Below are 62,320 nucleotides of genomic sequence, written 5' to 3'. Positions count from 1 at the left end.
AAAATTTTGCAATCTGATAATTTAGCATTCATCTTCTTTTCCTGACACTGGCAAAAATGGACATCCACACAGAAAAAAAAACTCTTCACCTTGAGCTCCATTCTTCAAATCAAACCTTCCTCACCCTCCTCTTCATCCTCCATCACAAGAACACACCACAGACCAGGTGGGATTTGCGGGTGCACATCAGGACATGTGGTTTGAATCTGAACGCGTGTCCTGGTCCTCCCGAGTGTCTCCCGCCGTCCATGTCATCTTCAGTTAATCAACAGGAGATCTGTTTTGATTATCTATATCATCATAAGCCCTCATTTAATTTGCCACAGTGCAGAGCATGTGGTTATGCATAAATGTGATAATAAATTCTCTTGCTCCGAGGGGCCGTTGGCAGACTTAATATGATGTGACATTTGCTCTGCTGGGACAATCAGCAAAGGTAAATACCAGAAGAATACACTGTACTTTCTAATGAGTTTCTCCCAAAAGACCCTTGTCAGATACAAAGCTAATCTCTGACTCATTTCCTCAGAGCGCCTGAACTTATTATGGAGCCCCAAAGTTATTATATCTGACTTTAATTTTAATCTGCTTGCTGGGTGTACGTGGGTTTAGACATTAGGTGTGCGCCTGGTGTTTGCTGTAGAGCTTCACCAAGCTGCTCACCTGCAACCCTCTGAATCACACAAATAGATTCCCTGTGCAAATAGACGTCCATGACTGTTCTCCTGACTCCGGTTTCAATATATCTCATACAAAAGCTAAGGGGGGGGGGGGGGGTTTGCAGAGCGACGGTGAAGAGGCGGTGCAGGTTAGAGGGTCAGCCAGATTGAAAACGGAGAGATGACATTGAAGTTCTTGAACGTTCCAGAGGAAGACATTGGTTAAAAATCAGCCTCTTTGACAAATCAAGCATTCTGTAGATGTTTTCTGCGAAAAAAAGAAAAAGGCAAATAATCCATTTCCAATCCCTCATGCTGCTTCTGATGTCGAACCAGGCGAGCGAATGCAACACTTTCTTAAATAGGATTATATGGGATTCTTCACAGGGATTAGTTTTGTTTTACAAAAGCCACAAGGACGGCAAATGCAGTTTGACTAAATACGTCCAATTTACATAAATTGTCAGATCACTGACACCGAGGCTTTTATCCTCAACGCCGCTGTCATCGATTTTTGTAATGGCAACAATAGAACCGGCAACAGGCTGTGTTTAATAAGGGATTAACAATAACTATCACTCGACTCTGCAGTCACGCTCTTGGTGTCTCTCAGCTCACAGAGGTTTTACAGCTGAGCTTTAAACCTCTGTGTGGAACTTGTTAATCACCAAACAGTCGTTGGACAAAGTTAACATCTCAACTTTGACTGAGAGAAGTTTAGAGCAACTTAAGAGCCACATTTGAGTTAATTAAAAGTAATAGACCATATGAGGAATAAGCTGAAAAGGAAAAGGCTTTCATTTGTATTTTTATTATTTTTCTAAGTTTATTATTGTGAACAAATATTGCAGATAAGGAGGCTGAGATTTCCTTCAGGAATTAGTTGGGGTTAACAGAATTTAAAGGAGAGTGAATACTGGACCGCTGCATCTGTATAAAGGCAACTTTTGACCTATCAATATATAAATATAAGTGTTGAGAAAAGCCTCTAATTTAGGCTTTTTAAACTGTTTCTAAGTTTGTTATGCACACACATTGCATTTGCCTTCCTTCAGATGCACATAGGTATTGTAAAAAGGCTTTTTGTCGGTCATTTTTGCTTCAGGGATCTGCACACAAAGGTTGTGTGGTTCTTCTCACTTGTCCAGTTCACTGCACTTTTCATTTGAACCTGTTGCCCACTAAGGTGCAGTTAACTCCGGGTCATGTCTCCGGGAAAGAGCAGCAGCAGAGGTCAAATCAAAGAGTGCAAGTGTCCGTGTAACAGGGAGCGACAGGCAGGGTTGATGTAAAGGTTGTTTCTGTGTGAGTTAGTAATGTGTGTGTGTGCGCGTGTGTGTGTGTGTGTGGCGGGCAGCAGGTGTGGCCTCTATCACCAGCTCCCGACCCCGCCCACCTGCACAGGGAATTGCCGAGGCCACCGTCGCCTGGCAACCTCCTCACAGCCGAGCCACAAGGCCGTTGTTTTCCCAACCGGTGAGTGCACATCTTAAAGTGTGGTCTCGTGCTGGGAGCGGCACGGAGAGGGCAAACCAGTAGAGATAAACACTCAGTTTAACAAAGAGGAGACAAAACAAGAGGGTATAAGCTGCTGGGAAATAAAAAAAACTGTTTATGAGATGACATTTTCTATTTTAAACTCATACTTTTCGACTCGTCATTAAAAACCACATCATCTCTACTGTTTACTGTCCACCGGGAAACTGTTACATCATAGTATTTAGTGTTAAGTTAAACAAATTCAGAGAGGAAGACATAGTGCCTAAAAATAAGGTTTAATTTTTCATGAGGCAGCTCATTAAAACATATTTACAGGGCAAAAGCCTTTTGTATTTTATTCAAATACCATTCCAAATTCTCCCGTGGCCATTCTTCCACATCAAATTACACTTTCAAGTCGAGTAAAGACGACACTCGCTGTTTTCTTTTCGCCAATTCCTGCTACTTTTCTGAATACTGACATCAGTTGAGAAAAAAAATGTTGTTAGCACATTGAGAGAAGTCCACATCACATGATAGGACGAAGCATCTGTCAAATCTGACTCCTGCCACTGTCACATCCTCTCATGTACAAACCACTGATCCTTAAAGAAGAGAGCAAAAGAACCGAATCCTGCATTATACTCTAATCACCCATCTTCTGGGGCCAGTGCATTACCCTGGCAACAAATGATTTTCCCAGTTAAAATCTTAATCGTGGCGTCGTCCCCGCATAGCGTCTTCCTGGCAGTGAGGACTGGACATGTGTTCCATCTCCACATAAGCCGGCGTGGACACAGTCTTCGTTGTCAGGTCCAACTTGTTAATAGAGCGGAGACATGGAACATGATGCTTGAGATCCGAACCTGATTTAGATGTTCGACTTCTTAATGTCTTTAGAGGATAGAGGCGTTTTTAAAAGTACCGTCACAAAACTTTGTGTATGATGCTTCTTTTTATGCTTAGATGACCGAGAAGATCGATCATTTATTTTCTCTAAGCTAAATATCAAGCTTGAGACATTAGCCAGTTAGCCTAGCGTAAACACTGACAACATGGGAATACAGCAAACCTTGTCATTAAATATAAAGCTACAGTTAGCGGTCAGCTAACCTAGCTTGGTACCTGGACTTGAAATATGGGACGTATGTTTAACGATTTAGTTTTTGTACGGAATACACATAAAAGATAAAACGTGTTACTTAGAAAGTGAGTGGCTGTTTGGTTGGTTTTGTGGAAACCCTTAAACTTACGGGAAGTTAAGCAATGCTAAACCAAGCTAAGCCAACTTGCTGCTAGCAGTTGATTCACATTACAGATTGTGTCCCACAAATGAATATTCAAAATGTTAAACTGATTTAAGTTACATCTTCTTAAAAAATGTCATGTCTTGCAATTCATAGTTCGTGTTGGACGTTGTCGTCTCCGTCAGCCAAGCCACACTCAGCTTTTGTAGGTCACCACACAGACACACAAACAACAAACCACAAATGTTTTCTCTCACCACATTCCCTCCCGTGTTTTTTTTTGGTAGCCATGATTCCATCTTGTTGACTCAGTGAGAGGGGAGTGATGGCGAGAGTGTGTGTGATATGATGTCTCACTCGGGACAGGGGCAGCCTCCGTCCCCTCTGTGCACTGACTGATCACATTACTATTAGTGAGAGCTCTTCTGTCAGGAGGGGAAGTTACGGCCCGGCGAAGGAGGTCCTCGGGGTGAACCGGGCGGCCAGTGACAGCGAGCCGGCTGCGGGGGGCATCTGAGGTGATTGGACGTGAAGGGTCTTAGCAGTCCCGGGCGATTTTTTTAACTTAGAAAATCTTGTTTACTTCCGACGAAATTATATTTTCGCTTCTGCACTTGTCAGATTTGTCATGTGATAGATGTTTTACATCTCGATGAAGTGAACGGTGACAAGACTCAAAATATGGCCCCTGGTGTAACCACATGTATCGTAGTCGACTCTCAGATGCAACAGGTGGGTCTCTCTGCATCTTCTGGAACCACACTTCTGAAACGTCTTGATCTAAAGCTTTGTCTTCTGACATTTTCCAGGCTCGATTCCCTAATTCACGTTCATGTTCATAGCTTCCGGCTGCGTCTAATGTCAAGACACAGATATTGGTCACTGGTTAGTGTTGTATGCCCTTATCTGTGCACCATCTGGACAGCTGGACTTTTGTAGATGTCCAAATTCAACAGGAAAAAAGGTTCTGCTCATTAAGTCAAAGTCCAGATACCCTACTGTTCTACATCTCAGTATTTTACCAGAAATAACACAAACTAAATATTCTCTAACGGAAGAAAACAGCCATGCTAGTAGCTGTTCTCAATTCTGGGGCCTTCCATTGCATCACAACGGCGCAACTAGGTGGTCCCAGTAAGAAGTCCCCTTCAAATGTGGCCAACAAATGTATCCTTCCATTCCAGAGCGATGAAGGATTCAACAGGTGGATCCCTCTCGGGCAAACCCATCTCAGGATTCATGGCAGTGACCTAGGTAACAATCAACTTCTGGGTGCAGCGGCTCAAAGTAGCTGACAATGCAACAGCAGGACAGGCTGGTTGATGTGATAGGAAATCTTCCATTGAAATGGGTCACAGCTTGTGTCAGGACCCAGGTTGGCTTTAAGATAAATGCAAAGAAAAGAATGCTATTATGTTCACAATGACAATGCTAACAAGTTGATGCTAATTGCTATAATGATCACTATGGTCCATGTCTCACTTGACTCTTTGGAGAGCAAACCATGATCGATGGCCGTGTGACCCACGTCTAGCCACGATGAGATGAAGCATTCAGCTGCATCACCTGGTGTGGCCACGCCCGCTCTCATTCTTTCCTCATTCATCTCGATCAGCCCGAGTGAATCACAGACACACGGTGACAGCGGCACGATTCAAGGCCCCTGTGTGATGTAGGCCACATCTTTGAAGCCAAAACACGAGAACAAACACCCTTAGAAGTGAAGGATCTGAGGGATCCATCAGAGAAAAAACTGAGAGGGAGAACAGAGGGAGAGGTCGAGTATGAGACATAACACAGGGAATATTAAACGAGTGCAGGAGACCGACAGACCGGGATCTGGCAGGGAGAGCCTGGCAAACTTTGATCAAACTGAGTTCTTTCAGGTTGAAGCAGGTGCAAAGTCAACCAAGCTGTTGACGTCCTTGTCACATAAAGACTTCTGGAAAGAAGCAATACAAAGAGTTGCACATACATCCTCCATGTGATCAAATGGAACATGGGCCAAACTGAAGAGTTTAATCTTACTGCACTGACTGGCTCCAAGATATATGACGCTATACAGATAGCATGCTAGCTTACCTTAGCATGGAAACTGGCATCGGAGGGAAAATCTTAAATTAAACTAGTCTAGACAGAAACTGTGAATAATTTAGTTATTTTTTAATTTTGTGCGATACATCTTGGAATTTCTAAAAACAGTCTCATGTCAAACTTTCTGAATATAGCTTGTGGCGACATCCCAGCGCTCATCTATATTTAAAAGGTTTCTCTGCCACTGCTGCTCACAGATCCATGTGAGGCTATTCCAGGCGATTATGGCGTCTGCAACACGTGTCCACGAGAAGATCATAATTCAATCACCAACATGAGGAAGAGTCCCTTCACTTGTCCTCGTCAGGCCTCCCATTGGTTCATCTTTTATTACAGTTCTTTTAATACTTTACTGTAATTTATTTTTCTACTGAAATCATGAAATGTCATTTTAGAGCTGGACAAGATATAAAAATTGTGAAATGCGGTCCTGGTGGATACAAGTATCTCTCTATCACAAACACACAAACACACACAGACACACGGTATTGTGTAAAACAACAGGTTCAAAGGTTCTTAAAGAAACATTTCATTTGGTGATTCGGTTGGTAACTTGGTTTCCCACTCCCCCTGCTGGTAGAATGATAGAAATGCTGGCATTTAAAATTCAATCTTCCCTCAACACTGGCCCCGTGAGTTCATGTGGTTTAGGACAACATGGCCTTCTCTTCAGTGAAGACCTTGTGAATAGTGGGAAATGAGTGTGTGACCATTAAATCCAGTCATCATCCACCATTAAGAACTTGGACAAACTGTGAAATAGCTGGAACAGTTATAAAACGCAACGTGTTGTGTAGACTTGAATGGAACATAGACATTGTTAATTGTTAAAGGCATCACCAGCACTTTCAAATAACAAATGTATGAGTTTCATATTCTTCTGTTTAATTATTCTCACATTTAAGTTTTGCTTGTTACCTATTATTACTCACTGATGCCTATTTTTGACTCCTGCTGCTGTAATATTGAAGATTCCCCCTTTGTGGGACTATTAAAGGATTATCTTCATCTTATGTTATCTTAAAGTGTCCTAAAGGGTCACTAGGAGTCTCCTGAAGGACTCCCACAACCTTCTTCATGACCCCTTCTACCTCCAAAAGACACCTACACCCTTTAAATGACCACCAGAAAGTCCTTGAGGCCTACTAGTGGACGTTTGGGATTTGTTAAATCTAAAACCACTAAAACCTTTAAGGCACCTTGAACTTTCCAAAATGAAAACTATTACATGTACAAGGTGTTTCCTTTCACTTGTGTGACAACCGAAAACAATTGGCGCCATCTGGTGGACGGATTGTTGAACTTCTTTGGTAGAACATCATCTGCCCACCAGCTATGATGACGTTACAAAATTACTCTAATAACGGAATACACAGTATGTGACAACGGCAATACACAACAACACTTCGTTTGTACTGATATTTAATATTTAGACATGGGGCAACAGCCATTTTTACAGCACAATTTGCATAATTTATCAATACCTCCTGTATACAATCACAAAACCATGACGTTAGATTTTTTTTTCTGTTTACTTACAAGTGAAAAACCAGACCGGTTTTACAAGCATAATCTTTGTACAGTCAGCATACATCATCGATAATTTGAATAAGTTTTCTTCATATATCTCCCCCCCCCCCCCCCCCTCGCCTCTATAACATTTTTGTTCTATATGTCTCTCTCTCTATCTCTCTATCTCCTTTGTTTTTTTATTTCTTTAGTAATATCTGGACACAAAAATAGTATGAACCACCAACGAAACATGCAACATCCAGTGTGAGCACATTTAAATTCTCCTGCAACTACTCGAGCTGTTAAGATAGACGATAGTCTGTGTCGTTGGACTCCGGTGAACCCTCCGTGTCGTGGTGTAAAGGGTTCGGGTCAAAGTTCGTCCGTTCAGGAGGACGTGAGGTCGTGTCTCAGCCCCGTCCACTGGACACTGATCAAGAGAATAAACTACGTCCTGTTACTTCTATGATCACACACCGTTCTTTTTTTAACCCGTCCGCTAAAAGACCTATTGCTCCCCCAAACCCCCGGTATAAAAAGCTATGTATTTACAAGGTTGGAAATAGGGGGATGGCGTCTGTGTGTGTTTGTGTATGAGCTTGTGTGATTCTTTTTGTGTAGCGAGATTTTAAAGTTGATATTTTTTTGTTAGACGGACGACACTCTTAACGAAGGGATACTCATTGGAGGCCGGTGACGTGCGTGGACTTGGCGTGAGGACGCTGCACACACAAGCACATGGATATAAAAATAAGAAAAGAGATGATAACACCATAGTGACCTCAAAACTACTACTGTTGTGATTCCATTTTTTTGGGTCGCTTCTCAAACACACACCGGGGAGAAGTACGTATAGGAATGTTATTTTTTTCTTCCATATTTTGATTTGCAACTAAGTGAAATTGAGGATCTCCTTAGGTGAGTGTGTGATCGTGCACAAAGGGCATAAATGTTGGTTCTCTGAGTTTCAGGCCCCTCTAAACGTTGTAAACAAGCACTACATTGTGTATAAAAACCAAAATCTCTCCACGTTACTCTTGTATGTACACCTGATATGTACTGTAAACAAATATAATACACCATGTGACACAGTCTCACAGGGGATAAGCAAAGATTTGTAAGGCGATACAAAACAATACATTGACAAAAAGAAATAAAACTATATTAAAGCAGTGACCGTTCGAAGGAGGACGTGAAAACACAGCAGTGCAAAATAAAATAAAACTCGTTGGTTTCCTCTCTCCCCATGGAGTGTCACACACTTCTGGCAAGTCAAGACGCAGCCACCACCTTCACACAGTAGACGTTGCATAGAAATCACTCAGATGTCAAGTGTCGCCTCGCTGTGCTGCTTCTTGACCTCCAGATGCAGGATGACCCTCCCCAGGACGTGATGAATATCAGAAAGACACCTCCTCACCTCTCCACTTCCTCAACCTCGATAAAAACGAATATCTCATTTTGATGGCGACTGGATTTACATTCTAAGCGGGAAAAGTGCAAAAATACCACAACAAGCGCGTCGCTGAATGGACTCATACGAGAGTTTGCGATGTGCTTGGATCTCACAAACAGAAAGACGATCTCGAAACAGTGTCATGGACAAATAAAAGCTCTACGTCACAATCAGTAAGACTCGATTGTCCGCGATAAATAAATCTATATATCTATCTTAATCTGTAATAGTTGATTTCCAGCTGTGACACTTCCCTATTTACAAAGTGAACCTTGGAGGTGATTTTTTTTTTGTGTGCATTCCAAATAGATAGAGTCACTCATGCGCACAATAAATAATGTCCAATCTGATATATATTATAATATTTATCATTTATGAAATCATATATTTAAGGTGGGGAAAAAGGTGGGGGCACGATTATTAAATGCTTTTGTTGATAAATTCAAAAACATGCTCGTTTCGATTCTTTTCTCTCCCTCTCGAACCGGAGTGATAGGTAGTGTGTTATAAAATATACTATACGTCCTTCCCAGGATACAATTTGAAATAATCGAGGAGAAGACAAATGATAGAGCGGCTACGCTAATCTCATAATACAAAAATAAATACGAGTCCTCCGTCAGGGGGAGTCTTCAATATTTCATTCTCAAAAATGCCTTTGTTGTTGTTGTAAATCAATAAAACTCTGCACGTCATAATAATAAAGACGATAATGAGGGGGGGGGGGGGGGGGGGGGACTTCCATGGATAAAGATCATAAATAAAACTACAATCTGCAAGTGAGTCCATTCCCTGTATCGGTTAAAATGAAGATTTCTCTGCTGCGTGGATGATTATGTGCAAAAGTGTGTGTGTGTGTGTGTCTGTGTGTGCATGTGAATGACAGTGTGTAATACCTGGTTGATTCCGCACCTGACCTCTGAACTCAGCACTTCTGCTCGGCCCTGGCTCCACTACTGTACACCGTGTGCGTCCTGTAAACGTATTCGTGTCCTGTAAACGCGTCAACTCTTCCTCCTCCTCTCAGAAATCATCACCAGACATCTTGTTGCCCCCCCCTCCTGAACTCAAGCTAAAGACTGAACCAAGAAATGTTTTATGCCCTTTTTTTTCACCGCTCTCACAAACTCCCCCCCCTCCCCCCTCAAACAAGAGTGGATCAGTGTCCGGACCGAGGTGTCCCTCCCTACGTGTCAGAAAAACCTCCTCGGGTCCTGGTCTGCCTCTACGAGTGGATCTGGGCGTTGGAGGCGAGCAGCTTGTGCCAGCTCACCACCCGCTTGCGGAGGTCGACCTTGTCCAGCCACACGTAGGCCTCCCCGATCAGGGTCTTCTTCATGAACTTGCCCCCGTTGGACACGAGGAACAGCTGGATCAGAGAGTAACAGGACCACAAGGTTACATATGGCTGGAACAGAGTTTTTATTCTTGCTTTTCTGACAGTTGAATGTCTGTATAATAAATATGAAGCTTGCCAGGTGACTATCTGAGCATCAAGTAGGAAATAATGGGATGTAATGTTCAAATCTGTGAGTTTTAGAGCCTTTTGTTGGTTTGCAGAGAGCTTCTGACTCTGATACTGTATGTAGCTTTAATTTGTGTGTGTGTGTGGGGGGGGGAGCTGACGGGTGGGGGTACCTGTAGCGAGTGCCCGGTGGGGTTCATACAGAAGCGGAAGGTTTCGTTGAAAGACGGTTCGCGGTCGTGACGACACACTCGGGTCTTTTTCTTGATGATCCGTTTCTGGGTGGCGATGTTCACCACGTAGAGCTTCACGTAGAGATCTGTGGACGGACACACACATACACACACACACACACATCACTGTGAAGCTGGCAGCATGACAGAGGGTAGCACGGCTAAATATATAGAGTGTCTATGGATAGCATCAATGTTTTCTAACTTGTTCCTAGTGTTTGTACCTGCATGATACATGATAATGCAAACATCCTGTACATTCGCAATAAATAACCTAAAAATGACCATAAAAAGGTAAATCACTCTTACTATGTCTCATTTTGTAGGAGATAGATTTTAGATTTTACTATTAGATTAGTTGGAGTTTCATGTTTTTCTGCATCCGGCCACTGGAGGGCGACAAAAGCGCTGTAACTCTAAAGAATTTGCAGCGAAGTACAAATTTTTTACTGCAAAAAAATCATACACTGACAATAGGAATAAAGATTTGTGTTCAGATGCCAGAAGGCAAATCCAACAAGCAGCAGGAAGCCTGGACGCCAGGATGTGAATATTACGAGGAGGAGGTGGAAGAGAAGTGTGATTTCACTGAGACACACTCGTCCGGTATTTATAACAGTGGCTTCACATCTAAAATCATACTGTATAAAAATATCACCACCTAGATTCCACCACAGTTTCAATTTGTTCAAGACAGATACAGTAATCAGAGTGATACATTCATTAAATGGTAAATATAAATCTGTATCTGTGCACATACATTCTATATTAAGGAAGAGTCTGATAACATATTCCTAATGTAGATGGAAAAACAGTCGCAACACGTGTGTCCCAGTACCTAGAAAAAAAAAAAGAACTGGCACCGATGCTATGGTATGTCAGATGCCGGTCTCTCTGAACTCCTGTTCGTGTGGGTTTACCAGCTGTCACATACACAAAATGATGCATAATCATGGAAGAGCCATGAGGAGACGTTGTCAATGATGCACCAGGATGTACTAAAGCTAGAAAATATTATTATCAGAAAGCAGAACTTTAGGTTTACTGTTTGTTACGTTCTCCAGGTGAGTTCCTGTGTGTGTTCGGTAGTTGTGAAGCAGCACGTCTGCCGTTGTGTGTGTGTAGTTAGCATGTCATCTGTTACCGGGCAGGTGGTCCGGGCTCTTGAACTTGTAGCTGATGTTGCGACATTGAAGAATCTCAAGGACCAGATGCTCGCCCTCCGTCTTCATCTCCTTCTTCAGAGCGATCTTTATCTCCCCCATTATCTGGGATTTACCTGATGACACACACAGACACACACAAATGAAGTCATTCACATTGAGTCATAAATGAAGAGAAGCCGTGTAGCCACTGGATGGATGGAAGCAGTTTCATCACTAGACAGATGTAATACCCATTCCATCAATTTGTGTCTCCTTGTTTTCCTTCGCTGCTCTGTTAAAGAGAGGCAGCTCCTCGCTGACACCGCCCTCTGCTGGACACTTTGTGCACACTCATGATGAGTAATATATAGAACAGGGCCTGGGAGCAACTGCTTTTTATTTGTTTAACAAGGATCAGAAGAAGCGGATGCGACAGTTTTGAAAGCTGGGTCAACAAGAACTCCGTCAGGGAAGGCTCTTTGTGTGTGTGTGTGTGTGTGTGTGTGTGTGTGTGTGTGTGTGTGTGTGTTACAGACACAGACACACACGCACACACAAAGAGCCTGAGAGCAGATGACAAAGCGATAACGAGATGAAGGAAGAGAGCAGATGAGTGTAAACGTGTTAATCCATGTGTTTGTGTGTGTGTGTGTGTCTGTGTGTGTGTGTGTGTGTGTGTGTGTGTGTGTGTGTGTACTGAGCGCCAGTCTTTGCTGTAAAGAGAGCGTTAGCGAACCTCGGGTCTTTCTAGCTCTTTAAGGTCGTCTGTGCTCCTCTGCATTAGTCACAGTGACATGACTCACGGCATCACAGGCAGGAGGGAGCGACCAGGAACATTAACCGAGACGTAATGATGAAACTAACCCGTAAATGGGTCTAGATACAATATGACGTTAAGGAATATTTAATAACGTATACTCTACTGGCAACGAAGGCAGCGACACACACAGAAAAAATTTGTTTCTAAGGAATAAAAAGGGAAAATAAATATAACAAATTAATATTTGTATGAATGGTTCAGTCAATCAAATAGCGACACAGCAATAATCAACTCACAGTAAAATTGTTTTACAGTACTGATATGCAAATACACACATACACACACGCACACGCACACAGACACACACAAACACACGTATGTCTCACCTTCAGCATCAAGATGTCCCAGAGATGATTTCATCGGGTCCGTGCCGTTTGGAATCTTTCCACTAAATTGGCAATGCACAAAATCAGACAAATTATACATTATAAGAGGTTTAATATGTATCAGTGTGCTTAAATGGTTAAGCATCATTGCAAAATGTATAATACTATCACAATGTCGAGGTAAAAGTCTTTGCCGACTCACAATCGGGGCACCTGGAAGATGGCACTGTCCACCTCGTTCGCCTCCGCCTCCTCGTCCAATAAGCTGTAGGCGCTGCCACTCAGGCCGCTGTCCAGCGAGGCCGCTGTGACCGGGGCGTCGCCGGATCTGTAGCCTGACCGAGCTGCGCAGAGATACGACCGCATCCAATCACGACAAGACAAGGACAAACGACAGGAGGGAGCAGAAGAAGAAGAAAGAAGAGTTGCACCTCTGCCACGTCCAGGGAAGTAAAAAAAAAAAGCTGGGGCCAGGAAGCATCAGTTAATATCTGCAGCGGCTAAAATCAACTTTCAATGCTCACGGAACTGAATTGTAATGAGTTGCACACAAACACTGAAGACTATAGCAGGAAGCACATGGACGGACAGTGTGTCTTTCTCTTGGACAAAGACAAGACGGTGACAGTCCACATACAAAGCTTCAACACCTGACACAGAAACAAACCCAGAGATATCACACACATGTGTTTATGCACGAACACACAAGAGGCACGTAGACCCTAGTTTGTGTTAGTTTGCTGTATGAACCGTTTAAATCTAATATCTTAGTCTGCGCTTGTTTTAGATTCAAATACATTAAGATTACACGATGACAGTTTCACGTCAGGACGAGTTTAAAGGATCTTTAAACCTTTTTAAAACACAACATATTTAAGTGAATTAACAGCTGATCGGGTCGTGTGAGTATGAATGGGATGTGTGGATGTGGTGCAGAGCAGGATCCATGCAGACACACTTTTCTCTCTGCTTCTCTCTTTCTTTCCGGCACCACGCCGACTGATACCGGCTCCATGAAGCGGCGGCGGGGGAGTCGTGACGCAGCCGGTGTTCACTCTCGGTGAGTCTCCCCCCCCCCCCAGCCGGCCTGAGACTTTCATTTCCCGGTATCAGTGAACCGTGTCAGTGGCCGTGAAGGAAGTGTGCCTCGCTGCATGAATCGCTGGTGAGGTGGTGTGAGTGAGTGAGTGCGACTCTCTCTCTCTCTCTCTCTCTCTCTCTCTCTGACCTCTAGTCTCTCTCATTAGCCCCCCTCTCTCCCTTTCCCTCTCTCTCTCTTTCTGCAGGTGTGCGTTAGTAGCATTGCATCCTCTCTCTCTCTCTCACTCTCTCCCTCCTTTGCTCCATCAGTGCTTCAGTCACACGGCAGAGAGGAGACTCGTGGGGCAAACGCTCACCTCCGTCGCTCTGCGGCCTCTCTTCTGACATGGCCTTCCTGAGCGTCAGGCGTCGGCCCTCCGCTCGGCCCCCTGGGGCAGACGCGGCCGATGGCGGGGCGGGCGGCCAATCGGACTGGGCTCTCTGAACGGTGAGCACGCCCACTACGCTGTGTCTCTGGTGCCTCGGTGAGAGGCGGCCTCTTTGGCCTGCATGTTGTTGTTTTTTTTTCGCAGGCGCAGGTCAGGTAGGGAGGGGGGGGAGGCGGGAGGGGGGGTCAACGCCAGGAGACAAAGGTCATGGGGGTCGAAGTTCAAGATGAGAGGAGGAGGAGGAGGAGGAGGAGGAGGAGGGGGAGCGAGATGGAGATTCAGAGAGCAGTTTATCTTCACCATGGCGAGCGGCTTGACTGTCGATGCACATGCAGCCACAGTGTGCGGTGCACAGGGGGCGGGGGGGTGCAGCATCGACTGAGTTGCATTGTGGGTCAGGTTGGGGAAGGGGGGGGGGTAGCGAACTGCATGCTCAGCCATCTCAGTGGAGGAGCTTCAGGAAAGCTGGTTATTGATTATTGATAAATAGAAAATTTAAAAAAAAAAGAAAAAAGAAAAATCCAAAATAGGAAATTAACATAATAAAAGAGGTTAGTGATATTTTAAATAGGGGGTTGGGATTGCGACGTTCTTCTGTTTAAAAGGTTGGATGAATCAGTCTACACGCCACCTGTCCACTTATTAATGAACTGAACCTATAGCGTTTATATCTGGTCATTTAAAAGAGCTGGAGCTGGTCTCTCTTTCTGTTTTTCATGCTGTCAAACTCTGAGTTCCTACCTTGAGAAAAGTTTATCATTCATACCAGTAAAAACTTTAGCTTCAACCTAGATAAGAACGATTATTTCTGTTTAATTTCCGTAAATTTATATTTTAAATAAGCCTCATAAGCAGCCTCTTAACTCTTTTTAATGGTTACAGGATTTTAATCATTAAGAACTTTCCTTTCTACGTTTAACCCCTAATGCCTCTTTAGGTTGGACGGAAGGGCTTCCAACTCCGGTCAAAGGTCAAAGACAGTGTGCTGCAGTACAGGTGAGGTGCGGGGCGCTACACACTACACACTACAGAGGACACACAGAAGGGAAGCGGTGGGAGACGCACACACTGTGATCGCGACGAGGAAGAAGGAGGAGGAGGAGGAGGACCGGGGGAGGACCAGAGGGTGTAAGTAAGAAAAGAGGGGAACCAGGAACTGAAAATAAATGAAAAGAATAGGAAGAAAGAAACTGAAGAGGAGGAAGCACAGATGAGTGCGAGGAGGCCATGCTGCGCAGGCTTTATTTGCGTCTTGGTTTACTTGGTTGGAGGCGTTGCGGCGGCGGCGGCTGCTGTGGGGCATCGGGGCCCGGTGCTATGGCAGCGCCTCGGCTGCTTCCGGCGCCGCCGTCCGGATGGTGCTGCCGCGCGGCGCTTTTGCCGGAACGCGAAGCGCCGCGCGAGCGAGAGTGCTGGCCGTGTCCATGGCTGTGGCTCTGGCCCTCGGACGGGGAAGGCTTCGATGTGCCAGGGCTACTGTGAGATTTCTCGATAGTGGGCACCTGCGTGTCTAAAACAACCAGATTCACCAGATTACCAAAAAAAAATCGATCTATTACTTTTCGTGATCTGAGGCTGGGACCCCCTGAGGGGAATGAGCTCCTGGCTATCGAGCTGCTGCTTCTAGCCAGGTGACCACCTTAATGGTCAAGCCCCCTCATTCAATTTGATGGTTATTTTTCTAAATGAATTCAAAGCCTTCCACGGCCATGTTGCCCTCTGTCCTAGGGAGAGAAGCTAAGGCTAGGCCTCTGAGCTGGGTGGCATCATGGCAACCAAGAATACAGACCATGAGAAAGCAAAAAGCATGAAGCTGCTGAAGCTACGATGGGTGTACAACAATGAGCAGAGGAAGGAAGGTGCTGGTTATTTTGCAGAGAAAGAAAAAACAGGTGGACACTGAGATAGAAGTGAGAGAAGAGAGTGCAGCGTGGAGATTAAGAAGAGGAGAGGTCGGATGAAGAGGGAAGCAGAAGAGCGGAAGGGAACTGAGGGTTGTCGGGGGATGAGGGTGATAGAGTTGAGCGGGGGGGAGGGGGGGAGAGAGGGGAAACTGAACGTGTCCTACCCTTCGCCGGGTCTGGGAAGATCCCGTGGCTTCGGCTCTTGATCACAGACGACTTCGGCGAGTCCTGGATGTCGTGCAAGGAGCCGTGGGTTTTCGGGGAGGAGTGCTGCGAGGAGGGCTTGGAGGATCCGTGTCGGCTCTGGCTGGTGTGGGAGCGGCGGTGGTGCTCGCCCTCGCTCTGCTCCTTCAGGGGGAGCCAGCGCGGCACGTTGTCCAGCTGGGCCGTGCTGGACAGGTCGATGAGGACCTGGCAACGAGCAGCAGGTGAATCGGGGGGAAATGCAATAAAAAAGCGTGAAGAGACACACCTGAAGAAGAAACCGACCAAACAGATTTACCTCTCCCAAGAAATCGTTGGAGGAGCTCTTGTCGTAGTCCCACACACTGACCTCCAGGGTCTTCTTCCTCAGCTGGAACACACACGTAAAGAGTCAGTGGATCTGAATGTTACTTATGCAAAAGAAAACGGAAAAAAAATTATTTAGGAAGCTTTAAAAAAACAGTTGCTATGATTGCTATGGGTCCAAGAAATCTAGAATATCATCTGAAATGGTATGATTAAATCCCAGTGGCGTGTCCATCTGCTCCACTAAAACCAATGGCCTCAATGTGGAGATATACAAGAAGTTATTAAAAACGTAATCATTAAAAATACACCGTCGTACTTTGGAGATGTAATATAACACCAGGCCAATGGTAAGAATGTAACACGCTCCCCTCTACTATCATTCTCCTGTCCAGGACTCGCTACTGCCCCTACCCATTATGTTGGTATTGCGTCATGTGAGTTTCTGAGGACATGCTATCCATGAAACAGACACAGGATAAATGAAGCAGTCATCTTGTTTACATGGAGTTAACAGCAAGTATATATATATATTCCGACCCTTACACTTAGCTCGGAGGGGTAAGTGTTGCAGCGGTAGTTTCCCACTTAGCCCAGCCAGCAGCAGCTCTCATGTTACTATGATAACAGTTTGGCTAACGTCATTGTCTTGCAATTGCACCACAGGGAGGTGCTCTGCAGAAACCTCTGGAGCTCGGTGGAAAGGTGAGGAGGGGCCTGGAAGTTGTTCTCGTTCAACTTCTCACGCTTTGACGACGTAAATGAAAATGTATGCTGCTGCACGTGTGTGTCCCTGAGCACATACGCACCTGCTCCAGGTGGATGTTCTTGTAGATGACAGTCTGGTTCCACTCGGGGTTGAGGCTCTTGCCGGCATGTTTAGACCTCCTCTTGTTTTCAGCACTGTGTTTCGGAGGGGATGGGGGGGGGGGGGGGGGACATAAATCGCAAACAGCGGTCACAGACGTGTGTGTCCTGCAGGTTCCAGGAGGACCAGCACAACGCAGAGAGCACGACACACTGGAGCAGGGCACAACGTGACAGTAGAGAGGGGAGAGAATGGAGGTGATGCACATTGTTTGGGGCGGTATGGAGAGCGGGGGGGGGGGGCAATGTTGAGCTGCAAAAAAGTCCATTTTGACGTCTGTCAAGTCATTTTAAATGTAAAAGCCCTGAAACAGGTGAGAATGTTTCTAAATTGAGTTATTCTCAGTTAAAGTTAAGGCCAATTTGCACCTCACTTCACTGACTTTGTTTATTTCCCTCGGTTTTAAGAAATCAAATATTTTACATCACTGGGATAGAATGAAAGACTTGTTAAGATGGATGATTTTTGCAGTGTATCAGGTTTGATTTACGATTATAGATTCATGAGTTTGCCTGCGGGAGTTAGTTTTCGGGAGAGAGACTGGGAAATAATGGGATGAATGGGGACTGCGGCGCAAAGATTATGGGAGTGTGTATTACATGTGACGTCGGGGGGGGGGGGGGGGCACGTTACTGGGGGGGACTTTCACCACAAAACAGGGACAAACCAAAGGGGGTCGGGCTCGATGTCAGGGAACAGAAACAGAGAATCTACCATGGGAACACAAGAGTTAGCTATGTTTCTACGTGTTATGTTAAAGGGACATGGTAAGATGTGATTTAGGGGGGGTTTTGTAAATGCAATGCGAAGACACTGAGCCTTAAGGTGAGGAGGGGGGGGGGGGACACATCATGAGAATATGGGGAGGGGGAGGGGGAGATGCAGAATCGCTCCAGGGTGAAAGGGACTTTGTGGGACTGAGCTCAGCGACTCGGATCAATCAAAGGCCTCCGATTGGCTCCTGGTCACCTTCACCAAACTGACAACCAAATTTAGAAAAAAAGTGCCAAAGTGGGCAAGTCACATACCTGGCGTTCTGGACAACCATGACCTGACTGAGGGGGGTCCAGCATGCATTAAATATAAAGAACAACATACAGAAAGAATAGTCAGAGGGGGGGGTGGGGGTCAGAGAGTGTCTGTGGACTGTGAGTGCGTGTGTGGAAGGGCGGTGGGGGGGGGGGAGGGGGGGAGAAATCACTGTAGTCTGAGTGTGTGAGTCATTAGCGGTGTGTTCAGGGGAAGGAGCTGCTGGGAGCTGTGGGGATTGAACTTGTGTCTTGTGAATTTCATGTGTGTGTGTAAACAGGGCTTTCAGGTGAGGTCACGCATCCTCTGGCAAACTGAGTGGAGATCTGCTGAAGGGACACGAGCAACGGTTGGAAGTGGAATAAACCTCAATGTTTGGGACACAAAAACCTTGCATTTCACCTTAAATCAGAATTATGCTTTGGTGGACACATGCACAGGAGGAAAGGCTCAGCCGGGGAAGTTCTGCAACAAACTATCTTCAAGTAGAACATAAGAAACTAAAGTTTTCCATTTCCTGATGGTGGTGCAACTGGAAACTGCAACCAGCACCACCACAGGGCCAAATGGAACGGCCCATTCCACAAAGACAGGTCTACAACGGGTACTGCACTTTATTTTTTCGTTGAATTGTATAAAATGCAGCACCAAGAAGCATAATTCCAGCATTACATTCACCATTTCTTTCCTCTCTCCTTGTTGCTGTGTGTTAAATTATTATTTGAAACCCTCGGACGCGGTTTACAGTAGATCTGTGATGCATCTGAAAAGCTTCTTACAGCTGTGAGATTGAACCATGTATACACAAGTAGCATATACAATATGTGCACAGATGCGCTTAAACAAATGTGCAAATGTGTCCGAAACCACTTCCTGTAGCGCGGGAGCCACTCTACGTGACTTAGCATAATCTCAACCCTCTCTAAAAAATCTGCTTCCGTGAAAGTGAAAAGCCCGACGGAGCGGCGGAGCCCACAGCTGTGTATCTGAAACGATCACGGGGAGAAAATAACACAAGCTCTCTCTCTCTCTCTCTCTCTCTCTCTCTCTCTCTCTCTCTCTCTCTCTCTCTCTCTCTCTCTCTCTCTCTCTCTCTCTCTCTCTCTCTCTCTCTCTCTCTCTCTCTCTCTCTCTCTCTCTCTCTCTCGGGAGCTCACTCGGGAGAGTCAATTACATTAAAGCACAATCACCGTGAGCGGGGAGCTGTGGATCGTACGAGCGAGTGCGGATTGCGTTTCAAGTAAATATGAGAGCTATTGATTTTGACTGCACTCGCACCTACAGAAGAGCTCCCATCGGGGGGGGGCAACAACAACACAAGTGGACTGAACCTCATTTACATGATGTCGGAGGGACAAAAACCCGGGACGGCACAAAACCTAACGTTTCACGGACCCGGTGTTGCACTGCAGGTTCTGTGGAGATGATACGTAAGAGAGGCCATGTGGTGCACATTGAAAGATGTCATGGGAAGCCAGAATCAATTGTAAATCGATTTGGAAATGAATGGAAATCAGGGTTGGAGCTTAACAGAGTGGCCGCCTGCAGACCCTGGATGGGAATGCGAACATCTAAGCGGGAGCACTCAAATTCCCTTCTCCAAGAAGTGGCTGACAAACTGTACACACGTCTGTTTCAATCGATCGTTAATCCTAAACCGACCGTGTTCCCTTTCCTGAACTGTTTCAGTCGTGCTTGCAGGTTCCACGCCCGGGACTCACCCTCTCCCTGGCAGCAGGTACACTTTGACAAACGGGTCGGAGAAGCCATTGTTGTCCCGCGGTGCGAGGCTTCTGGCCTGCAGGACGTGGACGATCAGGTTTCCCAGCTGCTTGTCGTAGTGGATCTGCAGCTGCAGAGCCAAGCACAGTGGAGAGGAATTCACTCACATGCAAGAGCACGAGGAACCATGTAAATAGAAAATAACCATATTTTAAATTTGGGAGGACAGAATTCATCTTTCTCCAGACCTGTATCTCTCCGGAGACGGGATGAGACTGGATCTTTGCTCCCTCTGTCGTCTGTAAGAGTTAAAAGCAACATGTCAGGCTCCTGCTGGAAAGAATCTGTAGGTGGAGGTCTCAAGTTGACTGGTGGGTGTACTTTGCTGTACTGTACTTCATGCTGTGCTTGAACTATGAGTGAATGATGTATCTGCTCATAAGCATATGATGCACAGGATAAGCTACAACCAGTTTTATGGCTGTTCTGGTATTGTCTTGGTTTTTTATTTTATTTTTCTATTCTGTTAATCTATTCTTCAAACAGAAAAGACCTTAAAGCAGTGCTGTCCGCAAATAGCAAGCTACCCATTGAAGTTCAGATTCAGTTTCTTTATTACGGCCTCTAATTCTAATTCTGTGTGATTTGTTTAATAGGCCATATTTTACTGTGCATGCGCGCGAATAAGCACATTTAACAAGTGCTACCAGGCCGTTTCCTTTATTTTCTCCTGTTTTTGAGTGAATTTATAATTCCTAATTTTCATTTTAAATAATTCAGTACATGTTATCAGAGAGGAAATTAAATCAGCGTATATGAAGGAACAGTGAATGTACCAGGGGCACCCACAATTTCACAGCTTCCCCCCTGGGTGGAAACTTTCACTCTATATCCTTCGGAGAAGTGAATCTAATTTAGTATAACTTGGTAAACACTACTGTAAAGAAATATATTTCACAATGTAGATTTAAACTTGGGTGTAAATGCCGTTTTAAGAGAGGGAGACTCTAAGGACGCCCAACAAATCTCCTTAAGAAATGCTTAACAATGTGAATGTGACTGAAATGTGAAAGTCTGGTCTCCCTCCGCACTCTGAAGATTTATAACCACGAAGCAACTTGATTTGCAAATATCACAAATCCGTGACCAGATCTCACTCAACAATTCTCTTCTATAAAGTGGGCTGGCGGCCACTCGCCTTGCTGCTGTGGCGTTTCTTGCTGACGGAGGGCGACCCCGGCTGAGCGGGACTGGAGGTCGCTGAGCTGGTGGCGGGCAGACCCGAGGCGGGGGTGGACGAGGGAGCCTGCTGCTGGGACACCTTCTGCAGCTCGGCCGCCAGCTGCTTGGGGTCAACGCCCGGTGACCTGGGAGGTCTGTCCCCTTCAGGGTGCATTCCAACAGTCACAGGTAGGAATCATCATCATCATCATCATCATCAAAACTACACAGTCCCATGCATTTTCTAACTGCTGCTTATGAAGGGAAAAGTTGCATGGACTGAAACCTTTGTTCACCAATTCCAACAGAAACCATGAACATGACAATATCAGGCAGAATATTAAGGCGCTGCTTCATAGCAGCAGAACAATTTAATGTTCCCAGGATGGTTCGATGAAATTCAGTGGAAAAAAGGCCATAAGTAACACATGGTTGAACCTGAGGAAAGAGCGAATCATAGCGACGCAGGTTAATTAAGAGAATCCAGAGGAGGGGAAGTGAGGAGCAGTAAAAGAATGTTGTGGCTGGAGTTATTTAAAACACAACAAGAAAATGTAATGTTACCTTTGCTGTGATCCTGGAAATCCAGATGCTGGGAACCATCAGACTCAGCAAGCATGTTGAGATCACTGGGGAAGATATAATAAGACTGATAAGTTACAGACGCAACCAGGAAATACCATAACGCACTTTAATTCTTGACCAGTTATTACCAAAAACACTGTAACGTTGACTTTTAAACACCAAAATCAAATCAGTTGATCTAGGTGAACATTTGTGCCAAATGTTAAAGCGGATCACCCTGAGGTGCTCTTTGAACACAAGGCTATAATGATCTTGACCTTTGACCCCCAAATTAGAAGAAGTTCTTGAGATATTGGGCTCAAAGGAATGGGACGGATTGACGTTAAAACGGACAGATGGACAACCTGAAAACATTCTCCGGACACTGTCCGTCCCTGGAATGGAGACAGACTGAAAAACAGCCTCGGTAGAAATGATCACCTGGGAGAGAAAGATACTCACAGTCTGACACAGACTTCTGCATCATTACACGGCTGCCCGACGAGCCCCTGCACTTCCTCATACGTCTTCCCCGTCAGAAGAAGTCCGTTCCACTCCAGGACTTGCATTCCTACACGCAAAGAAAAAACTGTTGTTCCCAAAAAAATATACAGTGTTGTGCAGATTCCACACAAACACTTCAATTGAAATCCAAGAAGAGAAAAAAGCCATGAAGCGTGCGGATCTGTGAACGTATAAAGGGATCAATTCATTCTAATTCGATTCACAGCGACTCATCGTGAGAGAACAACTTGACGCGCTTTGATTCTTGGGCTGGAACAACATGCGCGTCGGACTGGAGCCAGAGCCGGAGAGACGAATGCCGGTGACAGCCCAAACAGTGGCTGTGTGATAAAGCTGCTCGAGGACTAAAACTCCAACACGGCCTTGAGCTCTGAAACTAGGATTCATGGGATAACACTTCAAACAGGATGCATTATCGTCTTGGAAGGAAATACAGGATCTAATCTCCAATCCGCCGCAGCGATGACCAACGTCTCGGAACAGGATCTAACCGTTTATCCATATTAGATTCAGCAGAGGGAGTTGATTTGAAATCCACACGGCACGGCAAACCCAGAACACACACACACACACACACACCCTGCACGCCGGCAGGACTTACACAGGTTGAAACAGCTCATCCGGAGGGCCCTCTGTTTGCGGGGACACCCTCTCGCTGCATGTGTGAGTGACAGGGAAGGTGTGCTACAGTTTCACTTTGATTTGTATTCATCGAAATTGGTCCCATTGTGAGTCCGGACTTTCAGCAACAGACACACACACAAGACACAGCGTTCCCACTGACTGTTGATGACAGGGCTATGGGTGTAATCGTGGTCGAGTTGTCCTCGTGGCGAACAACAACACCACAGACGCACCCTGACTCTTGGACTCCCAGCAGTCTTCATGTGCTTCAGCCACAGACCTCTTACTGGGCTCAGGGCCCGAACCACCATTGATCAGACAGTGGGATCGTCATATCGCTAACATGAAGCACCAGTGGTATAAAAGCTCTTGATATGTGATGATGTGTGATGCAATATAATAAGAAGTCAAGTTACACGGATATAATAATTGGACTGTCATACATCTTCTTCTTTTCATGATGCAGTTTTTCTGTGGAACTATCTCAGAATGTCCCGATGAAGAAGAGCACAGACAAACAGAAGGAGGAGGGAAGCTGGCGACACGAATGGAAAGAACAACAAGACAGGAAATGGAAGAAGACACACAACGTGAGGGAAGAATTGCCCCCCCCACACACACAAACACACACTCAACACAACCACATCCACAGAGCTCAGACATATCTCTCCCTCCCTACATCTCGCCATCCATAGATCAACCAGAGTGGCAGTTTCAAAAAGGCCACAGCTTCACCAGTTGTCCGACACCCACCACGCAGAGACTAAGGGACTGGGAGTAGACCGATGGAGCTGGGAGGTCGAGAGGGTTAACTGCACCCCCCGATTGCCTCGTGTGAAATCAATAAGGCCTCGTAAAATATGCTCCTGTAGATACAATGCCGCAGCAATTCATCCTCATGTGGTGTCAGTGAGAGGAGCGTCGGGGTGAGACCACAGGTCATATATCTGCTGGTTAGTGCGTTAAATTCCCATCGGGAATCTGAGACATATCGGACTGTGGCTGGTGAAGGTTCCACCCACGTGACACTTACGGTAGGTGGTTTATCTGATGACATTTTAGTGGAAAAATAACCAAAAACACGTTAATAATGACAGGAAATGACACATTTCTTGAGTACCAATCATTTGACAGCATCTCGAAAAGGTTATTTTATACAGGAGGGGATAATGGTAATGTTTAGTTTGATTAAGAGTCATACCTTCCAGAATCTTTCCCGTTTGTTCCGCGGCTCCACCAGGTAGGACTTTGGCAACGTAGGCTCCGATGTCTCCGTTACTGCCGGGGACCTCTTTCCCTCCAACCACCCGGATACCCAGACCATTTCCTGTACACGATCAAAAACGATAACTGGTGAGAGCCAAACATTGGCATCGGACATCTTCACCTTCTTTTGGATGTCAAAAGTAAAGTAACACTGAATCAGACTTAGGGGAATCAGTTTTATCATCTGAATTATTAATATGGTATCTTAATGGGAATTCACCAGGATGCCATATGTAAAATTTAATGTTCTAAATTGTTGATTCATTTCTTACTGATTTCCATATACTGTAAATATTAGTTGACAGACACAGGAAAAAACGACACCTCACATTTATTCTATTTAAATAGCGATTATAAATATTCATAATAAAGTTTACTTTTAGGTAAAAGAAAATATCACAAGTTGACAAGAAAATGGAAGAAAGAACAAATTTATATTTCATTTCAACACTGGTTTATTTAAGCCATGTGTAGGTTCAATGGCAGCTACTTATCAGCGTAAACAGGCATATTGTGTGTTTGGTGCATGTGTCAAGAGATACACTCCAACTCGTGTGCTGCCTATACACAAAACACACAAGGATCTATTATATTCCTCCACAGGTCACACATAGTGAAAGGCCTTCACCTACACAGAATCATTTTTCAGCGCAAAACACTCGAACGTGTTTACTGCAGCGAGAGAACGAAAGGACTGGGGCGAAAAATGACTCAGCACCGGGGTCCTCGTGAACAACGTGCCTCCTTTGTGGGCTGTTTGTTAATTGCGTAAGATAATCCTGAGTGTGAAGGATACGCCATTTTGAGCACGGCAATGACTGATGAGCGTGGAGAGCAGCCAAATCAAAGGGGGAGGCCAGGAGATGAAATGTCTGCCTGCTTGGAGCCTGCAGGAATGGTGTGATGGAACCGTAAATGCAGGAGAAGAGACTCACTGGGTTTGTCGAGGTTTGGCCCGAATATTGAGTAAATAAAAACGCATGAAGCACGCCAGTCATGCACGATAAACCCAATGACGACGCGTTATGATCCATAATAATCTGCCCATTCTATTGACTTTATTCTTTTTTGATTCATTTCGAAAATCCGTTCCATCATCGTTAAAATCCAATTAAAGGAAAAAGAATACCCCGTGCTGTAAGCGGTGAATGGCGGATGCAGATATTAAGCATTTGGGCCAATGAAATCAAAATTGTGCATCAGAGGCAACAGCGCATTAGCTTTTAGAGTGCATTCGATTACTGCAGTGCCACAGTGGCACGCGGATGTTACCGAATGAAATCTCGTAGGCTGTGGTACTTTACCTGAGACGCTGCGGTCTTTGGGATCCCGCTGCAGTTTGACCCTGAGGTGAGGGAAGGGGTAGTATGGGGCTTTTCCCTGTGGTCCACAAACAATGGTGAGATGACATGTATGTACAAGGTAAATGGGAGATAGGTCAGTAGGGATTCTTTGCATTGTGAACAAACTGTATATGTGGAATTTAATTGAATCTGGGTACAAACCACATACTGACATCCAGGGTGCATGCATTATATTTCTGCTCGGACGTGGTATACGGTTCATTGTGAGAGTTTTAATACAACGTGTGTTTGTGTGTTTTTTTTTCTTCTTCCGCAGTTCACCTGTCTCTTGTCTTGTACGTTGTCCAAACGCCCGTCTCTCGGGTTGTCAAACCAGTCCGTCTCCTCTCGTCTAAGGTGGTAGGCTTCAGGGACAAAAATACAAGCGCTACTTTAGAGCCAATCTGACAACTGGTGCTTTTTCACCCAATTGGAGGTGATGAATGCCATTAAGCAAAAATGTATATTCGTGGTGAGCAAATACTCATTAGGAGCTGTGGTGAGAATATGAGGAGGGGTCAAAAGAAAGCTGATTTATTATTTCACTAGGAAAGATTATGCTGAGAAACATAACTTTTTCACAGGTGCTTTAAAATAAGCAGAAAAAAGTAATACAGCTTGAAAAGTATTAGTAAAATATGTATAGTATATGATCTATACCTATATAGTAATTTCCTATGACTGTAAATGTTGTAAATGAAAATTTGTTCCTACTATTCTCCAGTCGTAAGGAATGTGACTACTGTGTAATTTATAGATTTGTAAAACTGCATATGCAAATACAGACAAAATTGAAAGTTAATGTGATATTTATTTGCAATTTTACAATTGTCCTTAACCTGCCCAAAATGTAGTCGTCATTTCATGGAGCATTGCATTCGACTTGTGGTGCAGGTTCATGTGTTAGCTCGTGAATGACTAAAGAACTGAACTAATACTCTACCATTGGTCGCATCGTCTCTGTTCAAAGCCATCAGGGAGTCACTGAGGGCTGGAATCAAGGTAAACAAGGTTTAGATTTCAAGATTATGAGATCCATATGAATTTATCAAAAAGTGTTAATGCTGCATTCCAGATAAATCACAACTTGGATCTTTAAACTTTGAAACCAGAATGATACAGTAAACAATAAGACCTGCAGTAGCTTAAAATGACACATTTTCTATCACATTTCAAGAAAGGCATTGCTTACTGAGATTTACCTAAATTTTATTATCTCTCTAAAATATCAACTGTCGTATTAGAACAAGACCACATTCACTTCATTTTCAAAAAGGGTCCTCTTAGTGATGACAGCTCAGAATATGGTCTGCTGGAACGTGTGGAGAGAAATAACTGCTGAAACGTGATATTTTCATAACAAACATTTTATGTCATTGCTATTTATTATAGCTTTTGATTTGTATTCTTGTTTATTAAAGAATATTAACTTTTTACAGTCAAACATGCAGGAAATAATGAGCCAATAATTGGCCAAATCAATATAAAGAAACTGCAGAGAAAGATTATCAGGCATAAACGTATTCCATGCAACATTAAATCACTGATGCATCACTACACAAAACAGGCAAGTATTCACGACAAGACATGCAAGTTGAAGTTTGGAATTTATTGCACACACGTGAGAATTTCAAACATGAAAATATTCATGTTCCTTTTACTTGGAGGACAACATTCTTTAAATCATTATTTTTATTATTTAACTGGAGTAAAGTATTCTTCTTGCCTACAATTTAGTATCCTAATAAACTACACTTGTGATTATGAAGTACAACAATATCTCACATGACATATCAAAAATATATAATTAATATATTGTTAGCTATTACATTTGCTGTGTTGAAAATATAGCCGATAATTAGCTTATAATTCAAATACTTTTAGAAGAACCGGCTTAATTGACTGAATTCTGGACCAGTTGTGTAATTTTTCATGTGGGGAGGCACTTTTTCATGGTTTCATTTGTGGAATAATAAAGTTTTCTCGATCTGAAAATCTTTGATCGTGGCTCAAGTCTTGGATTTGAGAAACTTGAAAACAATCTTCTTTGAAACTTGAAACAGCGACAAATGATAGTTTTCCCCAAATGAAATATGGATTACCACAAGCGCTAACCTCCCACATGACGTAGCTGTAATGGAAAGTTAGACTGTACGATCTCACTCAGTAAATAGAATAGCAGAAAGTCTGGAATATTTAGAACAGGAACAGAAAGACAGAACATGCATCCTATAGGACAAAGAGCAACATATACAAAGGAATGCATGCACACCAGATATCAAGAGAGTGACCAAATGTACCGACACCAGAAAAGGGAAAGACGAAACAGTGCATTCACCAAAGTTAAATATATAAGTTAAAACGTGAAAACAGGAAAATGACAAACACATGCAGGCTTTCAATAAATACACAATAGCTAAATATTATTCACATTAGTAATACATGCATGCAAGACAAAACATAGCTAGACATGCTCAAGGATGAAATATTAAAAAGGAGAAGAAGGACAGTGTAATAGGTCATTTTTTTACCTTCACTATCTGACATGGTGCCCTGAAGGTCATCCAGGAGCACATAACCCCTACCCCTGGTGGGCTCTTCCCTGATATGTTGCTGGGAGTCCTGCAAGGACAGGCAGGAACCAAACTGGTCCCTCGAATCCGCTGAAATGGGGGGCAGAGGTCCTGCTGATGCCCGGGCCATACCCATGGGCTGTCCGACAGGGCTCAAGGGACTCTCTTCCTCTGAGTTCTGGGCCACTATGGGCAACCGGCCTCGTCCACTCTGCACAATAGGAAGGCTGGTAGGTTTGGTGCGACCAGAGGGGGTTTGATAGCTTGGTCCATCTGATGATTCTCCATCCCCTTTGAGTCTCAGTGAAGAGTTCGAAGGATCCCGTTTGAGAGACAAATCCAGGCCATAGCAAGAGGTGGGCCTGGATGAGGGTCTTGAGCGACTACCACTAGGATAAGCAGAGTCCAAACCTAAGCTCTGGCCTAAATTTAGTGACCCAGCCAAGTTGGCACCCAAGGTTGAGCCGAGGTACTTTTGCTGCTCAGCGATGTTCTTACGAAGGCCAAAGGTAATCTCGTCCTGCATAAGTCGACTGGATCGTGGAGACGCACTAGTCGAGCCCAGATAGTTGTTATAGTCTGTTTCCAGGCCTCTGCTGTCTGTAATAGAGGAATACTTGGACGAGATTTTAGGATCTACCAGCGGAGTCTTGTGTTTTTGGTACAGCATAGATGCTGGGAGTTGCTTAGCGGCCTGCTTCTCTAGAGTTAGTCGACTGATGCTATACTTGTCTGTCTTTGGATAGTGTCTTTGGGAGTAGCTAGAGACGGCAGTGCTGGGGGTGTAGTAGTCCTGGGAGAGGCCGGTCAGGCGCTCTAAGCTTTCTGTCCCACCTGTGCTTCTCCTAAACTCCTGCTTGAGCTGCTGCTTCAGGAGTTTCAGTTCATACGGTTCCTCCATCGTATCCTCTTCATCGGGGGTCTTTCCAAATGTATGGAGTCTGGAGGTGGAGCCCAGATAGTCAGTAGACCCCAGATCCGCAGCACTCCTTCGCAGCAGCTTCTCTGCCTTAGCTAGCTCCCTCTCAGCCAGAATATAAGATGACGACAGACCTGTGGAGCCCTTAGCTAGTTCTGCAGCATCTTCCAGCAGCATGTAACTCCGAGGTGTATGGTGATCTACATCAGTGTAATAGGAATCAGAGATAGCTGACATGGGGCTACTTGCTATACTTCCGACATCCAAGGCTCTGAGATCAAGATGGTTGCCATATTTGTCATACTTGACTCCTAGATAAGCTGATGATGTGGGATCCGGCTGGCGACTAATGACTTCATATTTAGTTGCTTCCAGCTCTGAGAGCAGCGCTGCTTGTCTCGCCGCTTTCTGCTGCAACAGTAGCATCTGATGGTAACTCTGCTGCTGTGCGCTAGTGAGCGAGGGGACAGATGAATAGATAGAATGAGACTGGTAGGACTGGGGAGACTCGTAGAGAGTCTGCTGGTATTGGCTTTGAGAGTATTGATACTGGGAGTATTTCCCATACTCGTGCTTGGTTTGAGGTGGGAGAAACTCATCCAATTCTGACTGAGGAGCTGTCCTGGGACGTTCGAGACCGTGAACTTCAATCTCTTCATCCTCACCAGCTCCACGCCCACCTCTAGTCTCACGGATGTTGCTAACCTCACTGTCTGACATGTAGTCTCTGTCTTCAGCAACACTCTGTAAGTAGGCCCTTTCTCTCTTCTCTCTCTCTATCAGCAGTGCATCTTTTCTCCGATTAATACCCATCTCTAAGTACCTCAGCTTAGCATCTATCTCTTTCTCCTCCTCATCCAGCTCTGCTTGTTTTTTCCGGAGCTTGGAGGACTCACGCTCCACCATATTGAGTTCACGATCAATGTCTTGAAGGATCTTGGCACGTGCCATGTTGGAATTGCGGCACATTCTCCGGCGGGCTGAACCAGTGTTGTATGCGGTCTGGCCACTGGTTGTTGACTCGTCCTCCGATGGTGGATTTGGGAGAGTCCTCTTCACCTTCTTTTGAGTGCCTGTTGGTGTGCTACCAGTGCTTTTCCCCTGTAGGAAAAACACAAAGGAAAATGATTACCTCTGAAAGAATCCCACAAACAAATGAGTCAACTGGAAATGCAGCCTCAAGGATTTTTTAAAATAGCTCTCAAGAAGGAGAGAAGGTCTCTCTTCCTAGTCTCTGTGTTGTTAAGGACATGGATGTGGTGTACGTAAATGTAAGACAGGTTATTGGAAAACACTGCTCATGAATGTTGCTTAATACTTCTAAAGCCAAAGTCTCAAAATAAGTGATTTATTCACATTAAGTCTATGGATCTCTGACAGCTCAATATTTTCCTGCAATCTCAGCTTATTATCCGTCCTTTTACGTATGTATGATATTCTCAGCAGTGAGTTGGCCAAGCAGAAAACTGACTTCCATTATCCCACGAGGGCCTGGAGCAATGTATTGATTCTACCTATGGAGTCTAAGGTAAGTCAGAATAGAGCATGAACACACACACTAGGCCGTCTATTTAACAATTGTTCTATTCCATCATCAGGTTCTTTTTAATTATTCTTCTGCATTTGAATAGTCTAACTGTTGAGGAGCAATAAAGAGTCATAGAGCAGCTATATGGAAGGAATGAAACCGTAGTAGGAGCATTGCCTAACGTGCATTCCATGTAGAATGATGTGTAAGCTTCTCCATGCAAACATGAGGAGAGCATGCATTTTGCTGTGGGGGCGGGAACCACAGAGCCGTCATGTTACTTCTGCAACATGTGCATGACATGAATTGATTTCTGGATGCTTGACATCAGCAGCAATTCTCTGACTGTATCAATCCACAGAAAAAAATTGAAAAACTGAGTATTCTGGGTTATATTTGATCTGGTTTGCACTGTACTAGTGAGTTGATATATTTGAAATAGCCTGATAAGATACTAATAACATAATATGCCAAAGCAAAGAAACGACTACAATTGGCACTATTACCATTGCACTTTCTTAAAAATGTGTTCCTGTTAAAAGTTAGAAATACCCCACCATAAACAGCTAGAAAATTAATCGAAGTGATATATTTCGTACTTACAGAATAACTATCACCAAACTGGGTTCCGGATGTTGTCATTTCGTCTCCGGTTGGACTCATAGGCTTAGGGTCAGACATGGACCTCTGCAAGGGTTTTGGTCCCCTTGGACTCACTGGAGAGGCTTTTGATGGATCTGCACCTCCTCTTAGCTTTTGTGGGCTTGTATCACCCAGTGATTTCTCATAGGAAACAAACTCAAGGGACTTGCTAGGGGATATTGCTGGGGATATGGGGGAATAGAGCACTTTTGGAGATTTAGGAGCTTGAAGCGTAGAGGAATCCACTTTGAGGTTAGTAGATTGTCCTATTTCCAACGGGGTTGGTCGTTTCTTTGGCGAGGTCCTTTCAGAGTCGGACAGCTCCATCCTGGTGTCCATTCTGATGTTCCCCTCTGAATCTGTTTGTATAGAAATTTCAGTATGGGCTTGAACAGAGATCTCTGACTGAACTCCCCTATCACCCCTAGCCGTGCGTGGTCGGCTTTGTCTGCTTTGGGTCTGAGCTTCCCATTCATCTTGGTCCTCATCATCAGTCTGCACACAACTGTCTACACTCTTTTTAGCACTTCTCTTTTTCCTCCCTGCTGTGTAAGCTTTGCTGACTGCCTCATCCTCTTCATCTGTCTGGCATCCACTATCTGTGATTTTTCTTGCCAGCACTGTGCCATCGGGTCCTAAGACAACTGCCTCCTGCACACCGTGCCCTATCTCTCCACCTGGATACATCTGACGAAACTTCTGCTCTTCCAGTTGCACACGCAGTTGCTCTTGAAGCCGCTGAATCTGCTCAAGCTGCTGCTGTTGTTGGGCATAGGTTTCTTTCTGCATCATTAGATGAGCCTGTCTTTCTTCTTCTTGTTGTGTCAGGATGTGCTGCTTCATGGCCTGCAGCTCTTCCAGTTCTTTCTGTACCAGGAACTGTTCATGCTCACGGAACCGCTGTATCTCATTTCGCTCCCACTCTAATTCCTCAGCCAGGCGCTGTTGCTTGAGTTTCTCCATCTCTAACCTCTCCCGCTCTACCTGATATTGGCCATCCCCTGGAACCATGGGTGAAGAAAGAGCTTCCAGTGAAGCAGCTATGGCCTCCAGGGATGCATCAGTGTAGGTGTCAAGGGACAAAGAGGCTGTTGCTGGGGGGACATGATCAGCAGAAGAAGTAACCCCTCTTGTGATCTCCAGATTGAGTGGGACTTCTCCTTGTTCTTCTGCGGTAATGGAACTAGTGGACAGGAAACTGTGGGATCGGGTTAGTGGCAAGTTCTGGAGGTTGGACAGGGAAGGCATGGTGTCACTGGTATGCATACCTGACAGGGTGTTATATGTCGTACTAAAGATGGATCCTGGTTGCATGGTAATGGCATACGTAGATGGGATTGGTGCCGCAACAGAGGAATACACCACCCCATTTGAAGACCTCAAGACAGTGCTTGTACCATAGAGTGTACCAGCGGCACTTGTAACTCTGGCTTGAGAATAGGGTGGAATTGTCATTCCTGCATAAGAGCCTTTCTTGGAGTAGTCAACAGCTTCACCTGTCAAGAGTCAAAAAATATCAGTTGAGTCCAATAATGCATATTTACTTAATGTTGAAGTAAGCCATGCCTTATCCGAATTATGAGAAAATGATGAAAAGGAAAAAAATCCAATGTTGGGAGGTGCAACAAGCATATACAATATGTACAGCAACAGCATGCAGGCACAGGCAAAAGTATTATGATGAAGAACAAAATAAAAAAGAAACAAAAAATGTGTCCATGCTACAACAAAACAAAAAGCAAAAACCAACAAAAAGTGTGCCACGTCAGCCATGAATGAGTCGCAGCAACTCAAATTGACATTTAAGTGACAGGTCGGCAACGTCGTACCACTGACCTGCATCAGAAATCTTTGTTGAGGTAAGATCTACTGCACCCTCTGTGGTGCCACTGAAATTATAGCTGTTCTTACTCTTATATAAGAACAAGCCAGCTTCTGCTAGGTTAGTGTCTGACATCGAGGGCTTGATTCCACCAAACCCCCTCATTCCATAAGGTGAACGGTCATACTGGTAATGGTCATCACGATATCCAAAACGGTCTTCAGGCAGAGGCGTAGCAGTTTGATCAGTAGTGCAGCTTCCGGCAAAAGGGAGCTTGTATAAAACATCGCAGCATACCACTCTTTTTCCTGCTGTGAGATCCACTGGTTTACCATCATCGTCTGTCATTACGGCTGTGACCACTTCTGCTGAAGCACCGTCCATTGATACCACAGTGTTGAATGGTTTGGATGTGCTCAGATCAACAGCTCCTGCAACTGTGGTTGTACCAGTAGTTAATCCGTTGGCAACACTTGAGACAGAAGTTGGTGCAATTGTGACAGGGGTGGTCTGGAAAGTCCCTACACTCGATCCAACTGTGAGGTTGATAGGAATCTCTGCACCAACCTGAGTGGAGGGCTGATAATCAATTGGCCGATATACAATTTGACAAACAGGCTCAAAAGCTTTATTTTTTGTGAGCTGGAGGGGCACCGACGTTGCTTGAGAGGTATCTACATTGTCAAATTGCTGTATTGTTGCAGCACAGGTCACAATGGTGATACTATCAGTCACTATAGAAACAGTAGCTGACTCAGAACTGAGGTTGACCACAGGTGACTGCACTGCACTGTTTTGACGACTAGAATCAGTCACAAAGGACTGACGTCTTGAGTCGGGGCCAGCAGACAGATCCACTCCGTTCATGTCTGATTCTGGATCCCCCTTCATAGTCCTCAGATCTACCACCTCAGATAGTTGGACGGCCTGTCCATTCTGTGCAGGCAATTGGGGCTTGGGTTTCTCCATTGAGATTGGTACACCATTTGCCCTTGGAGCTGGCACTGGTGGTGTTGTCCTTTCATGAACAACAGAGACGGTTGTCCTTTGGACCTCTGTGGTTACCACTTGAGAGATGTGGTTGGGCATAACAACAGGAGGCTGAGCTGAGGCAGATATAGCCTCAATTATGTGACAAGAGCTCGATACATGTTTCTCTGAATCACAAATCTCTTGCTTTTCAATCGATTCCATGACTTTTGTGTACGCCAGAGGCACCCTGGTTGTTTGTGGAGGGGTGGGCTGTGGATGCTGCCGTGGAAATGATTGAGGTTGAGGCTGTGGTCGGTGATAATGATGTAAAGGGGACATTGGGCCGGGGCTAGAGGGAGCTTGAGTTGAGACACTGTCTACTGGAGAGCTGGGCTGAGATGGGAGCGTGATGACCACATATGTGTCACGAAGATTGCAATATCTTGGAGAAGAAGGAGACTTTGGTGAGTGTTGGAATGACTTGCTCTCACAAGAGGGGCTCAGATTCAGAGCTACGTCAGTAGGACTAGTAGGAAGAACAGTGGGTCTTGGTGGATATGGGGCATGGGCAGGTGAAGAAGGCTGTGAGCCGGGCTTTGGTGCAATTGGTGGTTTAACACTATGTCCTGGTCTGTGACTATCTCCAATCCCAGCAGGAACTGATGGCTTTGGTGGAACGGGAGGGGGAACATGAGGTTTGTACGTTGGTGTAACTGCTTGTCTTGTAGATGGTCCTTGGGTTGTGGTCATAGCCACTGTCTCTGGTCGGATCGGAATGGCTGAAGCCTGAGGTGGAAGTGGAACTGGAGGTTTCCTGGGAAAAACAGTAGGTTTAGGTGGCGTGGGAGGAGGCAGTGGTGGTGGAACAGGTACTTCTGCTTTTTCCTGAGAATTGGCCCTACGCAATATATTTGGCTTTGGGGGCACAGGCGGGGCAGTTGACACTAGACTGGGAATACCTGGTGTGTACTGAGGGACTGTGGGCAAGGGTGATACACTCGCAATCACAGTGGGTGACATTCTTGGGAGTGCACCTGATAGATCCACAACATCAGCCTGGGATACTGCAATAGTGATGGGAGGCTGCTCCAAAGGTGATGATGGAGGAGACTCAGATATCACAATAAACGTGTCTGTTTCTTTTGCTGACGTTGTGTCTGATGCTGCAGTTGCGTCCTTTTCTCTTTTGACCATATTCTCATCATCAGATGACAACTCTCCTGAAGAACACTGTGTCACTCTTAAGTCTGGGATGGGGTGGAGTGCCCGTCTGGATGCAGTGGCTTCCACGTCTGGCTCCTGAGTTGGACTTGTTCCAGGAGTCAGCACTCGTTTCATTAGCTCCTCATAGGCAGCTTCCGCATCCAACAATGGCTTTCCATCCTTGCCCAATGTTACTGTACTGCTTCTTGATTGGGTATTTTCAGCCGGTTGCAACACAATTTCCGGAGTAGTGCTGTTCTGTTTTGGCTGCATATTTTGATATTCCTGCTCCAGCTGAATGAATTCCTTCCTCTTCTTTACCATGTCTTCATAAACTTCATCTGGCGATCTCAGTATTTTGGGCTGACCGGGAACAATAATCTTCTCTGGATCTTCCCTATCAGCGGTTGAATTGTCAATAAGAGACGTGTAGGCATAGTCTTCAATGAGCATGCCTCCATAAAGGGATTCCTTTTCTGGTCGAATCTCACCTTTGTCGATTGTTGGTGACTTAGCCCTAAGCAATATTTCCTCATAAGCCTCATCGGCGGATTTAAGAGTTTTTTTCTGTGGGTTATCAGTATTTTGATCGTCTGTCGGGGAGTGAAGCGATACTGATATGGGCAGTTGATATGTTTTCTGGACTGCTACGATCTTCGAAGCAGGGATTTCAAACCCTTCAGGATCTGATTCGATACTCGGGGAGAAATCAGAGCAGGATGATCGTCTGATCTCCTCCATTTCAGCTTCTTGCCTCAGTTCTTCAGTAGGCGAGGCATCTTCAATAGGAGACAAGTTGCTTGGTGGTGTCTTCGGACGCTCTCGCCTCCTCTGGCCTCGAATCTCCTCCTTGTCTTTCTTGGATTTTTTCCCTGAGCCCCTCTGTTTTTCTTGCTCCCTGAGAAGCTCTTCTTCTTCACGTAACTCTTCCTCCTCAGAAGAGTCTTCAATAGTTGGGAGCATTTGTCCAGGTTGTCTGTGTTTGGCCTTCCTGTGCTGTTTACCCTCATCAGAACGGATATGGCTGGGACTGCTACTGTCACTGTCTTCATCCAGTGATGAGAGGGATGTTGGGGAAGTCCCAGGAGTGAAGCTGGATGCATGTAGACTCGATGACCCCTCCCCTCTCGACTTATCATCTGGAGAGTCTGTAAGGCATTCCATCTCAGGTTCTTTATCATCATTAGTAATGCTCACAGGGCTGCTAGTTGCATTCAGCTCCATACTTTGAAACTTGCGGACTGCAGTACCAATTTGACGCTCTACTTCTTTTAGTTCTGGCCCCTCCTCTTTGTCTATATCAGTTTTATCCAATGAGCCACGAAGTAGCTTTTCTTCATCATCCGGACTTATACTGCTTTTCTTTGTAAGTCGCCTGGCTTTTCCTGATGCGCTCCTTTCTATATTCTCTGTTCTCCTCTGTTCCATTTTTTTCTTTTCATCCTCTCTGATCTTTCGCCGGATTAGGTTTTCCTCATCAGACGGGGAAGCATCCTCATTCTCGCTCATTTCCATGATCTGTTTTCGGATAAATTCCTCATCGTCTCCCGACATTGGACTTTCTTTTCCAAAACTTTCACTGCTGTCGTCCAAGGAATCTGCCCTGATATCCATGGGCACGAGGAGCTTTCTCTTTGCGGAACCTTGGGTATTCTTCTCAGAAAGTTCCCTGTCGTCTTCTGAGCTTGGGGAGTCAGGTGAGAGAGGAAGCACCTCTAATTTACGTCTGGCCTTTAGTGTGTCTGTTAGTTTTTCTTCCTCAACCTTTGGTTGCATGTTTGCCTCGGCCTCAAGAATGGGAAGGACCGTATTCTCAAGCTTTGCCATGTCTGATGGGCTGGTGGGGCTTCCCACCTTTGTAGCCATTTCCTTCTCTCCGGGCTCCTTCAAGGCTTCCGCTGTTTTTACCTGTTAGATTGACAAAAAACAGAAATAAGATTTTTCTTCAGATATTGCAAAAAATATATAATTAAAACACAAATTTCTGAGCTTTGATAGATGAACATGATATTTAGGTATTTAAATGACGTAGAAAGACAATCAGGAAATCTACCACTACGTGTGCTTCATACTACGGTCACCTCAGCGACTGCATCTTCCTCCCCGGGCTTTCCCAGAGGCTGATCTTTTGCCTCTTTGTTCTCCTCCACATTAGTTTTCTCCTCCTTTGGAAGTTTGTCCTGCTCACTAACTACAGAGGCTGGGGTTTCTGGTTCTTCTAAAGGGAGCAAAGCTACCGACAAAGCCGCACCTCCATTTTCACAACCTGTCTCTGATACTTCATCCTTTGATATTGAGCTCTCTCCTACATCAGACAGTGCAGAGCCATTTCTGTCACAGACTGTGTCCCCCTCAGATAATGAAATTCTTTCCTGGATGTTTCCAGCTACAGGTTGTGGCTCATCTTCTTTTTTGTCAAGTTTTGCCTCCTTCTCTTTGATTGACAGCTCCCTAAGTTCCTCACACCGTTTCTCATCACCGAGTGTCAGAGTTAACATCTCACTCTCTACCTCATGTGGTTTCTCAGTGATACAATTTGTCTTTTGGGAAACAGCTTCTGTCTCGTTCAGAAGGTTTTTATATTTGCATTCTTTATCTCTGATTTGTATCTCACTATCAACAGCAGCAGATGTTTCCATCTCTGTACTTTGCACTGAGTCCTTGTCACCTTCCTGATCTTTAGACTCAGGAGGTGGGAGGACAGACGTATTCTCTGCTTCCTGCTTCACCACTTCTTCAAAGTCTTTGTCTGCTTTTGACATAGTGTCTAAAGTTTTCTGCTTTTCCTCTTTCTCAGCTACAATCTCTGCTTCGACCACAGGCTTTGTAATCTCCTCTGATTTATCTGTAAATGATTCTTTCTCAACAAGCCTGTCCTCGGGCGCTGAGGGTTTATCGTTTGTTCCTGGTTCTTTCTCTACAGGTATCGCATCTTTTGGCATTTTCTCAGCATCACCCTCTTGCTCTTTTGCTGTTTTTGATACTTCCTCCTCTGTTTCGGGACAAACTTGCTCTGTTCTGGTAAGTGAGGGTGCTCGAACCCTTTCTGCCTTATTAAGCTCCACCTCTAGAGGTTCATAATCATTTGCCTTCCCAGCTGTGTCCTGTTTAATAGCCGCTTCTTCAAAAGTTTCCCCTTTGTCAGCGTTTACCTCTGGAGCCCTCCCTGCAGCTGCATCCTTCTCACCTGCTTCCTCTTCACAAGCGTTGCCATTAGAAGATGTATTCTCAATGTCTACCTTCTCTATAACCCTCTCTTCAACACTTTCTTTTTTAACAACTTCCTCAGCTTCGTCCTGTATTGCTTCCTCACCAGCCTTCTCATGTATTTCATGTTTAACTATTTCTTTTTCAGTAATAACTTTCTCAATAACCTTTTCCTCAACAGTGCTTTTGTCATTTGCTTCAACCAGAGCAACAGGGGGGGAATTATCTGCTGGAGCAGGCTCCGTTTCTTTATCTACAGGTTTGTCTTCCAATTTGTGAGACTGACCTTTCTCCTCTGAAGTGGAGTCTGGAGGCTTCTCTGACACTGGTGAACTTTCAGACTCTATGCATTTTGCTGGCTCTTGACTTAATTCTATCTGGGTCTCGTCCAGTTTGTGAATCTCAGTGTGGTCTACAGAAGATACTTGCTCTACAGCCTCAACCAGAGAAGAAGGAGAATCTTGTGCTAGTACTGGCCTCTCTGGTTCTGCTTTTACTTCTACGGTTATTTCACTCTCTGAATTATTTGCCACACTGTCGGGCTCAGGTTCTTTAGTGATGTCTGTTTTCTCCATGTTAGGAGCTGGGTCTTCTGTTACTGCAGGAGAAGCCTGGGCTTCCTCTAACTGAGGTTTCTCAGTTGGCTTACAAAGTTCTGTCTCTATTATTTTCTCATCTTTTACATCTGTAGAATCCAGCTTTGAATCAAGGTTAACTTCCTGTGTGATTGCTTCAGGGACCGAGACAGGAATCGGCTCGAGTGAATTGGCAGTCCCTACTGGAAGCGTCTCTGTAGCTGGCTCCACTTTCTCATTATCTGTCAGGGGAGCGGCATCCTCTCTCTGAGAAATCTCTGGCTCTGCTCCTACCTCAGCAGGGACGGATGCCTTGTCTAAACCTGTATTAGTCAATAGATGTTCATGTTCTAAAGGGACTGAAAGGTCCTCGCCGGCATTCAGAGAGCCAGTCTGTTGCTGCAGCACTGCTGGTGGATCACTGACAGGCGCACTCTGTGTTTGTTGAACAGAATCAGACAGCTCCGGCTCAGGTTGAGGAAGGTCCTCTGCTATTTTCTCTGTGCTGTTCTGCTGTTGCTCAGCTGCCGGGACACTCTCAACTACACTTTCTAAAACCGGAGCTTCTAGTTCAGGATGAGTCACAGGCTCAAACACTGGCTCAGCTGGTTCAGGTTGTTTTTGTTCATTTGATGGAGTTTCCTGAGGGATGTTTTCAAAGGGAGGGGCACTGACAGAAAGAGACGCATCATGATCAGGTGTGGGAGCGCTTGCGGGTTCTACCTTGGTCTCAGGAGCTGGTGGGGTTAATTCTGCTGCCACTACAGGTTTGCTATCTACAGCAGCAGGGGTAGGGGTGGCGGAGGGAGCAGGAGCAGCTGGCTGCTTCTTTGGGGATGCCATGGATGGAGGCGGCAGGTCTCCCAGCTGGCCTGACATGGCTCTTTGGGTCTGACAGCTGAGGCAGAGCCATTCTTTCTGTAAGACAAAGATATGAACAACTTATTAGTACATAATACCAATGGTTTGCTCTGTATCATGATTTCTACAAACAAATTAGAAAATTATTAACGTCATAGATCTGTGATATAGTATATGTGAAGTAACTTGCACAAAATTATATCAGATAATTCAATAAGCTGTTTTAATTTGAAAACACAGTTCTTGGAAACACAATGTTTGTACGTAGTTAAGACGTCACTGTGACACGGCTCCAGTGTAACTTCTATTTCCAAGGAAGCTTTCACATTTATGGGACTTAAGAGATAGGCCCATGCATAATGCATGGTAATGGGACAGAGGTTTACCAAAGCATGTCGGAAAGGGTTTCGTGGCCTGTGCAGACATTTCATGTAGCAGACTTAACAGAGTATATGAATTTGTGTTTCAATTATTGTATAACTGTATAATGATTGTTGTGTTGTTTTAACTTCACAGTATAACTGTGCACATATCCTTTAGCTGGTGAGAGTGAATCACAATTGTTTTCCCTGAACATCGTGTTCAGTTTCAGTTCCACCTCTCATCTAATGGCGCAGACCGCCATAGGCCCATTTAAAGAATGTTTTCAGTGCTGTTTTTACTCTAAGTACAATATTTGACCAATATCACCTGGGGATGCAGTCCTAACCCAAATATTAAATGTTGCTGCCTGCTCTGCTGAATCCATCCTATCAGGGCTATCTTATTTGTGTTGCACAGTCCCGGGTCACTCACTTAAACACAGGGCTCTAGAGGAACACACCAAGGCTGCAGGGCTTGCTGGAGGCTGTTATTCAAGGATGCAGCTATAATTGGAGTTTAATATCCAGCACTTTTTCTTAATGGAAAATTATTGTGATGATAAATAATCAGCATTTGGGGATTTGAGGGGAAATAATGTAGCTATAAATGCAAATGCACTAACACACCTTTATCCAACATGGCAACACCAGAACAGTGACATATATTATTGGTACCACACACAAAGACAAATGCTCACATGTGTCACACATCTCTTACACACCTTTACCACAGACATGCCTCTGCCTGGCTTAACAGAAGGATTTATACTAAAGTCGGGCTTCTCAGATCACAGGCTGCATGTTCAGCCATGAAACAGACAAACCACCTCTCCCCTCAACTGTCAAGTCCCAGTGAGAGAGAAGAAAGCAGGGGGGCCGGAGGAGGACAGAAGAGGGAGACTCAGAGGATGTTGCAGCAGCACAGTCAGGGTAAATAAGGCATGAGCTGCCCGTGTTGCAGTCCATGCCTAAGAAGTCAAAAGCTTACACAATGACACACCTGCTTCCAGATCTCTGTGGCATGAACCAAACTATGAAACATGTATGTGAAATTGGTGAATAGAATGACATTAGTGGAGATCATATGCCAAGGCTAGGCCCTGTTCTTGCAGTTTTACAGAAAGTGAATAAAAGAATGTTCATTTACCCCTTTGTCCTGATCTGAACCAATTTGGGTTATTTTTAGGTCCCATCCTTCAACCAAGTTTCATGGAAATCTCTTCAATAGTTTTTGTGGATTCCTGCTGACGAACAAACTAATTAACCTACTAACCAATGCAATCACGGTGCAGCAAAAATAAAATAAGGAAACGGACACTTGGACGAGGACTTACTCCTGATGCCCATCCTCCTTCCATCTCTAAGCTTCCCTGATGTTAGTTGCCTTCCCAACGCGACAGAAATCCATTTAATCCTCAGACACGATGATGGACACAGTACAGATGTGATTGCATTTGTGTCTGTGACCCCGCCCACCCGTCTCTGCTGGGGAGACTTGAGATGTGAGTTTCTGCAGAGATGGCCTTTCGATAGGAAATGCTGAAAAACCACTCAGTGAGACAGTCGGTCAAACTCAGCCAGTCATCAACGATGTTATCACCACATCACAACAGACACACTTAAAGCTTTCACTGCGGCCTCAGAGACACTCGGCCACGGTGTTCCTCATGGCTACTATGCGGACCTAACCCATCCTTTTAAGGAATTTGGAAGAACCTCCAGATATGTTAATTTAAATCACTACTGCTCGGTAGCCAAGTCTCCAAAGTATTTCTTACAGAGAGGCAATCACCTTGAAAGGCCATCAAGTCTTTAACTGTACCTGGCTTTATTTAAAGCTACACAGGGAAACTTTGGCAGCTCTGACTTTAACAGAATCCAATATATTTGAGACGTCTAGACAGAGTGAGTCTGTGTTTACCCTTCAAGATTCCCTCGATCAGTTTATACCTCAGATTAAAACATATCCTGCAGCCTGCTCTCTCCATCACTGCTGCTAGGGTTTTCAATAGAGATCGTTTTGATCAATGGATCAATGCTTTTATTACTTATCAGATAAAAATTCAAAATATGAGATAAATCTGATTTTTCAGGCAAAATAAGAAACTTTGTCTTTGGGTAAATTGTGAGTGTACAGCAATACTTAGAGTTCTGAGTAGTTCTAAAGGTACAGTGATGCATTAGGCTAAATGCTAAAAGTATAATGTTCACATCCTCCTGATTATTTTCAACAGATCTTTGGTACAAAGGATGGGAAATGCTCACAAATGGAATTTAGTTTTATATAAGAATATTGCAATGTGATTGTGGCATTAGTCAGCAGACACAAGGCTTCATCATCTGGGGACCCTGCATTTCGGTTCTAAATTTCATTTTCAAAGGAAACAGATCTAGTGACTTACCAACCAACAGACTATAATTCAACAACTGTCATTCCTCAACAGATGAATGGGTACGATCTGAGTTTTATCTGAGAAAATATCTCACCTCCTCATCCGTCACAAATTTCATTAATAGAGTGAAACCACACAGTCCCACAGAATGGTTACACCCATCTCAACTGCACTAACGAGAAAAGTGTATTTATATATTGTTTATATATAGCCATCTTTCTTACTGTCACTTTCACATAAATGTGATATGCCTGCGTACGCTCTGCAAACGACACAGTGGATGATTCATAAAGACTCAGGACTCACTCCCCCCCACCTTGCAAATAAGTTTTCTTACATTACATGAGCACAGACACCGAAGAGCAAACACCAACCCCCACTGATATGAGTTTGTGACGGTGTTGATGACACACTCAGATAAAAGAAGAGAAACAGCTTGGAAGGAAGCGACGACTCGCTCCGTCTTCCCGACATGACACTCGTGAACAAACAACAAGCTCATACATGAATGAATAAAGTCGGACTCCAGTGCCGTCGCTCCAAACTTTCCATCCTCTCCCAACCTCCTCCAAGGACACAGAGGGGAGACGGACTGGAAAACCGCAGACAGCAACCAGATATCGAGACGAGACGGACGGCAGCCATGTTGGGTTATTGTGTCCAACAGGGAGTTGGAGTGCTGCGAAGGTCGAGTGCAGCTCTTTGATTAAGACGAGGGATTCTACGAGGGTTTTGCCCAGCTAAAATAAGACAGAGCTTGGCACGGAGAGTGGGCGAGGTAGAGGATCTATAACATGACTATGCATATTGATCAGGAAAGACGAAAGGAAGAGGCGGGAGAGTTATCCAGGGGATGTGAGGACGCGAGAAATAGCATAATAATCATGTGTTAGTCAGGGTCAGAGAAGAGTTGAGAATGAACCATTATACTTGAGACAGAGCACTGATGTAGCGAGGTCGAGGGGGAAGCAGTGGGAAGGAGCTTAACGGTTACCGGAGGAGACTTGACATCAGCGAGTGCCAAGAGCTTTGACTTTATCACCTTTTAAATCTGCCAATCAGGGGGCAGGACGTCAGAACCAGCTGTCGATCATGACGATAACATGTTACACGGCAGATTGAAGATTCTATGGCATACAATTACTTGATTACTTAATTGAATGCTAAATGTTATTTCTCAGGTAAAAACTTCTTAAATCAATAGAGTTCGGGTGATATTCTCATTTGTTTTCATTCAAAGAAAATCAATACCACTCTCATTGCTATGAGCAAAAACCTATTTGCATTCCTGTGCCAACATAACCCTGGGATAAAAATACAACATGGTAATAATTAAACCTTATAGGTGCTGAATTCTCTCTGTTTTCAGTCTTTAGGCTCAACTAAGTTGTCAATCAGCTTTATTCAGGCAAATATTTAATACAAAAATATGAAACTGGCATCAATCAAGACAGAAAATATGCATTTTGTCCTTTAAACTCTACATGTTGTTTTCAATATGCTAATAGGCATATCTATAATTGTACTGGAAAGTATTACACCTGGTTATTTTTACCAAGATAACAAGCAGATTATTCTACGCTACATAAAGCTTTGACGATTCGTCTGTGTTCCAGACTCATGTGATACGTTTTTTGATCAAAGCTTTAAAAGAGAAACACGACATTCCATCATCACACAATATTTAAATGAGATCCTGTTAAAAATGTACAGCCAGGGAAATAATATTTGAAGATTGATGTTTGCTGACAATGTCCCCAGCAGTGATTGAATCTCATGGATTAGCAACACTGAGGTTCAGATGGATGGAATGACCATGTTAGTTAAGGAAAATTCAATTTATCCTCATTTGGCTCATTATATTAACAATAAAGCCAGTGTCCTTTCAGCAGCGCTCAATTCACCTTTCAGCGCTGGAACTCTTGCTAAAATTTAAATATGTCCGTCGCTGCCCTTCTCTCATTGATGGGTGTTGCTGCGCCGCCAATTTAATTATAATGCACTGGACTGCGGGCAGGACATCTCGGCATCAGCTCCATTGCAGGCCAAAAAAGATCTTATGTCCTAATAAATGTCTCCCTGTTATAGATGTTTCCATCTCGGGGCTTCAATCCGCTGCACAAACGACCACATGTGTCGATGCGATTCTCATTTGGATCATGAAACGGAATGTCATGTGATAGGTGAGGGCCTTCAGGTCGGAGAAGTGGAATTCAACCCATCCCACCGTTGGCTTTGATCCCAGAATAAGCAGCGGAAATCTGAGCTGTGAAGATGAATAAATCAAAAGCTTCTGTCGAAAAAAACCCTTTGTGGAAAGTGCTTTTAACGCTCAGCTGCTTGGAAGCCTGCACCAGAGGACGGTGGCTGTGCTGGTCAGATTCCACTATGGTTCTTTTCCCTGAGTGGGAATGGAGCAGAGCGCTGCAGGGAGAGAAACCCCTCTGAGGAAACCCCGGAGAGGTGAAGGCTGGGAAAAAGTTAATTATCTAATTCTGCGCACAAATCGGACTCATCACTGACAGACGACAAACACGAGTGTGAGCGTTTCTGTTCCCCCTCGACAAGAACGTCACGGCCCGTGGTGGATTGATGTTCCCCTGGCAGGTGAGTAAATAACCGAGGGAACAAGTGTGCGGATGCATTTGCAAAGTGGAACTGACGCAAAGGAAGAGGTGTGGGACGGAGTCTGTTTACTCTGAGCCCAGGGATTAAGAAGGGACATTGACTGTCTACATCCATGTTTGTGTATATTTGTCACAATCTGTGCACGAATGGGAACTGGAAGTCTGGGATTTTAAACTGGTTTTCCCTCTAATGCACCATTTCTTTTGATTTAGTCATTTGACATACCATGAGTCACACAACAGATTAGTTTGTTTTCCATTTTTTGCCAAGACCAAGATCGGTGCAGGTGGAGGGAGTGAGGGGGGGGGGGGGGGGGGGGGCATCAGGGAAACAGAAGTAGGAGAGAAGAGGTGTGGCTGAGGGTGTGTGTGTGGGGGGGGGTGATGGGGATTCCCACCCACTCCTCCTTTCAGTGTAAAGGTTAGGCGCAATGAGCTTTGGGCTCGGGCTAACAACAACATTTGGAAGCTGGCTGCTGTTTCAAGGTGATACTGCGTAAAAAGGCAGTGACACACACACACACACAGAGACAGACACACACACAGAAGAGAAGGGGGCTGTGTTTCCATTTGTCTGTCAAGTAAATTACATGCTAGCATGCCACAAGACAAACAATGCTAATTATTGTGACTGTGTAATAAACAGCTGAGTTTAAATGCGATAGAGAAATGAAAATCGTTGATGTACTTAGCATGAGCCGTGTACAGAGCCCCCCTATGTTGGACATTTATTGTATGATGAATTGAATATAATGTAGGAGGATTTATGGATATATGACATGGCAAACAATATTTACAATGAAGCTTGATGCTACAGAGGACCAGTGCTCTGCTGCTGAATTCTTCCTTCTTCTTCTTCTTCTTCTTCTTTATGCTTCTGGTGATGTGACACACAGGCCTGACTCACCAACACTAAAACAAACCACGATGGGCAGGTTGTCATGGGCTGCGCTGCTCGGGGCAGAATGGGTCGGGCACCCATATCCTTTGTGACACCGCCCCCCCGCCCCTCCACCCTTCCACCCCCTCACGTCAAGGGCCCTGTTGGACTCCACTCTGTCTGTCGGCCATTTCTCTGCTCGCTCTGTTCTGGGCCTCCACTCCTCGGTCATTATCTGTCTGTGAGCTGGCTACTCGTTTCACCGCTCTCTTGCATCTTTTTCTTACAACCTACAGTGTAGATAAATAATATTATAATTGCATCATAGGAGTCCAAGTTTTTACATTGTCCCGCAAAACTCGAAATGAATAGAGAAGCATCAGTCTCCCATAAACGTGAACGGCACTACCTTTAATAAAAAGTTATTTCACACGCCTCTCAGGTTCAGCCATTTTCCTAATCCCGAGCTCATGCTGCCGGCTTCAAGTGATGAACATCAATTTTTTCATGGAGGAGGTCAGAGTCAGACAATCCATCCACAAAAGCCCAGAGTAGCCCACTCTCTTTTCCGCCTCGTATCATAGTCTCTCCGGACACTAAAGAGTTTGAGAGCAGCAGCAGTCAGGATGTAAATACAACAGAGCCTGTGCTAACAAGCTGAGCCCGTTGCCAGGATGTGTGTGTCTGTCCTTGCCTCCTCTCCCCCCCACACCACGGCTTCAGTGCTGGCTCACGTCGTGTCTTGGCTTCGCTCTCTGTCTAACTTGGCACCGACGGTTCGGTGGCTAAAATCTGGCCCTTTCTAAGCATACAAGCACCAGTGAATTAGAAAGGGGATAATTGAAAATCATTCTGGAGAGGAGCCGGAGGGGAGTTCTATAAAAAGAAAAAGGAAAGGGCTGTTTTAGTGTCTCGAGGACATTCAATTACTATCGTAGGGAATTCTAAAACAGCAGTGAACCACTTGTCATACCTGGTAAGGGGTCCTGGGTTAGGAAAATTTGATGGACTCCAGGTATTCTGGTTCAGGTATTTCATATGTGCAGTATCTAGAAATCTAGAAAAACTGGCACATTCTGTCCGAAGCTCTGCACAGACACACACACACACACACCTTAAAGTCTAAAAATAGTGTCCATTTCATGGCTTCCGAGGTGGCCATGTGGGGGGGACACTCTATGGGTTGCCTGGGGCAGCAGAGAGACGCTTTTAAAGGAGAGAATATGAGAGAGGGAAAACTAAACAGTGATAAAAGAGACTGCAGGGAGGGGAGAGAGAGAAAGAGAGAGAGAGAGAGAGAGAGAGAGAGAGAGAGAGCTGCCCTACAGCTTGTATGTATTCTCCCCCTTTGTGTCTCTCTTTTGTCGCTGCGACTATTTTCGCACACGTCACCCTGGTGGGCGAGCGCCGGGAGAGCTGTGAGGCAACTGGCCTGGTATTAAGCTGCCGATACAAATCAACCCGAGTCCAAAACACAAATGGGAATCAAACGACAGATTCCCATAACAACTGGGTTTGTGATACGGGCGAAGAAAAAGGGAAATTGCACCCCCCCCCCAGAGGATGAGCTGAAGCTGCAGCTGGATGATAGACCGATGGCTGTGAGCATGCTCTACATGTACACGTGTGCCCGTACAGTGCGACCACGGAGCGTCTTCTATCTGCCGGCGCGTGACTCCGGAGGGCTCAGACTGTGGGAGGATTCACGGGCTCGGCCACAGAATAACAATGAGGAAGGAGGACACAGGCATCACCACGCAGAGAGTGTGGGTGTGCTGAGGATGTGCCGGACCAAAAGAGACAAGAGCGCACAATGATGAGTTAACTTTGAATTCACTGAGTGGCTTCACAGAACCTCTGCTATAACTGGCACAGGCCTAAACCCAAGCCTGACGATTGTGTTAAAAACAACGCAACAATGCAGCATCACGAAGGAAACTCATTATCAAAGCCTGTTCCGGTGACTGGACAGTTTAAGGTACAGAGCTCTAATCTCATTTGGCCTCATGGGTTTCTTGTTAACGTCGTGAGGTGGCCGGCCAAAGAAATGGTCTGACACATCATCCTCCAGTAAAACGACAACGTGTCATATTAAGTGAGCGTCAGAGAAGCTGGTGGGCAGATTTTGTTGAGCCTCTATAACCCTGTAACCTTATATCCTTCACACGGCGCCCTTTCCCCCCCATTTCCAGGCTTTTTCGACCCAATCACCTGGTTGGTTGTCGACTATTTTAACATATCGAAGTAGTGTTTATACCTTAACCTCAACAAACAACGATCCCTCCATAACTATAACAGCTTATTTATTACGGTAACTACACTAGGGACAGAATTACTTGAGACACTCTTATGGTTTGTATCAGGTTGGAGGACAGTTTTCTAACCAGAGTTGTCCCTTTGACCTATTCTCCAAAAAATGTGGAGCCTTAATCTACAGCTGGTAAAATGCTATGATCACCCGTCAGTTTATTACCTTGTTTATCTATTTGAGTTTGAGGTCTTTGCAATAATGAGGGAGTTTTTTAACAAAGCATTTCAGTTTCCTACCCACAGCCTCGGTGTGTTTAATAATTTAAGACCATTTGATATATTATTGCAGAGCACAGTCGTCCAGTGGTGGAAACGCAGTTGTATATTTGTCACAATTGTCTCAATCTAGCTAAATCTCCAATCTAACCATCATTATAAACACAGAGTTTGTCATTATGAACAAAAACACATATTAGGTGATATGGTTTGGATTTGGACCTTTGGCTCCCGGCTATTCCACAAATCACAGATTATTATGAGACGGTTGTTGCTCGATATATTTTAGAGTTTAGTAACAAGGACACAATCTAGTTTTTTCCTGGGTGAGGCTCGATGCAGCTCACAGATCACAGTCTCTTGATTTGTGCTTGTTAGCGAAGTGCTAACCCATTTTACGTTAGACTTCTCCAACGAGCACACTCATTACCGATAAGGGCAACATGACATGGAGCCTGAGCCACGGGAGCAGCACTGAGCAGCACTAGACACACATTCACAGGGAGTCTGACACGCGAGGAAACTACAGTGCTTGAAAGGAGGATAACCACCAAAAAGACCAAAGGCAAAATATCATGACTTCATGATTAAGGGATGCAGAGAAAGACAACATAAAAGAGAGGGGGCTTATAAAGATATTCTGTGAAAAAGGTGACCAAAAAAAGCAAAAGAGGGGGACAAAGATGGCCGGCCTGTGATGGCAGGGAGGGAAGAAAGGAACAGGAGCCATTAGGGTGAGTGCTGTTCCTTCTGAGAAATCATATTGATGGGGATTAAGCGCAGACACCTGAGTCCGGGCTCAAGCCTCGATAGAAATGACAAGCTTCCTGTTGCCCTTTAAATCCTTTTAGGAAACAGAGATTACACCGACACACGCGACGGCTGAGAACACATGCACTCTCACCCTTCCAGCATTTCAGTTGAAACACCTAGGCGATAGAAAACGCCTAAATTCTCATGTGGACCTGGACGTATTGTGATGCAAACTCATTCAGACAAGCAGCTACACTTCGGAGGCTCACGCCTGCCTGCACGGCTCGTCTCATTCTCGATAAGTCATCAATCTTTCAAATAAAACATACTGTTCAGCACAGGGACACAAGCACACATTCACATACCCACTCGCTCTGACCCACTCGCATGCGTCAGCACATGGACCCTCGCTGACGGCCTTTATGACAGCGAATGACAAAGAAGCGGGGCACAGTATGTGGGTGGGGGGGGGATGACTCAACTGAGGTGCTGGGTGTGTGTGTACGGGCGTCCCCTCCTGAAGATTGCACTTTGACGTGTTCTCAACTTCGACCAAATCCTATTATTTCCCCTGAATTATTAAAGGTATTTACTCCTGCACGACTCAAAGAGGGACTCCTCTTTCTCGTCTGGCTCCAACCGTCGTTCCAAAACAAAGCCGAGCCGACGATGCTGGCTTTAAGACAACGACCAATCTATAACCAATTAGCGCATCAGTGGCACGGCTCTCCAGTGTAATTACATTTTCCCCCGCGCTTGGCCTAAATGAAGTGGTTTGCAGTTCAGCTCCCCATTTTCCCATCAAGCAATTAAGAGCCGCAGAAAAATAAGGACCGGAGTCCCCAAACTTCAGAGACTTGAAACTTCAGTGGTGCTGTCGGTGCTGTAAACAAACGGCGGACATCTTGTTTTTGGAACGCTACCGAGGGCTTTAAATGTCTGGGATAATGCAACTACTCAAGTTAAGTAGAAATACTCACGACGTGCAGAGACAGATTTCTGACCAATAGTTAAGCTAGATGATAACTCGCTATTTCAAACTTTTACCGAGATAAGGATTGCTGAACAAGTATTTTATAACAACCCCCCCCCATGGGACTCATCACTCGTAGAACCCAGTTTCATATCTCACACTGAAAGCAAAGTTTATATATTTCTTAGAAGTCAATATTCTTCCGCCAGTTATATTCCTACAACATAAAAGTTGATTTCCATTGAGATTGTCAGTGTTTGTGAACAAAGCGGGGGTGCAGCGGCTTAGATCTGCGGTGCTGCTGCGGAGCAAGGCTCCTCAGAGAGACAGAAATACACAGCGGATTATTCAGGACTCACTTAAACCACAAGCCGACACGTGAAGCCGTCTGACATGTGACTTTCCCCTGAATCACATGACCATGTCCAAGTAAACGTCTTACTGTCACTGACCTGCAGCTTTTTGTTTGTTTACCCAATGCGTGGCTTCAAGGCGGTTAAGAGTGATGCAGTGTAGGATTATTCTCATGGAATAATATGTGGGTGTAGTATATATATATATATATATATATATATGTGTGCTTGGCCTACATGCTGAGGCGGAAGCGCTTTTTGGCCTCGGCTCTCGTAAAATACTCCATAGAGAACCATCTGTTCTGTGTGGAACATAATGAAGTAACACCAGCAAACCAGTGGCCCCCGCACCTCGAGTGATAAGCGGACAAAACGTTCTAAGTTTCCATGTCATCATCAGGCAAACAAAGACCACGGCACGTTCTCGCAAACACACTCAGGCAAACATGTTGTACGTGCATTGAGATGTTTGCACAGAAACATATCTTCTGATTTCAGAGAGAGGAAATAGGCCATAGGATGGAAGCTGTGCTTCCTGTCCACAAAGCAGACACACACACACATACTGTACATGACACAGTTGCAGAGTCAAGTGTCAATTCTTTCAATTGCCCCATTTGATCTTCACATTTCTGGCTACCCTCTCGACAAAAACCAGCCTGGTCGCAGTGAGGCCGTCTTGTTAAAACGCAGCGTAATTGACCACATCCATTCTGTCAGTGGACAAATATGTGCAAACTACATTACGCTGTCTATTTGGGATAAACTAATGTAATTTAGTGCAGCTAATAACATGCTATCCTCATTCCAGAGCAGTTTGCTGGATGCTTGTGGGAAACAACGCTCGGCTGAAAACTCTGCCGCTCCTGATGGTATCTCTTCTGTGACCTACTTCAATGAAACATCTAGGAAGATGTTTGCGTTCTATTTATAAACGACAGAATGCATAAATTACTGGTAGGTGCAGTGTTTTGGAATATAAGGAAGCTGTAGAGCTTAGGAAAAGTGCAACAATTATAGGGCTTCTTACCTCTCCTAAGTGGGGAGTGGGGTTGAATCCACACAGATTGCACACTGTCTTCTTGCACTCGGTGCAGAAGCTGTAGTTCGGCATGCCTGATGATCCAACGTTCAGCTCCACGGTGCAGAGAGGGCAGCTTTCCTTGGTGGTGGAGGCCGGGGCAGGCGCCGGTTGGACTGCTGGGGCCTTCTCTTCCTGCTCCACAGAGATGGTTCTGGGGGGTTTCTTGGATCTGGCAGGTGGGGTGTCAGGAGCAGAGTCCGAATCAGGGGGCGATCCAGGCGCAGAGAAGGGGGAGTCGGGTGGGGAGCCGGGGTCAGAGTCAGGAGGGGAGCCCGCTCCGGAGTCAGCCGGGGAGTTGGGTGGAGACTCTGCCGCCTTTTGGTCCTCCCCTGCGACGAGATTGGTGGCTGAGCTCAAGAGGGACGATCCAAAGCTGAACATCTGAGAAGCAGCAGCAGGAGATTTGGATTCTTTGGACCCTCCAAAGCCGCCGAACAACTTCCCAGCCACAGACTCCTCCTGCTTTTGCGGAGCGTGTGCCTGAGGCTTTGACGATTCCATCAAACCGCCAAAACCGCCAAACAGTTTCCCTGTAACAGACTCTGCAGCTTGAGAAGAAGCCGCAGGAGATTTAGACGAATCGGTCAGGCCCCCTAAACTGATACCTCCAAACCCCCCGAAGAAGCTGGACTCCTGTTTGGCTTTAGACGGCGACTGCTGGGGAGTGGTCCTCTGCTGGATGGGACGACCTGTCTTGGGGTCAATTTTGGGCGATCCCGCCGAAGAGGCCGGGGAAAGAGGACCCGGAGAGGTAGGACCTGGGGATTTCTGCCTCGGCGTGGTTGGCGGCGTTAACCCTTGGTCGGTGGTACTCTGTTGCTTTATCAACAGCTTGCCCGGCTTGCCAGACGCCTGTCTCTGGGGCGAGGGCGGGGCAGAGCCTTGCTTGGGCTTTGACATGCCGGGGGGATCCATACCTCCCATCGCCCGCTGCATTTGGCAGTTCAGACACAGCCATTCTTTGCCCTGCGCATGGAACAAAACATGGGTTAGAATTGACTGGTACTAAATTCCACGTTGTTACGAGCATGGACAACAATGGCACATGCAATTACAGCATGAACACGGATAGGCATGCGAAATTAAACCCCCTAAAATAACAGTTTTCTTTGTGTGTAGCTCAAAAATAAATACAAACTCAAAGATAGGTCCATTAATTAGTGTTTCAAATGAAGCTGAATCCTGTTTTCTCCTCTCAAATTTCTTCTTTATACCCTGAGTGAATATAAATCTGTCAACAGTGCCATAAATACGACTTATAATGAAAACTAGCTTGTTCTGTTTCTAATTAATTTAGAGGGAAAAATGCTATTTATACACTTCATTAATCTGACTGCGAGCAGTCAGACAAATGCTTTCATTTATAAATACCTTTTATTACTTATTATTATTATTATTATTATTTATCTTTATATGATTAGACGATCATCCTTGTTTAATGAAGGGATATCATCAGATTCCAGTGTTAAAACTACAGTGTTTAAAACATATTGTTGACAGTTTGATTACTATATAGATCACAGGAATGATTTAATTATTGTGCTTATTAAATACAATCAGTTTAACAAACCTAAAAGCAGCTTACACAACTGTATCTTTTACTGTGTCTCGACTAATGAACAGTAACGAATCCAGAGGAGACGCTGGAGCAGAGTGAACCAGTCGCTCTGCTCTGCTCTGCCTTGCTCGTGGCCCATCGGCGAGTGTCCTCGCTGGCTGGCACAGTATCTTCCTGTGGCCATGACATGAGTCACCTTGATCAACATTCCCTGGGACCATATGGTCAAACTGTACCTCAAATCGAGTGCCACTGCTATGAGCTGCTCCCTTCTGCCAGGCTCAGAGAATAGAAACTAACAGGACATAATTGGATTTAACTATAGTGTGGAAATGCCAACAATTATTTGGTCTAATTTTGTTACCGAATGCTCATATTTTTAGATCATGATTCGATCAAACCAGTCTTCAATAATTCACTCTGTCCATTTTGATGATTGGACAGAGAGTTCCGAGTAAAACCAGAAATTAGTTTAGGATGATGTTTTTGCAGTGAAATTGAAACTTGATAATTTTATATTTCACACAGAGACTCTTTAATGATGTGGAACTTTTCTCATCGTCTGCCACCGATAACATGAACTCTCTCATGTATGAGATAAGTACCCGTCTGAAATTTTTTATGACCAGGTATTAATCATGTGGAGTAAATCATTTACATACATTTTAAGTCACAGTTAAAATAAATTTACAAAAAATAAAGAAAAATAAGACAAAATACAATATTCAGTGACTTACTGCTGAATCGGGGGGGCTGAACCCACAGAGGCTGCAGACCTGGTTCTTACACTCAGTGCAGTTGCTGTAATTTGGAGGGTCCTTCGACCCAGTGTTCAGCTGGGTGGTCTTACACAGTGGACAGAGTCCACTTCCAGTCTTTCCAGGCCCCTGCTGACCAAGTGGCCCTCCACTCTTAGGTTGTTCCCCAGGATGAGCCCCGGGGCCAGGTGGCCCCTGCTGCTTGGGTCCAGCCTTCCCTGGTCCTTGTTGTGGAGGCCCACCTGTTTGTTGGGGAGGGCCACCCTGTTTGGCACCTGGACCCGGTGGTCCTTGACCTGGTTTGGGGCCCTGTTGCCCTGGGGGTCCTTGACCTGGTTTTGGGCCCTGTTGCCCTTGGGGTCCTTGACCGGGTTTAGGGCCCTGTTGCCCTAGGGGTCCTTGACTGGGTTTTGGGCCCTGTTGTCCTGGTGGTCCTTGACCGGGTTTTGGGCCCTGTTGCCCTGGGGGTCCTTGTCCTGGTGGCCCCTGACCTTGCCTGGGAGCCTGCCCAGGGGGTCCTTGACCAGGTTTTGGGCCCTGTTGCCCTGGGGGTCCTTGACCGGGTTTTGGGCCCTGTTGCCCTGGTTGTCCTTGTCCTGGTGGCCCCTGACCTTGCCTAGGGGCCTGCCCAGGGGGTCCTTGGCCAGGAGGACCCTGGCCTGATTTGGGCCCCTGGCCTGGCGGTGCCTGGCCTTGCCTGGGTCCCGGTCCAGAGGGCCCTTGCCCTGGCTTTGGCCCCTGCCCCGGAGGGCCCTGACCTTGTTTCTGGGGTCCTCCCTGTTGTGGTCCCTTTGGACCCGGCCTTTGCTGGGGGCCTTTCCCTGGTGGCTTTCCTCCCTGCTTGGACTCAGGCGCTGCGTCTCCCTCCTCCTCATCCCCAAACAGTCCAAACTTGGACATGTTGACAGAATCGCCCATGGAGGATATAGAGGAGGACATAGAGGATGTCATCGATGACACGGCACTGAGGGGGTTGGCCCCGCTGAGGAAGCTGGAGCCAAACATGCCGGAAGACTTGGTCTCAGGGTCCTTTGGCTCCTGCCGGAATCTGGACTCAAAAAGGCTGAGGGATGAAGGGCTCCGGCCCGGCGCGCGCTTGCCAGGTGGGCTCTGGTTGAACGCGTCTACAGTTCGGCTCTTACTGAGACCTGTTGGGCCCCTGGAGGCCCCTACCTGTTGGGGTCGTTGCTGAGCATCAGATTCTGAAGGTCTGGAACAAAGGAAACAGACTTTTTGTTAGCATACAATTAATTTGTGTTTACTTTGACAGTGTGAGAAAAATCATATTCCACATAGTCCACCCTAACTCTCAGTTGAATAAACAGTGAACAAGACTATTCTTCATCTCCTTTATAAACCTACAAGAAACAAGAGTTTCTGCTGAATTATGCACTCAGATCGAACAAATTTACATATTTCCAAACATAGCACTTAAAACAATCTGGCAAAACAAACCAGCAAAAGTATTAAGCACCCTCACAACTGTTTTTCAAGAGAATCCATAAAAGATGCTTCAAAAAAGAACACAGCCTGAAAAATAAGGGTGGAAGAAAACAGCTTCTCACTGATCTCACTGTCTTTAAACCCATTTCCACCTCAATCGTTGCTCGATGTATTAGCCGACTCCACTGCCTCCACTGGAGCGTCACTGTGCTAATAATACAACTTAAGACCGCGGCTCTCCGGCCCTTTCATCACGTCAGTGAACACAAAATGTGTAGCTAGCAGCCCCGAGGTGAAGCTGCCAGTAAAGTGAATACCGCTGAATGACACGGAGTGTAGATCATTGAGATAGAGGGGGGGAATGTGTGGCTGCATTGGGGTAAGCTGATACGTCTTTGTTAGCTCAGGCAGCGCACACACATATACACACACACACACACATACACGCATGAAAGTCAACTGGACCCTGAGAGGAATGCATCAGCGCACAAACACATTGATTGGATATTATTTCTTGTTCCGTGTGCATGCCACACATAGAGCTGCTGCTGCAGGCGTCATTATGTCTCATTTGAATTACCTTCCCGGGCAATAAAGTTGAACACTGCCATGAATACAGCATCTTATTATTCCTAATTTCCAAGAGATGATACTAGTCAGGCTGAGAGGGAATCGAGCATCAGCACCAGTGGTGTTGCAAAGCGTCGCTGTTCCACTGCAGAGAGGATTTCAGCACCATGGACAGCGACCGGCCTCAGTCACATCCAACGTTGGAACATGAAATGAGACTTTTAAAATAAAACAGAAAAATTGGAAAGCAGCATGGAAAGATTTAACTGCTCCTCTATTTATAGTCATATTAATATTGATGCACACCCCCTCCCCCTACATCTCCAGCACAGATATAAATAACATTTCCCCCCCTCCCCAGTTGACGCCAATTAGCATTTGCCACACACCAAGCCAGTGTTTTTGATATCGAGGAACCGTTGTAGGTTTTCTGTTTAGGGCTAGGATTTGCATTATTTATTAATATGTTGATGAATAAATCATATGTCTGAGCATTAAACGGAAATAAAAATGTTGAATTTGAAACAAAAATGTGCTAACCTAAGCCTCCTCAGATATTTTGACCACAAAGATGTTCACTCAGCTGTCGATCGAGGAGCCAACAAACCAGAAAATTATCAAATTTAAGATGCTGAAATCTGAGAATTGATACTTTCACTCTCTCAAGCCGACAAATCAATTATCAATATAGTTCACTGTGATTTTAGTCGTCAATAACTGATTAATTAATCGTTGCAGCCCGATTCCTGACACATAACGGCAATGGCAGCAAAACTGTTTTCACTCCATAACACAGCAGGTTTCCAACACAACCCATTAAAATCCAATTAAGACTAGTCTTACTGTTCATATTAGAGATCAGCTCATTAAAGGTTGGTCGGGTTTGTTTTTATTGGCTGTTTAAAGCTCAATCGGAGGGTGGTGGTGGTGTGGACAGATAAACTCACACACACACACACACACACACACACACACAAACACTGGGCACGACTAATGTTTTTACCCATCAGGCATTTCGAAAATTTCGCACAAATACTGGAGGTGTGTCTCTAGGTCTGTGATCTCACACATACACACACAAGTGACACAGTCAGATTCACTATATTGTAGAGGCCTGGGATATTAGCAGCCATTATAATAAAAACATGACACACGTCAGAATGAACGAGACATGGTCAGATATCATGACAGCTGGTGTGAGGCTGTTTTCGAGAGCAGGTTGGTGGCGTTTCTACCAGATGTTCCAGATGTGGATCCATCATACAGGGAGCTGCTCTAAGAAGGGAAAGATGTCTTGGTGGGGTTTCAAATGGGCGTGAACGGCTCCCTGCCTCCTCGGAGCATCTTTCCGCCGCTGCACACAGCCCATCCACACGTCCCGCTCCCACCACCTGATCCCAAATGCATGGAAATGAATAAATGCTGTTCAAAAAACAAAGCTCCTGCCTTCGTGCGGCGGCTGCGCCTCCGGGCTGCCTGCCCTGCGCCCTTGACAGCGCCGCGGCGAGCTGCCTCCTCTGCTCCTCGCTGAGCTCCGCCAGGTCCACGGGGCTCCCGTCGGAGACCCGCACGACGCCGCCCTTCCCGTCGGGTGCCAGCCCCTCCGGTAGCCCGGCTGTCGGCCCGTCGCCTCCCTCCAGGCTCGCTTCGTTCCCCATGATCGACCCCTCCTTCTCCCCCCCAACCCCACCACCCCCTGTACCCTGCTACCCGGATCGATGCGCGATCCCTCGGCGTGATTATGTCCAAAGCGCGCGGTGGAGACGCGGTTCCTCGGTGTGTCGGAGCATCTCAGGTGGTTTTCTCTTTATTTCCTCATCCCTTGTTTCTCCATCCCTCTCGGTCCTCCTTGTTTTTCTGTGTCGCGCATCTTCTGCAGCTGCACGGTGACCACAGTTTTCCGTCAGGAGCTGCTTTACAACTGCTCACTGCCACTGAAGACGGTTTCCGGTGGGTTTTACAAAATAAAACCCCAATTAACTGGTATTAGTGTTGGGTTTTCACTTGTATTCACTTGCAGCTAATCTGCTCAAGGTGCTGCGATTAAACTACATGATCAAAAAATCTGAATCTTGCACACCAAAGGAGAGTAGGTCAACACCCGGAAGCCATATTGAGTCAAATAATCAAATGTGCTTGATTTCACCTACTTGAATTCTGGTTGATGTTAATTCAACTATTTCTAGCAATTTGAACAATTCTAAATTCTGGAATGTCACAATCTTTGTTCTATGGACATTTTGTGATTAGTTATTCCTGAATTCTGAAGTGAATTAAGAAAGAAAGATTTTAAGTTTTCATCAAATTAATTAATCGAATATGTTACGTACTTAAACACTTTAATTAAACATTCAAATCCTCTGAGGCGACTAAGTTTAAAGCTGTGGTAAAATCTCTCAAGTCCAGGTTGTCTGTGTGATCAAGTATGATCAAGTTTTAATGTTATTAATTCTATTTGTTGAAACCTTGCTTCTGATATTCTTGGAAAGTTAAATATTTCTTTCTTCAATGGCACTAACCTGGTGAAATAAAGGCAAATAAATAAATAACCCCCTTCCCAATGTCACTTTTAGGCTTTTATGTTGAAATCTAGATGTACCACTTCCTCTCTTTCCCACCATGGATATCTGTCTTCAGCAGCCTCTGTGGTTTCTGGCTCCTGCCAACTGCGCATGCTCCGTCCCCTGACAGGTGATCAGAAGACATCTGAAGGGAGAAATGTTTTTTTTAAAGGGAACCAGCTCCATTTAAATAATGTGTCTTGGTTGATTGTTTATAAAGACTTGCGGCTCAGTGGAGCTGAGAGGACACGTGAGAGTTCTGCTAGTTTCTGTATTCTGGTTCTAAAGCAGAGGAGACAGAAACTCTCTTTATGGGTCAGGAGCTTCTGGCTACAGGCTTGTGGAAGCTCATATATATTGTATGAACACACTCTCCACCTCAACGTCTGCTGTGATATTGCAGGATTAGAACAATGCTTTAAGGCTTTATTTATAATAACTCAACTGAATGTGTGTGTGTGTCCACCCTCTCGGTTCACAGCAACACAAACCATTCCAGCAGCATGAGGCCAAAACGCCACGTGTTTAATTTTAGGCGAGATTATTCCATGAAATATTGAAAAACATAAATAATATGAATGTGAATGGGTTTATATGTCTCATACCATGAATGACATCTAATATGCTTTGAGGTTTTTTCTCATTTCATATCCAACGCTTCATATTCTCATAACATGTTAATGTGCAGTGGCACAGGGTAAAATCAGTTTGTCTGATGCCAAATAAATCAAGATGAATTCTTTATCTCCTCTCCCCTTGTGAGGAATTGATTGCCGCCGTTGTCACGAGCACTGCGTGTGATCACATGATAGTAATGAAAAGCCCACAGAGGCTGCGGTGTGCTGCATATTTGCCTCATAACAACATCACCCACCCCGCACAATGCAAAGAAAATAACGCAATTTCATTACGTCAGCCCGCGAAAAACAAGCCTACAGTACATTTAGCCCCACTGTGCCGAGAATGTGCACAGCCAGCGAGTAGGATATTAAAATGCGTCAGCTCGGCTGTACATCAAGCAGATGTGCTGCGATATGACAGCGAGTGCTCATTTGCCGCGTGTCTGTGGAGCTCTGGGGCAGATGTGTCCTGGATGCACCCTGCGAACACACTGTAGTACCTGGGTGGGGGTGGGGGGAGGGGGTGTGGGGCCGTGTGAATGGGAGACTAGTGCAGAAGGAAGGAAAACCGAAGACCAATACTTCTGCTGTTTTCTTTGATACCTGGAAAAGCTTCTGTATAGAGACATGAAGCCGCACGTGACAACATAGGGTTAGGGTTTTCCCTAACCCTAACCCTATCATCATGTGAAATGTCCTTTTAGATGTGATCCTCCTGTTAGAAAGATGTAAGATACCAGAGTGTCGTCTGCATAGACTTGATATCGGGTGTTTTGAAAGGGCGATGCAGAAAGTTTAATTTTCTCATTTGAGTTCAACCATAATAGTTCATATCAATAATGTACTTTTTTTCCTGGAAGAGGAGTCTCTTCCAAAAGCAGCCGGGCACATCCCACAAATCCTAACCCTGTGGTTTGTACAACAATTCATTAACCTATACAACAAAAGAGACATCATACTTTTAATTAGTGAGCGTTACAGATGTTGCTCAGGTCCAAAGAACAGCAGGCTCACACATGGGGTGTATGTGCCTGGCTGAGGAGGCAACGGTGCAGAGCTGCCATCTGTGAGTCTGAATGCCTAGAAGTACCAATAAGCTGAATGTCGGTTTGTCAGTTGTAGAGCTGAGGCATGGCCTAGGTCAGCCCTGTGTTATGATTTGTAAGGGGTTCTCTCACTGAGACCTTTGGACAGTGGACTATTGATCAAGCTGTTTTTGGGGCCTCACAGAACCAGAATACCACAGACATGAAGCACCAAAACAGCCACAGACCAAAAACAGTCTTACACCAACACAAAAGGCCAGACTAGCCGTTTTCCTCCACTTCCAGTCTTTATGCTAAGCTAAGCCAAACTCCTCCTTGCATTTTTTGTTGTCTTTAAGCTGCTTTGCTAGCCACCTCTTCGTCTTTCATGCCAAACTATGCTCACTGTTAAGTTAACTCCAGGCAGATAAAGTGTGGTGTGAATTTTCTCATCTAAATCTCAGCAGGAAAGTGAGAATGGGAACAAGCCAGTGCATGACTCCTTTAGTAGTGGGAGGAGGTGGTGAATCAGCGTGTCGTTGACCTTGATGGTTGTTGCAGCGTAAGAGTTCAAATCCCAGTCCCCGCTCTTTCCTCTCCGTGACCTTGACTCTACCCCGCTCACGTTTTTCCTCCATATCTTTGAATATTCTCTTCTTTCCTAAGTTGTCTCCTTTATGTAAAAATATTCCCGTTTTACTATTCTCCTCCATCTTCGGCCTTTCCGCCTCCTCCTCCTCCTCCGCCTCCTCACCTCTGAGTATGTGTAGGCAGGGGTGAGGTTTGGTTTCTGTCTCCAGTGATAAATGGTGGTTGGATACCGACTGCTCTGCTCCTCTTCTTCTTCTTCCCCTGATTGCTGAGGCATGGCCTGATTGTCTCTAGGCTGTGAGGCGGAAGCTTGCTCTCTCTCCCACCCTCTCTCTCTCTCTCTCTCTCTCTCTCTCCCTGTATCTCACCCACATATTCATATAACGCCTGACAAAAGCATCCAGTCATGCAGAGCAAACATATGGACAGGCAGACAAACACAAACACACACGAACACACACACACAGACACACACACACACACCCACACACCCACACAAACACACACACACACAGGTGTAAATATGTAACATCAAACACAGGCCCTGGGACAAAGAGGTGCTTTCTGAAGCGTGTGCAACCCCAGCAGTTTATACACAAACACACACACACACACACACACACACACACACACACACACACACCTATCATTGCCTTTGAATCATATTTCTGTTGTAAAAAAAAAATGGACAGTATTTACATTCATATAGAAAATCACCATCCCACCACACTGTCCCATGTGACTTGTGTAATCATTGTTGAAGAGTTTAAAAGTGTTGCCTTTTTGGGCCTTGAACAAGATATAAATAAAATAATTAGAAGCTGCAATGTGAACGTATGATATCATTTAAATAGTAGTACATTAGAAATATATTGGATTACAGGACTTTTACTTTCCCCCTGTTACTTCATATGTTTGATCTGCTCCTCTCCTGTACATTTACAGTGTGTGTGTGTGTGTGTGTACGTGCATGTGTTTTGTGCTGTGCAGCCTCGCTGTAATCCGAGCTTGGAAACCAGATAACACACACAGAGCTGCGTTCATTAAATTTGAATACTCAGCTGGGGGTGCATGAGTCCAAAGACGGCAACAAAAGCCACATTTCTTTTCAGTGATGCTGCTAAAACTCAAGTTCAGAGTCAGAACGACGGCCTCCACACACGACTCAATGAAGTTTTACATCACCAGACGACTCAGTAAAGACACAATAACCTTTGAGACTGTTACATGTACCACAACAGCTCTGTTCTCCTGAGGTGTGGATGTCCAAAACACACTACGAGAAGCTTCCCTGGAGAGTTTCACCTCCTCGGTTCCCTGCTCTTCTCAAACAGAATTGCATAGAGTTACATACCTTTACTTCATGTGTGCAGGAGTGTGTATCCTCAGCGGGTGACGAGTGTGTATCCTCAGCGTGTCCCAAGCAACGGTGCAAGTGACGTTTAACTCCTGCTACATTA

At 45.2% G+C, this 62,320-nt stretch overlaps 1 protein-coding gene across 1 annotated transcript; it reads right to left on the bottom strand.

Annotated features, from left to right (window-relative positions):
• Positions 1-6,892: 6,892 nt before the first annotated feature.
• pcloa (piccolo presynaptic cytomatrix protein a) lies at positions 6,893-57,721 on the bottom strand. Its single transcript, XM_062383153.1, has 28 exons — positions 57,510-57,721; positions 54,030-55,260; positions 51,681-52,700; positions 39,646-39,840; positions 32,980-37,048; positions 31,105-32,639; positions 28,013-30,074; positions 26,425-26,472; positions 25,764-25,846; positions 25,443-25,518; positions 24,074-24,199; positions 22,186-22,294; positions 21,724-21,788; positions 21,137-21,321; positions 20,187-20,237; positions 19,938-20,068; positions 18,216-18,242; positions 17,129-17,222; positions 16,312-16,383; positions 15,974-16,220; positions 15,167-15,415; positions 14,319-14,330; positions 13,834-14,025; positions 12,639-12,780; positions 12,437-12,498; positions 11,290-11,424; positions 10,086-10,231; positions 6,893-9,816 (listed from the first exon to the last, which is right to left on the bottom strand). The coding sequence occupies exons 1-28, from the start codon at positions 57,719-57,721 to the stop codon at positions 9,673-9,675; spliced, it is 12,720 nt and encodes a 4,239-aa protein (XP_062239137.1). The 3' UTR covers positions 6,893-9,672.
• Positions 57,722-62,320: the final 4,599 nt, after the last annotated feature.

This window comes from Platichthys flesus, chromosome 23 (assembly GCF_949316205.1).
Source record: "Platichthys flesus chromosome 23, fPlaFle2.1, whole genome shotgun sequence".
NCBI lineage: Eukaryota > Metazoa > Chordata > Actinopteri > Pleuronectiformes > Pleuronectidae > Platichthys > Platichthys flesus.
Note: the sequence above shows the minus strand (reverse complement) of the source record. Positions and strands in the feature narration are given on the sequence as shown.

Coding starts and splice junctions, on each gene's coding strand:
- pcloa (XM_062383153.1), bottom strand. CDS start 57,721: ATGGGGAACGAAGCGAGCCTGGAGGGAGGCGACGGGCCGACAGCCGGG. Junction 26,473..28,012: donor CACCATGTCAGATAGTGAAG/GTAAAAAAATGA, acceptor CCTTGATTCCAG/CCCTCAGTGACTCCCTGATG. Junction 10,232..11,289: donor GAGCCCGGACCACCTGCCCG/GTAACAGATGAC, acceptor GTCCGTCCACAG/ATCTCTACGTGAAGCTCTAC.